Below are 72,089 nucleotides of genomic sequence, written 5' to 3' on the forward strand. Positions count from 1 at the left end.
TAATCACAGCCGTTGATGTAATTGATCTGTACCGTTGGATTTGGAGAGGCTCAACTATAAATAGAGGCCTCTCCCTTCATTGTAAAAGAAGAGAAAGAGGAGGAATAAAAAAAGAGAACGATTGGCAGTTTTTTAAAGGTGGCTTACTATTTTTTTCTTTCGATTATTTTTTTTACTTATTTACGATTTTAAAAAAGGGAGAGGTTGATACCACTGCGAATTTTATTTATTTATTTTATTTAGCCCCTTCGCCTTTTAATATCTTTAAAATTAAGTTTTTTTTTGAATTTACCCTTTTATTCATTTTAAAATTCAATTCGATCCTGATTGACGACCTGCTTAGGAAAATCTCCTTAGATCCCTCCATGTAATATGCGCGTTCAATTTGGTCCTTCAGTCTCCATTTATTTACAGATTTGCCTCAGAATTTTTATTTACAATTCAAATTAACTTTTTTTTTATTTTCTTTATTTTTAATTAATTAGTGTTTTTATTTTTTATTATTTCTTTTTCATATTTAATTATTATTTTTAAAAATATATATGTATATATTTTTTACGTCTGTGAAGCTTATTTTTGTAGTATAATATAATTATTTTTATAATCTATATGTATATATTTATTTTAGTATATATATGTATGTATACATATTAATATTTTTAACCAATTTTATTTATTTATATATATGAATATTTTTTTTAAAATACTGAGATATATGCTTTTTAATATACTTTATAGTTTATATTTTTTCCTTTATTTTCATAAATGAATCATGTATGTATAAGTTTCATAGCCCAATATTCCATATGTAAATTATGTGTATGACTTTTAATTTCAATGTATATATTATGTGCCTTTTATTCTTTATGTTTTGTTTATTTTCTTCACTCGATTATTAATTCATGTTTTCGTTTATATGTTAAAAGATTTTTTTATTTTGATCATTTATTTGATATTTTGTATGTAATTATTTTTATTATGTATATTGATTTTATTTATTCATTTATTTATATTATTTTTATGCCACTGTGATATTTACTATTGCATTATTTAATATAGCATCACATCATTTTTTTTACTCGATTTCAAACTTTTCAAAATTGAGATAATGCTCGTATTTAGGATTTTCAAGGAAATTGAGACCTAACGTATTGGGTTCCGATTTTCTTCGTTAAATCTAACAATCGAGCATTTCTCTTTAATAAAAAAATAAAGAACTCATTATTGGGAATTCAACACGTTGTGTCCTAACGTATTGGATGTGACGCATTGATTTCTCGAAATGAATATTTTAAAAAAATAATAAAGGAAATATTTCGAGTTTGGGATTCTAAAGGAATTGTGCCCTAACGTATTGGGCATTAATTTCTTAAATCTTGAATAAATGGATATTCTTTTAAATTTTTATTGCACTAGTATTTTGGCCTAATTCATTTTTGGGGAAAATTAGAATGTCGTGCCCTAACGTATTGGGTGTGACATTTTCTTTCTCTGAAATGATAAAGGTTTTAATACGTAACGTTTTTAAGTTTTTTCTAAGGATTATATTTTTTCAAATTTTCGACATTAAGACATTAATTAATTAACTAGGTACCAATTTTGGGCGCATTTGAGGTGCTAATCCTTCCTCAAACGTAATCGACTCTGGATCCGTTTTTCTAAAACTCGTAGACCAAAGCCGTTTTTTTAGGTGATCCAATCACACATCAATAAAAGATTGGTGGCGACTCCCAATTTTCATTTTTTAAAGTCGACAACCTAAAATTTTGTTTTTTCAAAAAATGGTTTCGACAATGGACTTGAAAGATCGTAGTGTTGGAGGCGGGGACATCAGCATTATTGGATGATTCATGGTTTTCTTCGATAGCTTTTGCTTTGCTTTTGCAAGGTAGTTTCATGATTTTTAGATGTGTAGTTGTCTTGTTGATTGTTAGCATGATTATTTTCAGAAAAATAGTTGAAACACTGTATCTTTTGTCAAGTTCGGCATTTAGTTAGAAATAGGATCACGACTTATTGTTTCATTTGTACCTAACTTTAAAGTAACCATTTTTCAAGAACATTAGCCTACACCAAAATTGATAAGTAGTTTGATGGTGGAATCACAGGATTTCTTTTCGTTAGCGCAAGATGCTTCAGTTGTTGATGGAGATCTTCTCTCATGGGTATGTCTTCTAAGCCTGACTTTTCTACATTTCAATTCTTACCAATTTTATACTTGCCAAAACATGTTACGAACTAGGAAGGTTTTTACACTTCACCTATTTCTTCCGTATAGTTATCCCTTTCCTTTTTTTTTCCTCCTCTTAAAAGGAGTCAATGGTGACAAATGGAGACTAGGCTTATTATTCATATACTACTTTTTATCTTCAATCTTTAACTAATTAAACTCGATTGTTAGATGTAAAGACTTACCTGAATGTGTGTATATGAAAACCCTTAAAATCCTTGGGTGATTTGGCTAGTATCGATGGGAGAATGTGGATGACTTTTAGTCCCCTGCAATTATTTATTTGCAAGCGGCGGTATAAGTAAATTATGTGAAGTGAAAATCCGAGTTTCAATATATGTCAATTTTGCGAGACAAGGAAATTAAAAGAGTCGCTTGAAAATAGTTTAGGATGGGAGTTCCAGAGAAAAGTGCGATTGATGGAATCTACTTTGAAGAGAATGATGAGGTCTCTCTCATTTTTTCATCTCCATGAACTTCAATCTTTCTCTCTATATATATGTATATAAACAATATCATCCTCACCATTCGCTTTTAACTTGTGCGGTATGCTCCGTGGTTGAGATGTTGGATGAGCCGAAGCGTGAACCCACATCTTAGATAGTTACATCATGTCTTATTATTTTTGTTAATACATTAACAATTTGTGAGGTAGTTTTCAACTTTGGAAATAGCAAGTCGTGGTATATCGACCTATAGGATCGAGGTAAACAACACTTGAAATTAATTCCATGTATAAATCAATTATCTAAACTACAATGAACTTCCAATCTTGTCTCAAAATTGTGTGATCATGGATGGGACATATGCTTAATTTAAGCCCGAAATGCGTTGTTCGATAGATACGACTATTTTTACTTGTTTGTTATTTTGTTCCATTCATTTATCCCGCTTTGGTTAGAGAACTAGCAAGACAAGGGTGATGCATTTATGATGAACTCCTTTCTCAAAATAGAAAATTGTCTAAAATTCAAGACAATATTCGTAAGATAATAGTAATGGTTATTGAATTTATGTTTATTAAAAATTAATCAATAATTGAGTTGAAGTAAACCGTGAAATGCTTACAAATAAATATTCTTTTAAGTTTGGATTCAATCTTTAAAATTGCATATAAAAATACCACAAGATGAGAACACGTTATATAAATATTTAATTATTTTATTAAAATAATTAACTTAGAAACAAATATTATATTTTTGTTCATGTAAATAATTCTTAAATTTGAATCTAGATAATTATTTTAAATTTTATTAAATCATATATTTTAATTAAAATATATTTAATATTAATTATTTCAAATTATATTTTATAGTATCATATATTATGATTTTAGTAAATTCATATAAGAATATTGATTATTAGAATTTTATTAAATTATATATTTTAATTAAAATACATTTAATAATAATTATGTTAAATTATCTTTTATAGTATCATATATTATGATTTGAGTAAATTCATATAAGAATATTAATTATTAAGAATTTTATTAAATTATATATTTTAATTAAAATATATTTAATAATAATTATGTTAAATTACCTTTTATAGTATCATATATTATGATTTGAGTAAATTCATATAAGAATATTAATTATTAAGAATTTTATTAAATTATAGATTTTAATTATAATATATTTAATAATAATTATGTTAATTTATATTTTATAGTATCATATATTATGATTTAAGTAAATTCATATAACAATATTGACTATTAAGAATTTTATTAAATTATATATTTTAATTATAATATATTTAATAATAATTATGTTTAAATATGATTAAATTATTTATTATTGATATTAATAATCTTATTAAAATTTAAATAACAATAACAATAATCATTTACCCAAACAAATTTATGCTAAAGGTATTCTAGTCATTTTAGTTTTTTCCATTATGCTATTACACCTCTATTCCATTCAACCAAACACAAGAATACTATTACACCTCTATTCCATTACGCCTCTATTCTAATACAGCGAACCAAACGTGCCCTTAGTGTTTAAAATACGAGCATCTATTACTAACCTTTCGATTCTCTTTGTTTGCAGCTTTTGAATCACCGTTAAGGCATCCACTTCTATCTCTACCCTCGTAAGACCGACATGCAGCCCCATCTCAACTGCCTATAAACATGTCAGTGCCTCAGACACAAATCATGAAGGTATGTTGCCATGCAGAATGCTTTTTGAGAATAACACCCTCCCAGTTGCATCTCTAATGACAATTCCTGAGCACAACTTGTTATTTTGCTTACAAAACGTTGCATCAAAATTTATTTTGACAAATCGGTCAATTGGTGCCTTTCACATTCTTGCATGACTTGCTTTATTGTTTTTTTTTCATTGATTCAATCAATTTTTCCCATGTAATTCCTGATAAAATTTATCGTCTCTGATGTTGTTCTATTTTACCTTTATGCATTATTTGATTTCTCTCAATCCATATAGCCCACAAAGCACAATAAAAGATTTGATAAAGGTACTTTGAATTGTCCTTAAAAAATTGATTCACCCAGTCTTTGATATGCATAATTGATAACATTGTTGGCCACATAATGCCTAACTGCTGCCAGATCTCCTTTGATTTCAGACACTCTAGAAACACATGTTCTCTTGTTTCAAATCCATTTGAACATCTGGGACATTCTAATGTTCTCATCAGTCTCCTGTAATTTAGATTAGCAAAAGTAGGTAAATAGTTCTTTGTAATTCTCTATAATGTAATATTTATCCTAGTGGGAAAATATAAAAGTCATAACTTTTTGTAAAGTGTCAAATGAAGGTAATTAATGTCACACCCCAAAAATCAGCAGATCTGAAATGATGAGTGATGTGGGTATGTAAACTGTTGGACGCGCTGTGGTAACATAATTTGCTACCCTGTTGGCCTAATGGCGAGTTAAGAGTATTGACGCATATTAGCATTAAGGCATTCGCCCGTTGGTGGTATCTAAGGAATTGGTCGCAGGATGTTTCCAAAAGAAGAAAGATTGCGCCAAAGAGAGTGTGTGCCTATAAAAAGGTACGCCCCAAAGTTTTGTTTGAGCACTAAGAGCCTGTCAAGTGTGTGAGGAAGTTGTGGGAGACTTAATTTCTTTAAGATCACATCTTACGTGAGTCACTGCCAAGATATGGTATGCCTGGTTTGCATGAGTACTGTCCAATTGGATTTTGTATCAGGTTTGGTTTAGAGTTATTGGGATTCTGTAGCAAAAAAAGTAGAGAACAGAGTAGTAAGATGTGTGAAAGATTGTTTATACACTAAAATAAGCGACTAAATAAATCATCACAAGTAGCATGGTTGCCCATTTATCAACAGGAGTCAATTAGATTGATTTGACCCTCCCCATGACTAGCCAATAGTAAGGTAAACCTTCACCAAATTTTCTTGTACCTACCCTTAATTTAGTAAGAAAATTAGAGGGACTCGAAGTATGTTTATGGGAATGGGACATTTCAAATGGTTTTTCTATCTACTTAATGTTCAGGTTCTTCTTTCTAACCTCAACATTCTCTTCTTCTTCTTTGTTAAGATCGGACTAAAATATTGTCTAATGAGTAGATGATTCTGCCTTCTAGTAAGTCTTACAGCTTTACACGTTATAATTATAGAAGGGAAAAGTGTTACAAGAAGGCTTTACATGGGGGTCACATGTAGTTCACATGTTAGTAAAATGTCTATAATAGGAATTCTAATGGAAATCTTATGATATTTTAAGCAGTTGCTGCTATTGGATTAGGAAAGACAATCAAAACAGAAACTCCTAGTCAAAGTAAAGGTAGGTCTCTAGTAAACCTCTGAACCTGAATCATGTATGTCATTTTATGTTGATTATGTTATGGTTGATGTTTCTGTGAATAAGTATGATTTCGTTATAAATATGACTGAGAATTAGATAAGTGTCTTTGTTGTGATGAGTTGACTCATGGAGTCTAGGTAAATGTTGTAAGTATGAGTATGGTCACTATCTAATACCTTCCTATTATACGATTCTAGTACTGACAAATTTGTTTCACATGAAAATGAGGAAAGAAACTTTATTTGTAATACCTTCGGTAAGGTAATTTTATTACAAATTGGACTGGCAGATCATGGCCTGACCTTGTGGGTGAATACGATATATGTAAGACCATGTGGGTGAGTCCTCATGGCATCATTTGATAATAAACTAATATTGAGAGACAATGTAAAACCATGTGAGTGAGGCTCATTGGCATCCATTGTGTTGGTCCTTTGAGACAGTAAACACAAATGCGAGCATGTCAAAGATGTAAATCTTCAAGACCATAAACACGAGGTTTATCGGAACTGTAAACTCGAGAATTCTCTGAAAAGCCTTTGTGGCTAATCTTATAAAAAGCCTTTGTGGCGTATTATCTGAAAATCTTTTGTGGTTAATCCCGTGAAAAGCCTTTGTGGCGTATTACTTGGAAAGCTTTTGTGGTTAATCTTGTGAAAAGCCTTTATGGCGTATTATTTAGAAAGACTGTATGACGAATTTTGTAACGCCTAAATGGTGAGTGGTTGGACCGCCCTTAGTAAGAAATCTAGGTATGTCTTGGAATTAGATTTTACAAGAGCTTTCAGCATTGTATCTGACTGAGGAAACATCCTGAAATCCACCATGATGGTGAGTTTGTTGTATCTAGAAGTACGGTAGTGTAAGAGTCCGCCAAACCTGCGAATCCTCACGCTATATATCAATGCTACTTGGAATGCTACTGGGTGATCAAAACCTTGCATTCATCCGAGTAAGTATGTTGTCTGGATCAATTGGAAGATTTGGTACAAACTATGTTTGGTGACCGTCAGAGTCAGTAGAAGGATTAGTCAAAAAGTAGTACCCATAGGAATATTGCCTTGGGGAATGTATTCAAATAATATCTTCAAAAGGATAGACAAATAGGATTCAGTCTATGGGGTGAAATTGTAACCCGTCAGTCAAATGGGTCGTCTATAAAGTATTCAAGATGAGAGGTAGGCATATGGTTTTTCGCTAACCAAGAATTGGAAGAGTATTCGCCAAGGTCTGAGAGGGAACCCAAACCCTTGAGTTAAGAAATTCTACATGTAATGACCCAAAATTCACGGGCATCGGAAAAATACATTATCGAGCCTCTGTCTTAGTAAATTGAGTTTGAAAATAAATATTAGAAATCTTTACGAGACTATTTGTGTGTTTAATTAGGTTTTAGATAGGTGGATTTAGCTAAATTAAGAGTAGTTAGTAGAAAGGACTAAATTGAATAAGGGGTAAAAGTTAAATTATAGATTAAAAGAAACTATAAAGGACCAAAATAGCAATTATGTCATTTTTCCTAATTGAGGCGTCTGAGATTTTTATAATGATTTAATTTAAATATATATATAAATTAATTATAAAGTATATTATTAAAATAATTATAATATAAATATTATATTAAGAAATAAATGAGAAAAGAAAAAAAGACAATTGTATGGTGATAAAATAATACATGTGTAATTAAAATATGTATACAATTGTAGTTTATAGATTTAAATTGCTTATTAATTAAGCATAAGATATTTATTATTTATTATTATTAAATTAAAAGATATTTAATAATTAAATAATTAGTATAAGATTTTTGGTCAATAATAAATTATGATTTTGCCAAGTGTATGGTAAAAATAATAATAATAATAAAATACAAGTGTATTATATTTATTTATTTATTTACTTGAAAATTTAGTAAAAGATAATTATTAATTAAATAATTATATTATGAGATTTTTATTTGATAGGCAAATTAAGTATGGTATTGATGGTGTACAAATGTGAATATATGATTAAATATTTAATAGATATTTAGAATAATAAAATAATAAAATAAATTAAGCTAACAAATAAAATAAAGTAAATGAATTATAAAAGAAATAAAGAACAAAAGATAGAAAGAAGAAACAGAGACCATTCGAAACAGGGGAAGGAAAAAGAAAGAGAAAAGAAAAAGGAAAAACTAAAGGTTTAAGGTTTAAAGCTTTGATTGGTAAGTCAATTAAGCACTTTTTATTTAGTTTTGATGATTTAGAAGCTTTAAAACAAAGTTTTGTAGAAAATAAGTTGAGGTTTTGGAAGTTTATAGGTTTTAAGCATGGTTCATGTTGAATAAATTGTTGAATTAGGGATTTAATTGAATAAATTTCAAGTTAGAATTGATAAAAGGATTAAATTGTAAAAAACTATAAGTTTTATGTTTTAGGGACTAAATTGAGAGAAATTCAAAATTAGGAAAATATGCTGAAATTTTAATAGTTAAATTTGAGGTTGGATGAAATTTGAATAGAAATAGAGTGTGAATTGAATTAGGAAAGTAAGTGAACTTAGTTAGGATCAAATTGAGAATAAAGAAGAAATTGAATAGAAATTCAATTATTTATCATAATTAGTGCTGTAATTAATAGTGTAAATTATTATTATTATTGTAGCTAACAAAGAACCCGAGGCATCAGCATCAAAAGGAAAGGAGAAAGCTATCGAGGACTAAAACGGGAGATTTACGATTTGTATTACTATAATTTGAATTTATTTATTTTCAATTGTTAAATTTCAATTAAAGTACTTGGTAAGTGAAATTGAGGTGAGTATTAAAATATTGCATTGAATAAAAGTGAATGAAATGAATTGAATCGAAGTGAAATTATCTGAATTGTGTATTGATTAAAAAGTGGAAAGTGAAATTGAATTGAATTGTGATTGAATCGAAAGTGAATTTGAAAAAGAAAAATGATTTGAATACCCTAATAACTAGTTGGGCTGAGTCGGATATAGTTGGCATGCCATAGGATTGGAAGTGTTCAGGGATACTTCGACCTCGAGTCGATGAGACACTGGGCGTCACTATATTTCTTCGGATAGATTCGATGAGGTACTGGGTGCCAACTTTGCTTCGAACTATCCGATGAGGTACTGAGTGTCATTCTGGTGTGTTTGGTTGGATCCGTGTATCCGCCAAATTCCGAGTCTTGTTAATAGGGGCAAATAAATGGAATAGCAAAAAGAAAAAAGAAAACCAAATGAAAATGATTAACTTTATTCATGAAATGAAAAGTGAATTGAAATTGAGAAGTGAGAATGAAAAGAATGAATCAAAGATTCATGAAGAGATTTATGTTCAAATGAAAAGTTATATGATATTAAATTAATAAATAGCCAAATTGAGTTGTTATTGTTGAGAAATGAAAGTTAAGAATAAATTAGTTTATTTTTGAATTAATTATTATATAATTTGACATGTTTATTTGTTATTTTACTTAAATAATTTAAATTATAGTAATACCACTGTGTATGAAATACTCAGCGTACGGTTGTTTCCGTGTGCAGGTCATTAGGGTTCAAGGTCCAGTTCAGCATCCAGAAAGATCCCGACTCCTTCAAGAAAATTTTGGTGATGTATTTCTTCCTTTTGTTTAAGTGGTATGTACTAGGTGATTGAATACGAGTTGTATATATATAAATATATATATGCTAAATGATCTTGGTTGTGAGTAAATGGTTATAATCTTTTGAAAAATAAATAAAATAGTGAATCAATTTATTAAGTATGATTAATAGCATTTTAAGTATAAAATTATTGATTGAAATATTGGTATTGGGTTGTTTTTTGTTTTAAGTTTGCAGGGGGTTTTAAGTAAAATAAGCAAAAATACTGTCGAAATTTTTTTAAAATAATAAAAAAAGAAGCCAATTAGCATAAATTTATACGAATTTATGATTCTTTTACATATGTTCGTTATTTATTTAAGAATTATTTGTAAATTATTTGATATGTCCAGTAATGCCTCGTAACCCTATTCCGACGACGGTTTGGGGTTAGGGGGTGTTACACTACAATACTGTTTAAAGGTAATATTGAGTAAAGCCTACTAAGTTCCTTTTAACTTATATACGTCTTTTGGTATGCAAGTTTGAAAATCAAACCAGTGCGCTAGGGGGGACCAAGGCAGGGAATATGCAAGGGTGAGGGCAATATCATGCATACAAGGGGACATTCTTAGAAATATGTTTTTCGAATGACAAATAGTAATACACACTACGAATATGTTTGTTAAATCAATCATTTATGTTGTAAGGTTTTATACTGTAACACCCCCTAACCCGTATCCGTCACCAGACTAGGGTTACGAGGCATTATTGAACAAAACACACATTAATACAAACGTTCAATAGAATTCAAGAATTTAACATTGATATGCAATTCGTTTGAATACAGGTTTAAATCAACTATTTCTAATTCAAAATATAAGCATTGTATATATATATAAATTGAAATATATTAAGCTTAGCCAAATTTTAAGTAAGTATAATTATAAATTCTACTTTAACCTTTTTAAAACAAAACATAACATTTTGATCCCGTTAAACCATAAGAAAATAAGCCATTTTCGTATGGCTATTAATTTCATATACAATATATCAAAGTACGACTTTCCAAAACATTTATCTAGCCTGTACATGCCAAAGTTAAAATTTAAACAGTTTAATACCGAGACAGTAGATAGAGTGATGAACTTGCTGACGATCCCTAAGCTTGAAGCTTGATCTTAAGTCTAAAAATCAGAAAGACATAAACAAACAAAGTAAGCTTTTATAGCTTAGTAAGTCTATAGCATAACAGAAATTATAAAAATAATTATGTAATTTCTTGATACACTTAATGAATTCGCAAATACTATATATGGTAACTATTACATATAGTCAAAAGCATATTTAATTATCAACTCTTAAAACCGAATGTAAATTCACCATAAACATGAATAGCCGAATGCTTATATACATATATGCTTAACAAATATTAGCTCCAAATGTATATACAGTTATTATAACTAAATGTATATATGTATTTATCACTGCATATATCTAAATGCATATATGTGCTTATCGCTTGCACTTCATCGAATGCATATATATATTGTTCAAATACATATGCCAAAAGCATATACTTATACTTATCAACCACATGTGCGGAATGCACATATATATTTACTATAATCCACATATGTCGAGTGCATACACATATATGTATCCAACAATTTCATGATAACCAACATATATATATACTCACTAAACACAAAGATTCGAACGTTTATATGCTCATCAAATACTTAGAAACAAATGTTCATATATTTATCCATTACATATAACCAAAATCATATATATACCCAATGCAAATAATCACTTAATTTACACAGATTCACTGGCACTTAGCCCTGCTAGGCTTAAAGCTTGATTCAGATCACCGACACTTAGCCTGCTAGGCTTATAACCTGATTCAGATCACCGGCACTTAGCCTGCTAGGCTTATAGCCTGATTCAGTTCACCGACACTTAGCCTGCTAGCCTTATAGCCTGATTCAGATCACCGGCACTTAGCCTGCTAGGCTTATAGCCTTATTCAGATCACTGCAAGACTTAGCCCTGCTAGGCTTATAGCTCGATTCAGTTCACCAAGCACTTAGCCTGCTAGGTTTTAAAACCTGAAAATTTCAATTTCTCATATACAGAATAATTCCTCAAATATTTATTAACAGCAAACACATATTCACCGTAGTCCATGCTCAAACATAAATGAGTTTGCAAATCATATTTTCAATCCAATTCAAGTACTAATAACTTATAATCATATAAATATATTCCAACCTCATTTATAAAAACATAAACTTTTATGCTTTAATTCAATCTAAAACTTGTACACAAATGTACATATAGATATATTCAAACTCCCGTATACATATTTAACATTTATACCTTTTAAATAAAAATTAAAAGCCCATACAAGTATGTTTATTTATATTCGAACCTATATGAATTTATATATATACACATTCTTGCCTTTACCTAAGTTCACAACTTATTCATGTATATATAAATATACTTAAATAAATTTAATACAAATAATTTACATGTACTTATGTATACACACCTATTCGAGCATAACATATATATATGTATCTAAGCTCAATATGAAAACATATTTATGTACATCCATACATATTCAAAACTATACATACATGCTTAACATTAATATCTTATAATATAATCAATACTTAATTATATATATAAATGTTCCATCTCACATATAATCACCTTATTTAACAAAATTACCTATACAATTACAATATACATATTACTAATCAAACCCAAAGCTTTTACATATATATATGTATATTCGAAAACCCATGTATATATGAGTATAATACATACCTTTAATCAAAGCAATAATTTATACATGTATTTATTTTCTCATATTGAATCTTATGTGTATATATATATATATATAACCTTCATACAATCAATTAAATTCAGAACATATTCATATAGATACATATATAAATATTAATACATTATATATTTATATATATATATGCTTTATAGCATTCCCACTTTAACTTAATTCAAAAATTTATATAAGCATATATATATATATATTCGAACACTTTATACACATATATATATCATTTATAATTCTAATTTATTCAATCAAATTACTTCAAATTAAAGCTCAACAACAACTACAATCGATATACATACATATATACTAATTTAATATCATTAAATAGCTAATAGACTTACCTCGGATATAGACGAAGACGTTCGACTATTCGACTACTTTTGTTTTTCCCCAATCCAGTTTCATTTTCTTCGTTTCTTGATCTAAACATATTCAAATTTAGCCTTTTTATCCATCAAATCATTCAATTAAATCCAAAAATACATAAATTGGAAAATTACCATTTTGCCCCTAACATTTTACACTTTTTTTTAAAGTCCTTTTTGCACAAAACACAAAATACACAAAATTAAATCACACCGTACTAGGGCCAAATGTTCCTAGTGTTCATACAAGTCCAAAAATTTCATTTATTTCACATTTTAGTCTCTCAAAAATTTATTTTCACAATTTAGCCCTAATTACTCAATTTCACCAAAATTTCAAAGACAAAACATGTTAATCTTTCACATATCTTTCATTTTTCATCCTCAACTATCACAAAACTCAAGCATTCATCAATGGCACATTTCAAAATCATCAACAATTCACAAAATTAAGACATGGGTTTTGAAGAATTCAAAGCAACGATCTCAAAAACATAAAAATTATCAAAAACCGAACAAAAACTAACCTTGAATTAAGCTTCAAAAGATGGCCGAACCTAGCTTAGGTTTCTTTCTTTCCCTTTTCTCTAGTTTCGGTCAAAATAAGATGAAAATGTGGCTTTTAATTTGTTTGTCTTTTAATATATATTAACTTTATAATATAATATATTATTATAACCTTTATACATAATAAAAACTATAAATTATAAGCATAATGCCGTCCACTATCATGATTAATGGCCAAATTTCCTATTAAGGACTTCACATTATAAAGACATTAGCAAGTTAGCACTTTACACATTAATTAGTCAATTTTACATTTTACGCGATTAAGTCCTTTTATTAAATTAAGCACACAAACAATAAAATTAATTCACGAAACTTTCACACATGTAAATTAACACATAATAAACACAAAAAAATAATATTAAAATATTTTTTTAGACTCGGATTCGTGGTCCCGAAACCACTATGTCCGATTAGGGTCGAAATCAGGCTGTGACAACTCTCCCCCCTTAGGGATTTTCATCCCCGAAAATCTTACAGGTGAATAGGTTTGGAATAACGCTATTTTATTGTATCCTCAGGTTCCCTAGTTGCTTCTTCGACTCCGTGTTTAAACCACAGTACTTTAACTAATGGAATTCTCTTGTTTCGTAACTCTTTAACTTCACGAGCCAAAGTACGAATCGATTCTTCTTCATATGACATATTAGATTTAATCTCAATTTCTGACGGACTAATCACATGTGAAGGAGCAGATTGGTATCTACGAAGCATTGAAACATGAAATACTTTGTGAATTTTTTTTTCTAGCTCAGGTGGCAACAACAATCTATAAGCAATCGGCTCAATACGCTCTATAATCTCATAAGGTCCAATGAATCTCAGACTCAATTTGCCTTTACGACTGAATCTTAGCATTTTCTTCCACGGCGAGACTTTTCAAAAACACTTTATCTCCAATTTGAATCTCTATATCCTTTCTTTTCAAGTCTACATATGATTTCTGATGATCCGATGCTGCTTTCAGACTATCTTGAATCACTTTCACTTTCTGTTCAGTTTTTTTAATTAAATCAACCCCGTGTATCTTATTCTCGCTAAGCTCGGTCCAATACAATGGTGTACGACATTTACGACCGTACAAATCCTTGTAAGGTGCCATTTTGATGCTATATTGAAAGCTATTATTATTTGCAAATTCAATCAAAGGTAAGTATCGTTCCCACGTACCTTCAAACTTAAGAATGCAACACTCAACATATCCTCAAGGATCTAAATAATTCGTTCAGACTGGCCATCTATTTACGGTTGGAAAGTTGTACTGAAGTGTAGTTTCGTACCTCAAGCATCTTGCAGTTTCTTCCAAAACCGCGATGTGAACCTCAGCCTCTGTCCGAAACAATAGAAATAGGTACACCATGCAACCTCACAATCTGAGAAACATATAACTCAGCTAGCTTATCAAATGAATAATTTGTACGAATCGGAAGAAAATGTGCCGATTTAGTCAATCTATCCACTACAACCCAAATAACATCTTTCTTGCTCGGTGTCAATAGTAAACCAGATACACTATATATCGTGACTCTGTCCCATTTCCATTCAGGTATCATGATCGGTTGAAGCAACCCTGAAGGTACCTGATGCTCGGGTTTTACTTGCTGACATATTAAACACTTCGAAACAAAGTAAAAAAAATGTCTTGTTTCATGCCGCGCCACCAATAGTGTTGTTTTAGATCATTATATATTTTCATGTTACCTGGATGAATGGATAATCGACTATTATGAGCTTCATTCAAGGTCATCTGAATTAACTCTGAATTTTTTTTTCGGAACCCATAATTGGTTTCTGAATCTCAAACAATTCTCAACATCAACCAGAAACTCTGAATCAACATTCGAATCACACTGAGCCTGTTTTGTAATTAAATCCTCATTGGCTTTCTCAGCTTCACAAATCTATTGCACAAATAACAGTTTTGCTTTCAACTCAGCTATTATCATATCATCATCAGACATAACTATATGTGCATTCATTACACACAAAGTAATCAGTGATTTTCGACTTAAAGCATCAGCGACAACATTAGCTTTTCTTGGATGATAATCAATCACGAGGCCGTAATCTTTAAGCAATTCTAACCATCGACACCGTCTCAGATTCAAATCTTTCTGTGTCAGTCACTTTACTATCAATCACATATGCAAAGTAAGTTTGGCAGCCCTTTCTCACATACTTCATAGCTAACATCGAAGATATCACAGTTGGTAAACCATTCAAATCATTAGATTCAACTCGAAAAATCTTATCATTCAGACATCTGAAGTCAATAGTCTTCCTTTTACAATTTACCACAGCATCGTGTAAAGTCAACCAGTCTATACCCAGAATAATATCAAACTCATTGAATGGCAACAACATCAAATCAGCAGGAAAACATGAATATCAAATCATCAACGGGCAATTCTTGCACACTTTGTTAACTAAAACACACCGGCCCAGAGGGTTCGATACTTTAATTATAAACTCAGTAGACTCTACAAGCAAAGTCTTACTGAATACTAAAGTTTCACACACATATGAATGAGTTGAACCAGGATCAATCAATGCAATAACATTAGTATCAAAAAGAATGAAAGTACCAGTAATGACATCTAGGGAAGAAGCCTCCTCTTGAGCGCATATAGCATATGCTCTGACAGGTACATGAGCTTCAGATCGAACTGTCGTATCTTTCGTCCCTCTCTGACTACCACTTACATTACCTGTATGCCTAGGTGGTCTACCTCGCACTGACATATTACTCGGTCTAGTATTCTATATAGTGTTCTGTTTAGATAACATCGGGCACTCCCAAATAAAATGATCCTTCGATCTGACTTAAAACAAGATCAATCATGCAATCTACAATCTCCAGGATGCCACTTTCCATAATGCTTGCACTCGGATCTATTTTGTTGAACATTTCCAACACTAGCAACTGAAGTGGCTCGTGAACTCACAGGAGATCGATCTCAATCTTGTCTAGAAAAGCCTGCAGTAGCTTTAGATCGACTATGACCATCTCTGGATTTCTTTGAGGTCAACTGAAATGATTTACTGAATGTTCTTTTTCGGAAATCTCTAGCTTCAAAGTTAGCTTTTCTCTTCTCTTTCCCATGCTCTTCAGCTTTGCAAGCTCGTTCAACAAGTATCAAAAACTCTTTTATCTCAAGTATGTCAACTAACAGTTTAATTTCTTCATTCAACCCATCTTCAAATCTCTTACACATAATAACTTCGGTAGTCATACACTCTCGGGCATATCTGCTAAGTCACACAAATTCCCCGCTCATATTCAGTAACAGTCAAACGACCCTATCTAAGTTCAAGAAATTCTTTACGTTTCTGATCAATGAATTTCTGACTAATATATTTCTTGCGGAACTCCTTCTGAAAGAATTCTCAGGTGACACACTTTTTCGGTATAACCGACACTAAAGTATTCCACCAATAATAGGCAGAATCACGTAACAAAGATATGGCACATTTCAAACATTCCTCGGATGTACATGACAGTTCTTCAAATACACAGATAGTGTTATCAAGCCAAAATTCAACCCATTCAGCATCATCATTAACTGTGGCCCTGAACTCTTTAGCCCGTATTTTTTAATTTTATCAACAGGGGGCTTACTTTATCTCATCGGATCAATCATCGAAGGTATCACAGGTATCGGAGACGGATTATTCTGAGGTGGGGGTTGTTGCACAGCCAGATTAGTTCGAATATATTGTGTAAACCAATCATTCATCATTTGGTAGAAGGCTTGCTTTGCCTCCCCCTCTTGGCTACTCGAGGTAGGCCGAGAATCAACTGGCACTGTCTCTTGCGCAGAAGCAGGTGCTATACTTTCAACGTCATCAGCTACAGCTCAATCGGGATCCATTACTATATGAAATCATATTCTCAGATGTCAGAAGTCATCACACTATCGAAACATAAATTATGGCATGTACAGCTAGACTCACACGCACTACGTTAGTCCTAGAACCAACTAAACCATGGCTCTGATACCAATCAAATGTAACACCCCCTAACCCGTATCCGTCACCGGACTAGGGTTACGAGGCATTATTGAACAAAACACACCTTAATACAAATGTTCAATAGAATTCAAGAATTTAACATTGATATGCAATTCGTTTGAATACAGGTTTAAATCAACTATTTCTAATTCAAAATATAAGCATTGTATATATATATAAATTGAAATATATTAAGCTTAGCCAAATTTTAAGTAAGTATAATTATAAATTCTACTTTAACCTTTTAAAACAAAACATAACATTTTGATCCGTTAAACCATAAGAAAATAAGTTATTTTCGTATGGCTATTAATTTCATATACAATATATCAAAGTACGACTTTCCAAAACATTTATCTAGCCTGTACATGCCAAAGTTAAAATTTAAACAGTTTAATACCGAGACAGTAGATAGAGTGATGAACTTGCTGACGATCCCTGAGCTTGAAGCTTGATCTTAAGTCTAAAAATCAGAAAGACATAAACAAACAAAGTAAGCTTTTATAGCTTAGTAAGTCTATAGCATAACAGAAATTATAAAAATAATTATGTAATTTCTTGATACACTTAATGAATTCGCAAATACTATATATGGTAATTATTACATATAGTCAAAAGCATATTTAATTATCAACTCTTAAAACCGAATGTAAATTCACCATAAACATGAATAGCCAATGCTTATATACATATATACTTAACAAATATTAGCTCCAAATGTATATACAGTTATTATAACTAAATGTATATATGTATTTATCACTTGCATATATCTAAATGCATATATGTGCTTATCGCTTGCACTTCATCGAATGCATATATATATTGTTCAAATACATATGCCAAAAGCATATACTTATACTTATCAACCACATGTGCCGAAGGCACATATATATATTTACTATAATCCACATATGTCGAGTGCATACACATATATGTATCCAACAATTTCATGATAACCAACATATATATATACTCACTAAACACAAAGATTCGAACGTTTATATGCTCATCAAATACTTAGAAACAAATGTTCATATATTTATCCATTACATATAACCAAAACATATATATACCCAATGCAAATAATCACTTAATTTACACAGATTCACTGGCACTTAGCCCTGCTAGGCTTAAAGCTTGATTCAGATCACCGACACTTAGCTTGCTAGGCTTATAACCTGATTCAGATCATCGGCACTTAGCCTGCTAGGCTTATAGCCTGATTCAGTTCACCGGCACTTAGCCTGCTAGGCTTATAGCCTGATTCAGATCACCAGCACTTAGCCTGCTAGGCTTATAGCCTTATTCGGATCACCAAGACTTAGCCCGCTAGGCTTATAGCTCGATTCAGTTCACCAAGCACTTAGCCTGCTAGGTTTTAAAACCCGAAAATTTCAATTTCTCATATATGAATAATTCCTCAAATATTTATTAACAAGAAACACATATTCACCGTAGTCCATGCTCAAACATAAATGAGTTTGCAAATCATATTTTCAATCCAATTCAAGTACTAATAACTTATAATCATATAAATATATTCCAACCTCATTTATAAAAACATAAACTTTTATGCTTTAATTCAATCTAAAACTTGTACACAAATGTACATATAGATATATTCAAACTCCCGTATACATATTTAACATTTATACCTTTTAAATAAAAATTAAAAGCCCATACAAGTATGTTTATTTATATTCGAACCTATATGAATTTATATATATACACATTCTTGCCTTTACCTAAGTTCACAACTTATTCATGTATATATAAATATACTTAAATAAATTTAATACAAATAATTTACATGTACTTATGTATACACACCTATTCGAGCATAACATATATATATATGTATCTAAGCTCAATATGAAAACATATTTATGTACATCCATACATATTCAAAACTATACATACATGCTTAACATTAATATCTTATAATATAATCAATACTTAATTATATATATAAATGTTCCATCTCACATATAATCACCTTATTTAACAAAATTACCTATACAATTACAATATACATATTACTAATCAAACCCAAAGCTTTTACATATATATATGTATATTCGAAAACCCATGTATATATGAGTATAATACATACCTTTAATCAAAGCAATAATTTATACATGTATTTATTTTCTCATATTCAATCTTATGTGTATATATTTATATATAACCTTCATACAATCAATTAAATTCAGAACATATTCATATAGATACATATATAAATATTAATACATTATATATTTATATATATATGCTTTTATAGCATTCCCACTTTAACTTAATTCAAAAATTTATATAAGCATATATATATATATATTCGAACACTTTATGCACATATATATACCATTTATAATTCTAATTTATTCAATCAAATTACTTCAAATTAAAGCTCAACAACAACTACAATCGATATACATACATATATACTAATTTAATATCATTAAATAGCTAATAGACTTACCTCGGATATAGACGAAGACGTTCGACTATTCGACTACTTTTGTTTTTCCCCAATCCAATTTCATTTTCTTCGTTTCTTGATCTAAACATATTCAAATTTAGCCTTTTTATCCATCAAATCATTCAATTAAATCCAAAAATACATAAATTGGAAAATTATCATTTTGCCCCTAACATTTTACACTTTTTTTTAAGTCCTTTTTGCACAAAACACAAAATACACAAAATTTAATCACACCGTACTAGGGCCAAATGTTCCTAGTGTTCATATAAGTCCAAAAATTTCATTTATTTCACATTTTAGTCTCTCAAAAATTTATTTTCACAATTTAGCCCTAATTACTCAATTTCACCAAAATTTCAAAGACAAAACATGTTAATCTTTCACATACCTTTCATTTTTCATCTTCAACTATCACAAAGCTCAAGCATTCATCAATGACACATTTCAAAATCATCAACAATTCACAAAATTAAGACATGGGTTTTGAAGAATTCAAAGCAACAATCTCAAAAACATAAAAATTATCAAAAACCGAACAAAAACTAACCTTGAATTAAGCTTCAAAAGATGGCCGAACCTAGCTTAGGTTTCTTTCTTTCTCTTTTCTCTAGTTTCGGTCAAAATAAGATGAAAATGTGGCTTTTAATTTGTTTGTCTTTTAATATATATTAACTTTATAATATAATATATTATTATAACCTTTATACATAATAAAAACTATAAATTATAAGCATAATGCCGTCCACTATCATGATTAATGGCCTAATTTCCTATTAAGGACTTCACATTATAAAGACATTAGCAAGTTAGCACTTCACACACTAATTAGTCAATTTTACATTTTACGCGATTAAGTCCTTTTATTAAATTAAGCACACAAACAATAAAATTAATTCACGAAACTTTCACACATGTAAATTAACACATAATAAACACAAAAAAATAATATTAAAATATTTTTTTAGACTCAGATTCGTGGTCCCGAAACCACTGTGTCTGATTAGGGTCGAAATCAGGCTGTGACATATACTACCCTTGAAAGTTTGTGACAAACGATAAATGTTTTATTCAAACTTATTGTCCTAGAAAATATTTTAAATAAATAAGAGGTACATTCAATATGACTTTCGTAGATTGTAAAATTTACTAAGTATGTAAGTATTCTGACATCTTATATTTGAATTTGATAAATCAGGACGGGTATAGGGTGTTACAATTAGTCCCATTTGTAGTTATTCGATTATTATCTTGTAACAACAATTTGTAAGCACTATGCATTGTATACTCCTTCGATGCCTCACCACCCCAAGGCAAGAAACCCTTATGTAGAAACTGTGTCAAAGGAATGCTTAAAATACGTTGGGCCTCCAATCGTTAGAGGTAGATCATATAATTCCTTCTCTCCATTTCCTCATACTTGGATCAATCAAATCAACCACTGTTTGTATACATTAATTGGTAATAGGTTGTTGAATTTTGTAATTTGAATTCCCAAGTATCCAAGCATCATCTCTCACCGAGACTGCTACCCCTGTACCAATTCCCTAACATATCCCAGACACAAGAATACCCTTTGTGGGCTATACACTTTTCCAGGTATACGAAGGTAGATTCTCTGGAAAGTTCGTATTTAAAAAATATTTTGCCTTAAAAGTTCTCACTAGTAAGTAATTCAGGTAATTAATCAATCGCCAACCTTGTTTAGCTAGCAAAGCCAAATTAAAATTTGCTAGGTAATGAAATCCCATACCTCCATGCTCTTTTAATTCACATAACTGTCTCCAATTGCACCAATGGATTCCACACTGATTACTACTTTTATGCCATCAAAAATTACCAATAATATTTCAAGTTCCACACATAAATAATTTTTAATAAAAAAACATAACATGGAATACGTAGGAATGACTTAAAGAATAGATTTAATGAAAATCTCCTTACCTCCTTGTGAAAGATGTTGGATACTTCACCCACTTATCTTCCTCCTTATTTTATCCTTCAATCCTGAAAAGCCTATTGTTTTCCCCCACTCACTATGTTCGAAAACCCCAAATATTTTTCCGATTTCATAGACATCCTAATGTTAAGCATTTGTGAAACCAATTACTTGACTTGATATGAAACATTAGTACTGAAGAAAGTTGTAGATTTGTCAAGGTCAATGCACTACCCCAAGCTTTCTTCATAATCCTTTAGGATGCCCTTTATAACATTAGCTCCCGTGGTGGTCGCTTCCCCAAATAAGATGCAATTGTCAACAAACATTAAGTATGTTATTTGTGCCCCCCTTCGACATATCCTTGCTCCCTTTACCAAACCTCATGTTTTGCAAGTCTCATCAGTGACAAAAGACCCTTAGTGCAAAATAAAATTAAATACGGGCTCAATGGATTCCCTTGTCTCAATCCCCATTCAGGTTTAAAGTTTTCACCCGATTCACCATTAATAATAATAGAGTACGATACTAAATTGACACACTGCATTATGAAGTCTATCCAAGGTCCTGCGAAACCCATTTTCAACATCATTTTTTCAATGAAAGGACATTCTTCCCATCATAAGCCTTGCTCAAGTATAATTTCAATGCCAAGCATCCCTTTCTCCCCGTTCATTTTTTAAAAAAGCATGCAACACTTCATAAAACTAGGAGCATAGCATCTGTAATAAGTCTACCTAACACATAAGCACTTTGTGCTTCATCAATGCAAGTTTCGAAAATATTTTGTAATCTATTTTCCATTGTCTTCGTAATAATCTTATGCAGCACCGTACTGAGACTAATTGGTCTAATTTTTTTAAAACTGGTAGGACCATCCACTTTTGGAATTAAAACAATATTCGCCTTATTTAGCATCTCCATTGATTTACCTCTATTCAGAATGTCTAGACAGAAAGCACTAACATTCTTGCCAACTATATGCCAATAGCTTTGATAAAATAGAGTAGGAAAGTCATCCTTACCCGAAGCTTTTGTCGAACCCATTATCTTCAAAGCTTCATATAACTTTTCATTTTTGTATTTGGCCATCAAATCCCTGTTCGTACTAATAATAACACACGTTGAATCCTGACAATAAATGATCTATGTGACCAATACCTTTAGTCGAGAAAAGATCTTGAAAATAATTTCGCACCACACTCTCCATCTTAGAATGTTCTGTAACCAGCCGACCCTCCTCATTTAGCAACCCAATTATCATGTTTTTGCGATACCTATAAAAAGAAAAATTATGGAAAAAAAAAGAAGTGTTCCAATCTCCCATTTTCAACCACTTTGCCCTCTCTTTCTATTCCCAATATATTTCCTCTTTCTTCGCCTCCAGATTAAAATACAGCTTCACATCGATCAATTTAGCTAACACCTCATCAGTTCTCTTTTGATTATCCAACTCCTTCATTCTTTGACCAAGTTTCCTCGTCATTTCAACTCTTTTCGATTTCACCTTTTTCGCCTAATTCTTCAAACTCGAACTTACCACCCTCAATCTGTTAGTTGAAATATTTGAGCTATTCACCCTCAATTCTTTATTTTGGCCTCGCAGGAATCCTTCATCCTCCACCATGCCTCAAATTTGAACTGTTTTTTCCTCTCCCTAAACTCCATTTGATCAGTTTGAATAAGTAGCGGGCAATGATCGGAGAAGGAATGAGACAAGTGTTTCAAAGAAAAATTGGGCAATAGTTGTGCCCATTTTGTCGTCACAAAACTTCAATCAAGTCAATCTCTAATATTTGTCTCTGGTAGATTTCCTCATTCCCATGTAAACTAAAGACTCGAAAATCCAATATCCTCCAAATAACATTCTTCTAACACTTTCCTAAATTCTTCCATTCGACTTTCCACCCTCAGAGTACTCCCACTCTTCTCATATGCAAATAAAATTTTATTAAAATCCCCACTTACAAGCCATGGCAAATTTTGGGAACTTTTAAGATTTTTTAATAAATTCCACGATCTTACTATGTTTTTGCTATCTGAGGCTCCATAAAATCCCATCCATCTCCAAATTGGCCCCCTTGATTCTCCTGAACCTCAACGTCAATATGATTTTTTTGAAAAACAGTGAAGAGTAATCGAACAACCTATTTTACATCCTAAACTTAAACCCCCCTGTGTTCTTTCTACCGCCACGTCAATTCCACACTGATATTCGCACCTCATCCTCTCCTTTTCTATCCTTTCAACACTAAGCTTTGTTTCCATAATGAAGATAGGTTGGGGATTATAGATTTTCAACATATGTTGAAGTCGATGAACTGTCCGTAAATTTCCCAAATTGCGAACATTCTAACTGATCATTCATGGTGTCCAATGACTTGTCTACGAACAGTCATTGATATTTGTAAAGTTTGTACATTTTCACCTTCACCATTATTTCCCACTCGATTCTAAGAACTCAAAACTTTAGAGTTCATGTGTTCAGACCTAGGTCTCTTTTTTCCTCCCCCTATCTCTAATGGGTTTTCTTCATAGTCATGTTCCATTGATGCTAAACCTAGCTCACTAAACTCTCCTAGACCCTCCAAATTAAATCCTAAAATAGGATTTATCTTTTGCCAATTATCTTTATTCTTATCCATACCAATATTTCTTCTCAAATTTTTCCTTCCCATATTTGCCCTACAAAATCTACCATCTCTACCCTTCCAAAGCCAAATACTACCACCGATAGATGCCCTTCTCACCGGTACACGCAAGGAAAGGTCTCACCCTTGCATATCTTTTCCCTCATGGTTGAGCCGGATAGGATAGAAACTATCGCCATGGCCTAACACACCACATATGAAACAAAATAAAGTTAATTTCTCGTAATTTATCGTATTTAAAAGTAGCATACGCATGCCTTGACGAAGAAATAATTAATTTCTTCTTCCTCTTCAATGGATTCTGGACATCCAATTGCATTCCTATCCTCAATAAATTTTTCATTCCACCACAACTCTGCTTCATATCATATTCAATAAATTTGCTAAATTTTCCAAATTGCCTTGCCACCATTTCCGAAAATAAACTTGGTTACAGATCATGCATTTGGGCTAAGAAGTTCGCAAACACTAAAGGGATCAGCATTGGATCCTCATCTTCCTTCAACCGATGAATGACTAACAAATGATTATTAAAAGCCCACGGGGCTTCATTTTCCACTGCGTAATATCCACTTCATGGAAAAACTTAAATAGGTAACGTTTTCCCCCCATATCTGAAATTTGTACCCCTCCAAAAGGATGCCAAAGGTTGGCCATAGTATTCCTCAATGCTGGAAACTAAACCACACTGGCAGTCAAGCAACAACCCACAAAACACAAATCATAGGCCGATTTATGAGTTTCTTCATCACCAGTAATACTCCAACCATCTTATTCCCATCGTCAATACTCATGTTCTCCATACCTCTCTCCATTCTATTTGATCACTATTCTACTAGTAGCCAGAACTTCAAAGAAAACCCTAAAAACACAACTTTTAAAAAACATAAGGAACATCGAAAAAAAACTTAAAAAACCCAAAGATGTGCCAAACAGTAGACGAGAGCGTGCCAAGAGACAAACTTTAACCAGTTAAAAAAATTAATTGGATGAAAATATTAGTTTTCGATTGATTGAAGTTTTTCAACATTCTATCAAACTTGAACAAAAATAGGGCTAAACCACTATTTGGGACCTGAACTTGGCAACCTTTTTCACATTGGAGCCTGAACCTTTTTTTTTCAAGTTAGGTCCTGAACTTGATAATTTTTCCTACATTGGAGCTTGAACCTTTTTTTACGAGTTACCCCCTGAACTTGATAATTGTTCCTACACCAAGGCCTAAATTTTAGGGTTTTTAAGGACTAACTAGTATTAAAAAAAACTAAATATCAATGTAAAAATAATTACCAAGAGCTTAATTTGAAGAAAAAAATAAACCCTAATATAAAAAATAATTGTTAAATTTAGAATAAAAATGTGATTTAATCTTAAAAATTGAAAGGGAGTATTTTGATGAAGGTGGTAATGCGGGAGCGATGAAAAATGGATCCCAACTTAGGGCTAGTTTGGAAGGGCGGTGCGTTTACCTCCGGTGAGGTTAAAAACAGCGGTGGCGGTGAGATTGGGTACTGTAGCGGTGAGATTGGGTACTGTAGCGGTGAGATTAGAAACAATGGTGGAGTGTGTGTTTGGATTCAAACGCAGCTGTAGCGGTGAGGTGAGAATGAAAAATGACTATTAAGGACATCAGATTAGAATTGATATATAATAGAAGTTATTTAAATTATTTGACATTTTTAAAATTATTAAAATATGCAAAATCATTTAATAAAATATTAAAATGTATATTCCAATATTTTAATGAATTATATAATTAATTTAAATTATTTATTAGATAAAATGATAATTATTTTTAATTTTTTTATAGTTATAATTAAATATTTTTTATAACAATGATAAATATTATTTTCACAAATAATAACATTATACTTGGATCTAATTTTGAAGTATCTAAACGGATGATTTTAATAAAAAATATAGTAACATAAGACATAACAAGTTTCATTATTACTAGAAATTAGGTTATGATACAAAATGTGTTTACAAATATTGATTCATTAAACTAGTTGCAATGGTTTCCCTTAACATTGTGATTTCAAGGTCACTTTCTCTATTAGAAGAACTCGATTCACCTCTGTCAAATTGGCTTGAAGAGACTGGCATGTCCGGTAGATTCTCAAATTCTCGAAAATCCTCATCATTTGACCAAGCATGTCTTCGAATGTAATTATGCAAAACCATTGTTGCAATAACTATTAAAACTTGCTTGTTGAATGAATAACTTGGAATATCTCTTAATATTGGCCATTTTTTTTTCCACACTCCAAATGTTCGTTCAATCACAGAGCGTAACGAAGAATGGGCATGATTAAAGATTTCTTTTTTTCCAGATACTTGATGATTACCTCGACGAAAATCAGGTAAATGATATCGTTCCCCCCTATATGGACCTAGAAAACCTGCCATTTGTGGATATCCGGAATCCACAAGATAATATTTTCCTGCAAAAAAAGTAAAACATAATATCAAGTTTAAAAATAAATTAAAATTTTAATATTTTTTATGTAAAAAGTAATTAAAAAATTAAAGTTCGACCTGGTGGAGGGTGTGGAAACTTCAACTCTTGCTTTCTAATTGCTTGTAAATAAATTCTACTATCATGTGCTGTTTCTTCCCAACCAGGAAATGCAAAAATAAAGCACATGTTGAAGTCACAAGCTGCCATAATATTTTGAGTTGGTTCACCTTTCCGTCCGATATAAGGTATTTGAGAAGAAGGCGAAATGCATGCTTTTATGTGTGTTCCATCTATGGCCCCAATACAATCCTTTAAAATAAATACATGTAATGAGATAAAAGTTAGAAATAATTTATGTTTTAAAAATATAAAGATTGTGTAAATTTTACCTTAAAGTGAGGCCAATATCTTGTATCATGTCGAATATGGTTCGGTACTTCCTCGAATTGACCTTCAATGGGTTTAATCGTGTCTATTCCTATTCGAGCAAATATATGCAACATATCAGTAAAAATTCGACTAACAGTTTCCCCAGATCGTTGAAATCGCTCTGTTGCATTTGAATTTGATTCTCTATTTCCAAGAATGTACAATGATAATGCTAACTTCTCCATCGCCGATACTTTCCCATTCTTTAAGCCATAATTTGTTTGCAAATCATGCAACAATCTGTGAAATATATTTTTTGGCATCCTAAAACTAATCATGCAACGATCATCGTGCCCATTTAATACTTCGTCCACCCACATTTGACCAGTATAATTTGAATCCATACGTGGTTGCATAGTGAAATAAGTTTCGTGGTGTACCAATACATCTTGAACACATATTCTTCCTCATTATGATAATTGTTGTGCTCAACTTGGGTAACAATTGTGGCTATTCTTCGTTGAGCTTCTTCACTTAATTCAGATGTAGCATAATTCATATCAAAACTATTATATATATTGTTAAATTCATCCATAACCTGAAAAGGTAATCAAATGTAAGTAACTTAATATTTCGTGACATTCTATACAACACAGAAACTTGATTAAAAGCATAACATAAAAATACCAAACATAAAAAGTAGCATACATTAGTTTTACATATAAAAAAGTAGTATAGTTATATTACAATAATATTTCTAAGGAGCTGATGGTGGAGGTGGTTGATGATATGGTTGGAAGGAAATGAGGATGTTGCTACCAAGGATGAAAATGATGCAATTGGATTTTGTTCAAGATACTCACGTCGAAGCCACCAAACCCTATCATCGGATCTAAGTTCAAAACATTTCTCGTTTCACGGTATTTGGAACATTTTGGTGGCAAAATAGTACAGTTCATCTCTTTTGAATTTCATCTCCCAAAGCACGCAAAGCATCCATTGCATTTGAAATAGTATATTGAGAGTGAGGAAAATAATTTCATTCATCGACTTCCTTGGACTAGCCATACTCTCACACAATTTCTCAATCTGAGTAGTTAATGTATTTCTTGATGATTTTCTACTTGAACTTGACTTTTTCCCTTACTGTACAGCCCCAAGTGTTTGCTTTCTTCGATTAGGGATTTCATGAGAAGGGTTTGATGGTACCTCATCAGGGGGAATACCTTCAGGTTCGTTACTATGTTCATCTGAATCACCAAATCCCTCATTAGGTGCATCATCTCCCATAGGAACCCCACGTGGAAGAACACCAGACGAAGGTGCCCATGCGTTCTCTCCAGTGGCTACAATGCCACCAAACATTTGCCACATTAACTCATTTAATCGTGGTTCAATTCCTTTCTTCTTAAATCCTTTAAAATCAGGATTTTCCTACATAATATGTTAAACGTTAAATGTTATACTAAGATTTTTATAATTGTAAATTAATAATTTTAATAAACTTTATGCATTAAAATAATGATAAAGTTAACACTAACTGTATTTTTCAGCCCACCACTCTTCGGTAGCATCGACCGCCTTTTAAATGGACACCATCCAATACCTGTAGATTCCTTAAGCAACTCCCTCCATAACCTCCATTCTTTTTTTAATGTATCCCACTTATTTTTCAATTGAGGTTTTCCATAATTTTTTCCCGTTTTTGCTTGAAAAAGAGCAATGACATTTTCCCATCCCTTTGAGTTTAGATGAGTTGTCGGTCTATTGCCAGCATTGACTTCATTCACGCAAAGTTCACAAAATATCAACGTCAACTCATCGTCCCAAACAGCTTTTGTTGCTAAGCTACTATCTCCCTCCACAAAATTTCGTGTCTTTACCATCTATTGTCATTGATATAATTCAGTCAATGTGCTAGCATTCACCAAGAAGCATAGAGAACATATATAGTCTATAAGTTATTTTAATTGTCTATAAATAGATACATGTGTTATTTTAATTGTCTAAATTAATTAAGTTAATAATTTTATTGAATTAAAACATGTTTAGTAATTAAAATATTTTCATTAACATTGCGGTTACAAAATTTTAACAAATCATTTTACTGTCATATCAAAAGACTTAACTTTTCATCACTCGAAATGTAACGTTTATAAAATTATTTTGATTTTAAAATTTAATTACTTAAAATTTGATTACAAATCTAGATATACTTAAATTATTTTTAATTAGTATGCTTTGCAACCCAAGTTTCTACGGTTAAAAATAAAGATTTGATAGAAATTTAAAAGATCTTTCAAATTATGTTAAAATATTTAATATTTTAAATGTTAATAAATTATAAAATACTATTTTTTAAAAATAAAAATATTTAATAATTATAACTATTCCAATTAGTTTTAAAATATTTTATTTATGAAATAATATGTATAAATTTTTACCATATTTTATAAAAAAATTAAACAAAAATTATAAAATAATTTAATATATTTTAGTTAATACATACAATTAACTTGTGCATTGCATGGGAAAAAACTTTGAGATCGAATTGTTTAAACTGAAAATTTCTGAAAAATTAAACCAAGAAGTTTCCGGGGCGAGAATGAGAATTGAGATGAAAATGATTAAAGAAGTTAGTAAGTATAGTATAAAGACTAAATTGAAGAAGTAGTAAACATTAGGAGGATTAGGTGAGTTATTAATCAAAGCTATGAGTCGGAGGCAGTAGTTAATGGATGATATTGATTTTAGCCATTAAAGTCCACTAACATATTTATGAATCAATAATGGCCATTAGATTTATGATTAGAAAAGGATTTATATTATTATTATTATTATGAGAACATAAAAGGAAAGATGAAAGAACAGATTTGGTCATTCTCATCTCTCCCAGACGGCAAAGAAAGGAAGAAAGAACAAATAAATTTTCTCTCCATGCAGTGAGTTCAATCCGAGAGGTTAGTGTTTCCTCCTTCAAATTTTGATTGAATTATAGCTTTACCTGTTACTTAAGAGTTAAGAACAGAACCTATTCAAGTGAATGTAGAAATTGAAAAGAAAATGCTTAGAAAACCTAGATTGCAAATGGTTATCCATGCAGGACAAGAAACATAGGTACTATGTTGTCTCTGCTCTTGCAGATACAAAAGTAGATTTGAAAGGTACATTATTTTCTTTTTAAGAAAATTAATTTTTGTAATATGTGTTCAAGTTTTTCTTTTTAAATATTTGAAATAGTTTGTAATAAGGCTTCGCATTATCTTAACTGTTTCATTAGTTATGTATAAAATTATATATTGTGAATATATCATATATTAACTCATATAGTGTGGAATTTGGATCTGGTTTCGATTTTAATGCAAAGATGGAAAAAATTAGTGTTGCCAAGGAATAGCGCCGTAAATGTGGGTCTATGACTCCATTGTAAAGGCAAAATAGGAAGCCAAAGCTAACTCCATTTGGTGAGTTTTGTTGGGGGCTCCAAATGAAAATGGATATCTATATCATTTAGTTTAAAATGAATTAGTTTGTTTTCAATAAACATTTTAGCTTTTTGGAGAAAGGAAAAAGAAGAAAGAGGAGCAAATTATGTTAAGTGAAATTCAGAATTAGTTTTGAGATATGTTTATTCTAAACGAATTCTGAATGTTTTGATGGTGAACTATTTCTTTATCCACATAATTTCTCATGTATGATTCGGTTTCATATTTCGATCATCTCTTTCGAGTGAGCTTCCACGGTGGGAAATCCTCGCCTCGATTTTGAGGTCGAGGCCGTCTTTGACCGTGGAGTTCATTAAGGTATCTTATGTGGATATTGTTCTCAAGTATAGGCACTTAAATAAAATTTTCCTCTTTTGTTATGATTACATATGTTTTTTCCAATTCTATTCGAACTATGCATTATTCTTTCGGTCAAGCTCTCTCGAATACATTGGGAAGAAATATGTGATTCTCTTCTTTACCCGTTGGACTTCACATTTGTTTGCCCCACGGTGTCTTTCACTCTGAACAACTAGCCTAATAGTTTTCTATGATATTAGAGTCTCATTCTTACTTTCACCTCCTAAAATGCTTCCTGCTTGCAAAGATTACTGCTTTCAGTGACCGCTATGAAGAATTTGAGAAGCTAAATAACTTCTAATTTAACATACATGACACCTAATTTTATAAGTTTAATTTTTAGTTTATTTGTTGCTTATCTCGTGTTCTCTTTATGCTACTTTTGTGGTTTTGTTGATACTAAATGGGACTTGTGTGGATTATTTGTCATGCTCTATATTTCTTGAAATTACTTTGGAAAGAGTGTGTATGCTTGGTGGACAATGTGATGACCAATCATATTGACAAGGGAAGTGTATGGTCGAGCATGGTTCTATTTCTTAGGGGGAGATATATTCTAGTTTTCGTTGATTTATTCAGATTGTGTGTTAATTGTTTGTTGTTGATCTTGTCAAAATGTCAAAGAGGGAGATTATTAGAACTTTGATTGCTTCTCTTGTTTTATTTCATGTTCGAACAACATATAGAATAACAATTTTGTATAGTCAAAGTTTTTAGTGTTGGCATATTTGACTTTTTAATTACATGGCTTTTGCTTTAATTTTATTTAGCAGCAAATGAGGAGGTATGGAAGTTGAAGATGGGATTAATGAGATTATCTTTAGTTTAGGCTAAGCCTTTCTCTAGAATCTTGGGAACCTTAGAACCTTTCTATACAAGCTTTTGTTGTTTCATTTGTTTAGCTGTACTTTGTTTTGTTTTTGATGCTTTTAGTTTTTGAGGGTTTGAGACATGAATACAGCATTGCAGGAGATGTTTTCTTATTTGTTTTCTTATTTTATCAGGTCTATTTCATTACATAATAATGTTTTAATTATGTTGATTTTTATAGGTTAGAAGGAAGAAAATCAGTGAAAGAATGAAGTATCTGTAAGATTTATACCAGGATGTAACAAAATCACAGGCAAAGCTGGTATGCTTGATGAAATCATCAATTATGTTCAATCTCTTCAACGGCAAGTAGAGGTAAAAAAAACATGTAATGAGAAAGAACATATGGATTTGTGTATGAACACAAAAATTCTTTTTCATTTCTAGTAATTACTTAACTGCTTTAAGAAACTACTTTGATATAATTCAAACACATATATAGAGTAGAAAAAGAAGGGTTTTGTCTTACCAGATCAAAGTTGAGAACAATATTGATAGGATGAGTCGAGAATATGAGCTTCTTTGAGTCTGCTGTGAGTGTCAATTGAAGGAGTTGAAGAGCAGGGTTTTATGCAGGAAAAGAAATTAATTTAATTTTCAAGGCTAAAATGGTAAAATGATAAGTAAAAATAAGGGCGTTTTTGTCTGTTACAGTGCCAACAGTTCAGTAAATTCATCCACTGCTAAAATCTTCTCCAGCTGAAAATCAGCTGACCAGTGTGTTTGAAAGGAAAACTCACTGCACTAACCGTGCAAACCAAACAACTGCTGCAGTGAGTTTGGCACTGTAAACGCACCTCACTGGTACTAACTGGGCATCCAAAGGAGCACTTAATCTCTAAAAATTTTAATACACATCCGGTCCTATCCCAAACTCAATTTTCAAAAAGGAAAACAGAAAACTATCTTATCAGATAATATCAAATCAAAATTCATCAAAGTTTGAATTATCATACCGTCACTAAACAAAAATCGACACAAAATTCGTCTTTTAAAAAGATCCAAAAACAAAAATAGGCTAACAAGTTAGTGCAGGAAGTTGTGAATGTTAAGTAAAGGCAGGTCCAAGGGAGCTGGATATGCCGTGGAGACCCTCCCAAGTCTAAGAAAAGATGCTCCCACTATTGTTGTTGTATATACACTTTTCGTTTACTTTTATGTGTAATTATTTTGAAACTTCCATTCCATTCAAGCGGCTGATCGGATACAGGTTAATGGAATGTGATTGCTGACTCCGCCCAATACCAACAGAGCTTTTTAATTGCCTCCCCATTCGTGCCTTTGCCAACATCACACAAACGCAAAACGAATATCATGGTACTTTCCATTTGCCTCCAAATTTGGCACATGTTGCCACTTCACTCACCTTCTATTTAATCAATTCTTCATTGTATTACACCCTCAATTTATACCTTCCTTTTTATGCATATTAGATACTTCGGATTAATTTTAGATTCAATTAATTTAAATTTAAATTGTCTATTTTTTATTTGGGTTCAAATTATTTTTAGGTTGGAATTGCTTCGGACTTAGATTATTTCTAGTTTGAGTCATTTTTTGTTTGATTATTCAATCGTAACAGTTGAGTTTCGAGTCATTTTGAATTTTGCCATATGATTCTTTTGGATTATTCAAGTTTAGATCATTTCACATTATAATCATTTTAGGTTCAAATTATTTTTGGATTTAAATATATATATATATATATATATTACTTGAGTCATCTTTTAGTTCAAATTGAACAAGTTCAAGTTATTAATTTTTTAATAATCAAATCAATTTAAATTGGTTATTTTTTTGTTAAATTTAAATTGAATTAATTGAATGATATTTTTTATTTCAAACAAAGGTTACCATTGTTTTTTGGTCATAAAAAGCTATATCAATCTTATGTTACCGGCCTTATACCGAAAGTGATACATAAAACTTGAACTTATCTTGATTTGTATGAGTAAGGGTTAAAATTCTTATCAAATTATTTTAGCACAAGTTCTTACCTCCATATACCTAAAAACCCGAATTAGGAGTGAACAAAATTCAATTCAATTGAAAATAAATAAAATAAAAATTAATTTTGAGTTAATCAAATCGATTTATTCAATTTTTTGAGTAAACTCAAATAAGTAATTCAAGTTTTACAATTCAAATAATAAATTGATATAAATATTCCTTTGGTCCCGTCAATTTTGAAAATGAACAAGTTAGTCTCCTCAACAAAAATTACAAAAAATCAAAATATTTATAAAAATTCCAAAATTTATATTTTTAAAAATATAAAAATTCAAAAAATATATAAATAATTTTTATTTTTTTCTAAAATAATAATTTTGGGACCTAATTTTTCAAATATATATAGAATTAGTCATACTATAACCGATTTTAATTTAATATGTTTAATTTTAAATTTTACTCGATTTAAATCAATTTTAAATTTTATTTCACTTAACTCAATTTAAAAAATTCAAATTAAATTAAAATAATAAAATAACACTATTGGAAAAAAAAATTCAGAATACTTACCGATATCTTAATAAATACTCAAAAGCAACCCATGATGATAAAAGTCGGAAATGTAACCAATTTACATAAGATGCACACATCCCACATCCCACGTACGGCAACTGAGATTAATTTATTTAATTGTTTTAATTATCATTTTTAAAAAAGTTTACAAAACCCAATGGGTATGAATAATCGGGGAAGTCTGAAAAAGATTCCTTCCACGTCCCTACCCTCCCAATCACCTCAACAACTTTTGCTTTCTTTCACCATCTGTCACGCTACTGAAAAAGACGCGCAAATTAAACCAACAAAACACATGTGTATATGTCTCTCAATTACTGCTATAAAATGGTAAAACTTTTCCCACATCCTTGTATTAACAATTAAATTATATTTTATTCTTTATACTTAAAATTAATTCTTGTATATTAGATCATAAAGTAAAATAGGCCTTTTACTACTAAAAATTAGTCTCTAAATGTCAGAATGAAACATACGTGGCATGTCATATGTAACTATTTGGTAATTCTGATAGTATTGCCAATTTTTAACAACTCTCTGATCTAATGTACAGGGACTAATTTGTCTATATTTTAAGTAAATAAGGCAAAATGTAATCTGATTCTTAATGTAAGGGACCATGATACTTTTACCTTGTAAAACTCTATTACAAATTAATTTTAGCAAAGGGTGAGTATTTGATACATTGATGGTGTACCTTTTTTATTCTACAACCAGTCTTAAAAAATTGACATACATTTCTTTTCTTTTCTTTCTGTAAATATTTTGCTATACTTTTATAGAATACTAGTCAACATTGGCAAAATCAGAGGGCTAAAATGGAAAATATTATAATTGTATATTTTTATGATAGCATATATCTTTATAATTTTAAAGGACTAAATTAAATATTTATCATTTGAGGGCAAAGTGTAATTTTATCATTATTAATTTAAAATTTTAAAGGACCTATAATAATTTCTCAAAATTTTCTGACTTTGCCACTACTTATCAACCCTTAATTTTACTTATGAAGTGTAAAACCTCTATTGAAAACCCACCAAATAATTTTCAATTAACAAAAAGGGTTTAAGGTAATGTTTTGAAGGGTAGTGAAATCTTATTAAAAAAGAAAACCCAAAACAAAAAAGAGACAAAACAGCACGATAGGTGAGTAAGTCAATGTAAGAATGATATGGGGTTGTGAGACGTAAAATTAAGTGGAAAACCAAGACATCAAAGTCCTAGCTGTAAAATATAAGTATTGTAATGAAGTGGATTGCCAGATGTCATGTCCTAGACCAATTCGTTTGTTTTATTTGGCAAATGGTCCCCCTTTGATGTACGATCCATTTATAATTTGATCCAGCTGTATGTAACGACCACTTCTGCTTTGGTTTAATGATCATTTTCAGGTATGAGATTCCATCTCTTATGTGCTTTTTATCCTAATCCTTTATTATATCTCTCCACGTTATCATTTACAAAGATCCCACTTCTTTCTTTCCTTCTTTTTTAATTCATACGAACATTTTTACCTTAAACATCCATTTTTCTGTTATGCCATGCACGTAAAGGGTTTAAAAAATTTATTATACAATATAATTAAGGCTTAATTTAATAAGTATACCTTTTTAAGTTATATATTTAATTTTTCTTTTTGTTGAACCGATAGTGTTATGTTCAATCAATCAGGAGTTGATACGTAACATTTTTAGTAATATAAAAAATTTAAATGTAATGTTAAGTAAAAGTTAAATTAAATATCTTTCTCTCTTCCTCTCCCTCCATTTTTATCTTCTTTCTTTCATATCTCTCTCATCTTCACAACATCAAAAATGAAAAAGAAAAAAGGGAGTTTAGTGTAAATATACACTACACCAGAACAGGTTTTTAGCGGCGTTTTTTTAGGCCTTTAGCGGCGTTGCCGCTAACGACAACGTCGCTAACGTTTACAGCGTTTACCGAAAAAAAGGCCGCTAAAGGTCATGTTCTTTAACGACGCTTAAAAAAAAGACGCCGCTAAAGATCATGTTCTTTAGCGGCGCTTAAAGAGAAACGCCGCTAAAGATCATGTTCTTTAGCGGCGCTTTTACAGAAAACACCACTAATTTTGGAATTTTTGTAAAATAAAATTTTCCATTTTTTCAGCCCTCCTGTAACAACAAATCAAAAGCAACCAGATCTAAACCAGCCAAAAGCAATAAATTTATATAATATTTCAAATTAAACGAATAAAATAATATTAATATCAATAAATAAAAGTGAATTCATACTTTTCTTTACAAAAATGTTAAAAGTTAAAATGATAAAAATATTTATGCAATACACTATGACGGCGGAAGTTGCGACTGCTGAAACATCTTCATCATACTCTAAGCTGCTATTGAAGTTCGTCGTACTTTTTGCTCTACTCTACTTCTCTCGATTCCGCATCTGCTTTAAGTTTTAGCTGGAGTTCTTTATATTTCTTTTGAACCTCTGCTTCTCTTGCTGCACCTCTCTCGCTTCTTCGCCGCTCTGCTTCTCTCATTGTAGCCTCTGCTTCCTCATTCTGACCTCGCTTTAAGTTGTAGCCGAGTTCTTCATATTTCCTTTTAACTTCAATCGTGGTCGCTTGCATCTCACCATCCGGTCTTTTAATCTCGAACTTGACTTGAGCTCGACTCAAGCCATGTATAGTCATGCAATGGATCCTAATATTGGGTTGGGCTAACAAAAGATCCTTGAAATCGAACTCGACCATACCTTTCAGACCCAAAACTTCAAGAATAATCCGGTTATCAATGTCTTCAAGATGAATGAACTATCACTAGAAGCAATCACTTCAGTACTCGCCTTTTTATCTTTTAGTTTTCCTAAAAATAAATCACATAGTTAGGAACACAATATATATTAAAAAACAAATGCAACATAACAATAGTCGCATTACAAGCAATGATTTAAACCATTAGAAAATAAACACTATAAATAACTAAAACAAGTCAAATCGTATTAAGTAAACGTACCATAATTTCACCAAACTTTGAGTCATAGCAGATCCATCTTTCTTCCTATGTGTAATTTCAAAAAGTTGAAGGCGTCCAACTTTTTAACCGGACGACAGTTCCTACAATATAGTAGTAAAAATATTATTTAATGGAAAGTTATACATATTTGACAATATTAAAAAATTAAAAATACCTCCGCCTCAGCTACACATGCAAAACTTCTCAACTCGGCTGTGTGAGTGAATTTTTGTTTTTGCCTGCTGCTTTTTCCAACTCGTTTGCGATCCTACGTTATGAAATTTTTAGTACGTAAATAGTAAATACTATAGTTTCAAAATAATTACAATAGTTTGGAAGTACGTCATACCTCGCCTTTCTTCGAATGCCAAAATCTAACCGCATCTTCCCATTGGTACCTCAGCATACCCGGCGGGACATTTTGCAATTTCTCATCGAGGGTTGTTTTTGTCTTATAATAATATTTCTTCAAAGTACTTTTATGGTCTCTCCATCTTTTTCCCAATGCCTTCTTTACATAAGCATCCGAGACCTCTAAAGCAAACATCGCCTACAAAAAACACAAGTTAATAAAGTAAATATAAATGAAACTATTTCCCAAGCATTACAGATGACATTGACATTTTGTTACCTTAATATTATCGAGGGCTTGGTTTTTGTTGCTATCGGGCATTTGACGCCATGACTCGTAATTGATAGGCAACATATTTTTATTTCAAGTAAATATTATCCTATAGCGGCATTTTTTGGAAGTGCCACTAATTCTAATATACCTCAAGACCAAACGCTGCGTTTTGGTTAACATATTTTGTAGCGTTTTGTACAAAACGCCGCTAATACTATCCTATAGCGGCTTTTTTCGTTAGCACCACTAATTCTAATATACCTCAAGACCAAACGATGCATTTTGGTTAACATTTTTTGCAGCGTTTCGTGCAAAACGCCGCTGATAATATGCTATAGCGGCGTTTTTCATAAGCGCCACCAATTCTAACATCCTCAAGACCAAACGATGCGTTTTGGTTAACATTTTTTACGGCGCTTACAAATAAACGCCGCTAATTGTGCTATATAGTGGCGTTTTTATAGTTCGCCGCTACTGCCGCCACTGCCGCTATTCGTGAAGATTAAACGATGCGTTTTGTCAGCTTTTTTTTACGACGTTTTTGTTTGAAAACGCCACTAATGATGTTCTTTTGCGGCGTATTACAAGTAGTGCCGCTAATGCTAGATCTTTAGCGGCGCTTTATGCTATGCGCCGCTAATGCTCGATTTTTTGCGGTGTTTGTCATTCAAACGCCACAAAATATGCCGCTAAAAGCCTGTTTTGGTGTAGTGATAAAAAATAAAATAAAAAATAAAAATTGTGGGGAAAAGAAAAACATGAAAAAAAACCATATTTAATGGAAAAGAAAAAGAAAGTGAAAATTTAAGGATAAGAAAGTACAAAAGAAAAGAACGTGAAAAAAAATGAGTGGTTTGAAGAAGAATAAGAAGAAAATAAAAGAGGGGTGGAGGAGAGAAAAAATAATTTAATTTTAATATATGTTTTTGTTTAGTGTAAATGATGATCTAGATAGAAATGACACGTGGTGGTTTTTTATTAGTTGAAGTTTTTTTTATCGAAGATAACGATATGAGCCATAATGATTATAAAATAATAATTTAGGTACTTGACACAATAAAATAAATAAATACTAAACTGGAAAAACGATATAATTTGAGGGTTGCTTATTGAATTAACCCTACATTTAATATACATAAAGTTCAAAGTGATCTATCAAGGACTGGTAATAGGCAAGCAAAGGCCCTGACGTCGCAAAAATCAGGTGGGTACAAAGCCTACATGTTTAGGAGTAAAGCATAAAAAGACCTCTAAGAACCCCTTTTAACGTAAGTCCATTATTCACCATCTTCAACCTTTCACTCATCTAAAATCAGATTACTAAATCATTGGAGTGCCAACTCCAATGCCCCATAGCTCATCTTTCATTCCTTCTTGCAAGTCAGCTTACCTTCACGCTTCACATCCTAGCCCAAATTCATTCCAAGCTTGGATGAACAGTTATAAAAATGAATTAAATACTAGGGGGCCTTCTACCGTTATAGAGGTACTGGATTCAAAATTTAGACAACGATTCTAAAAGAAGACAATATACTTAACTTATGCGATGATGATATCAACTGTTATACGTGGCGGGTCTAATAAAAAATATGCATGTGCGTATATGTATCTATACACATAAAAAGACTGAATGATGTAAGAACGTATACATTAGAGGAAGGTCTCCTTCGGTCCACATGCACTTATAGATGCAATTGTATTGATGGTATAAATTTGGTGGTGAGTGCATGCACAACATAACAGGTTGCTTATTTGTATATAGGAGCCAAAAGACACCATTATGGCGGGGTCGTTCACTATTTGGCTTCAAGCATAGTTACGGGGACAGGACAGCTACCAAATGAGGGTAGGAATTGTAAATTATGGTCGTTTTTTTGACTGATTGTTATGGCATTTATATATAATATCCAGAGTTTATAATAAACCCTAAACCCAACACAATTGTCCACTTTAAAGCATAGTATTCTAATCTCTCCTGCATTCCACCATACCTATGTGGCTATATCATATATATATATATATATATATATATATATATAGCGGCTTATCTCTTAAAATAAAAAAAGCATCCCTTTCTTTTGGTATTTTGTCCTCACCGATCATGTTAAGATTACAATTTCAACTTTGTTATCTTTACCCACAAATGTCAATCATCATCAATTTCGGTAAAGAAACACAACTCAATTGTAATTTAACCTTTGCTTGGGTATTGCCCCGTCACTTTCATGGTTTATTTACAAACTTTCAACTGGTTGGGTCTATATGTAAAGAGAAAATAACACTAACAATGTTTTACTTTTATTTAGATTTAGGTTAATTTTGTATTTAATTAAAATTAATTGAGATTTAATGTAATTATTAAATATTAAAAATCTAAATAAAATCAAAGTTGTACCTAAGTTTGGATTTTGACCTTAGTAGTAGCAAGTGGAACTCAGTGTTAACTGTTCACGAACCTGAAATATAAAAGGATATATATACATATAGGTGAATAATTTATGTGCATGCTATATATATATATATCACGTGATAACAGTAGCCTATTGATGATTGAATCGCCACAAATAATAAAATTTAATTATTTTTATTAATATAAAAAAATAAAGAATCTAACAACTACTCACACCTTCAGCTGTGTTGTTGCAAGGCAGCTGCTAGGCATATATCTGGTTTTGGATAAGGAAAGCGACCCTCCGTCCATACTTGCCCTTACATGAATCCTCTCCGTCCCGTCCCGTTCCACATCGGGCTCGACGCTGTCCCACTTCCTCTAGCAACCCATTCCCCGTCCCCTTTCTAATTTTATAAACTGTGATTGTTTTATTTTATTTTATTTCTTTTTGAATTATTATTGCAATTAATATATATAGCATTTTAATGAACAAAAATTATATATGTATCATTTTATTAACCTTTGTAGTTGTTGATACTAGTTGTGAATGAGTACAAAATAAGGAGATAATGATGTTAAGAAAGCCGATTCACTTATTATAGGTGGAAAGCAGAAGTTGAATGGAGTGGGAAGGGAAATAAAGAGAGGAGACTCTAGAGAGCTAAGACTTAAGGGAGAAAGATGGGCTAAAGATCCTTCATTTATTGTGGGTTGAGATGTATAGGATAAAGGTTCTCTTGCTTGATATTGTCATGTCTTTGGCCCAAGTGGTAGATCAGGTGGTAAGCCCGTAATATGTCGATTGTTGACAAGCATAGTATTGTATGTGCCTGCTCTGACATTCTATTTGTTGAAGTAATACGAGATTGTTAAGCCTTAGTGATACTTTAGTGACCGCCTCCTGGAGATGAGAGCATGTCGCTAATAGCAAGTGGCCCAATGAAGGGTTCGCTAAAAATTGTTAGCCTGATAGAGGGTCTAACAAGTGGTCGGAAACGGGCGGTTTCCCTATGAGTGGTGTCAAGCGTGAGGCCTGCAAGTGGTTGATCATTGGGTGACCAGCTTGATGGTACTAAACGAAGAGTTGTTGTGTTGCCACGTGTCTCAGCCGGAGTAGAGGTATATCAATAGTAAAATCTAACAATAAATAATTTTTAAGTTGTTAATTGAATGATACATTTTTCTGGATAAATAATTTTGAGATTTTGTGTTTGAGTCTAACTTTATTGAAAGCAAAATATTTTATGATTATTTAATTTTGATTGTAATTATACAAATGGATTGAGTGATCTTAGCTTTATCTTAATACATTGAACTTAATTTTATTTTTACACGATTAAACGCGGTAATTTTTATGGTTTTTTAAGGAAAAATATAATGATTGCAAATATGAGAAAAAAAGTTATAAATATAAAATGAATAGTTTTAAGAAATAAATCAATCAATCCTACCATTTAACAAAATTGACCTTTTTCACGATGAGTTGGATGCAAACACCACAATGGGACATTATTTCCTTAAAATATAACAAAAAGTATGTGCATATTAATTGTTAATCGATTTAAGATTTATTTATTTTACTTATAAACTATTCATTTCTCAATATAAAATAAAATGACCATTAAAAATGCGAAATTAATAAAAATAGATTAATCTGGTTTAAATTAATGTGTTTATTAGTCTTAATTCACAGAGATTTACTGAAGGATTGATGTCCTGGTTAATGTATTATTATTTTAGCCCTATAAATACTGGAACCTAGCTAAGCTTTGTCCCGAATAAAAGAGAGCTCTCTCTCTCTCTCCCCCAACCCACACTTGCCAAAAGCTATTCAGTTTCATCGCTTTGTTTTTGTTTTTGTGTTTTTTCTTTTTTATCCTTTGCTGGCAGCAGTAGATTGGGAGAGAGGAAAAAAGAGTGAGTTTTTCTTTTAGATGGACACGTCTACAGTTCATCTAGCGATGGCGGCTCTGGTCGGAGCTTCGTTGGTGGCAGTGTCGGCGTATTATATGCATAGGAAAACCTTAAATCAGTTGCTGGAGTTTGCCAAGACGGTGGAGAGGGAAAGGGAGGACATTTCCGAGGGAGAAGAGTCGCCACAGCCGCAGCACTCCAAGAAACGGCGCGGCCAACACTTCCGCTGGAAGGGGAACGGATACTACCGCCGCGGTTCGGCGTCTTTGCCGGATGTTACTGTGATATCCGGCGGATTTGATGGAGAAGAGAAACGCAATGGTCCTGTCAATGTCGATGGGATTCCTCCCGGTTTGCCCAGGCTCCATACTCTGCCTGAAGGTAAACTTAGGATTTTGAACTCAAGAGCTTTTGGTTTTATGAGTTATTTAAATAAATATAAAGTGTAAAAGTAAATAGCCTTTTGCGTTGACAAAATAAAGTTTTGCACATTGCAGAATTAAACAGCTCGAGAACTTGTTTTCTTTGTGTATTTCCATCTTTTTTTACTTTTTGATAAGACACCCTGAAAATTATCACTGATTTTTGTTACCTTCAACGAAGGAAAAAGGGGAAATAGATTTACAACTAAACATGAAAAGAAAAGACTCCAATTTGAAACTTACTTTAGTGCTTTTTTGTACGGAAGTACTTAAATGAAGAATCAATCTTGTTTTCTAGAGCATCTGAATCCAAATTTTGCTGACCTTCAAGCATGAAAACATGAAAAAAAGCAACTGAGCCCCCCTTTTTTTTCCCATTTATGATCATTGGCTGTGGGTTACTTTCACTTTAGGGCTTGGAAAGAAAATTTATTGTTTTGAGCTATATAACATGCATACTTCATATCTATAAAAATAATCTTTTTGCTGTATGGAACTCTAGCTAAGAGATCTGGAAGTCTTATCCGACCCACTTCTCCAAAGTCCCCTAGTGCAAGTGCCTTTGAGAGTATAGAAGGGTCGGACGATGAAGATAATATCACCGACAGTTCTAAGTTAGACATTACATATCTGCATACTAATGGAAATGCCGTGAGTAAACTTTCTTCCCTCTTCCTGCAGAAGTTTCTTCTGCTACGTACTCATAGCTTGTTGGGAGTTTTATCAAAACTATTTACTTAAATATCTCACATGTGTAGGGCCCAAATTTGCCTGATCACATCAATGCTAATGGAGAGGCAATGCAGATAGCTGCTTCTAGTATGATTCGGTCCCATAGTATAGCCGGTGACCTCCATGGTGTTCAACCTGATCCTATTGCAGCTGATATTCTAAGGAAAGAGCCAGAGCAAGAAACTTTTGCACGACTTAAAATTTCCCCTTCTGGTATTGACTCTTTGTGATATGTGTGACTATAGGCTTCTAAGTAATAGGTTTGCATCATAATGTTTATTATTGCTTCTTACAGCCCTTTCACCATTACTTGTATTCTAATGCTTAAATCATGTGTGCATTTAAAGTTCTCAACGTGTTAATTATTTAGCAGTTTATTTAACTAAAAATTCTAACATTCAAAGTAGACCTAAAATCTATTCCTGCATGATTTTTTAAGACATGCTTAGCATTGTTTTAGAAAATATAAGTTAAATGGATTTTTAGTGTTTGTCAAATAGCCTAAGATAGTGTATATGTTTATTCCCCTGTTTGAAAGATTGCAAAGTCCTATCTTTAAGTTTAAGGTTTATGATGTCAGGTTTTATAAGTACAATTTGCCAATCTGTTTTTTGTTATTTGTTGTATTCTTCTACCAGAGGTACCATTGCCGGATGAAGTTGAGGTCTATGTAGTTCTGCAAGAATGCCTGGAAATGCGGAAAAGATATGTATTCAAGGAGGCAGTTGCTCCTTGGGAAAAAGAAGTTATATCAGACCCAAGCACACCAAAACCTAATCCAGATCCCTTTTTTTATGCTCCTGAAGGAAACTCTGATGTAAATTTACCTCAAGTCCCTTGCATTTTTCATCATTCTTCCTTAGGGTTGTAAATATGCCTACCCTTTTTTGCAGCATTATTTTGAGATGCAAGATGGAGTAATACATGTCTATGACAATAAAGATAGTAAGTATTGAGAGGCCTTATGCTGAAGCTTTCTTTCTTGTGATATGATCTGAACTGCTATGCTTAATCATTTATTTTCATTCTTTTCCATTTCAGCTAGAAGGGAGCTCTTTCCTGTAGCTGATGCGACAACCTTTTTCACTGACTTGCACCACATACTTCGCGTTATAGCGGCAGGCAATATCAGAACTTTGTGTTTTCACCGGCTAAATCTTCTAGAACAAGTGAATGCTTCAACCTGCTTATGAAGTGCGTGCTAATTTTGTAACTTCTTATATTTGATCATTAAAATACTTTTTCATTTTGAGTTCATTCAGAAATTCAATCTTCATTTGATGCTAAATGCGGATAGAGAATTTCTGGCTCAGAAAAGTGCACCACATAGGGACTTCTATAACGTAAGGAAAGTTGATACACATGTGCATCATTCAGCGTGCATGAACCAGAAACACCTTTTGAGGTTTATCAAGTCGAAGTTGAGGAAAGAACCGGATGAGGTAACTTTTATTCTTGTTGATTCCCTCTGGTGTGTTTTTACAGGGGACCTTAAAATTGCTATTGACCTATTAAACCTGAGTGCTTTTCAAGTTAAAGCATGTACACATGATTTCGCCATTGTTCATTGCTAGGGGGTTTCGGTGCTATGTAAATGTATCTTTAAGTGTTCTCCTCTTTTTGCAAATTGTGATCCTTTTTCTTATTTTCATTCTCTAATGTGGAAGTTGCAGTCAAGCTCATTTGTTTGGTTTGATCAATCATAACAACACATATGTGATGTAGGAATAGCCTGATTGCTTTTCTGCAAAAGCTGTGGAAGTGGTGCATGTGAAAAGACTCTTTTTTCCCCAAAAGTTGTTCACTAGGTTCTTCTTTGTTCAGGTTGTAATATTTCGAGATGGGACATATTTGACCTTGAAAGAAGTTTTTGAGAGCTTAGATTTAACTGGGTAATAATCTTTTTCTACCTATATATATATATATATATATATATATATGCTAAAAAAAAGGAAGGGAGAGATTATGCCACTAATTATAATTCATTTTTGCTTTTGTTTGAGCAGGTATGATTTAAATGTGGACCTTCTTGATGTTCATGCTGACAAAAGTACCTTTCATCGGTTTGATAAATTTAACCTCAAGTATAATCCTTGCGGTCAAAGTAGGCTCAGGGAGATTTTCCTCAAGCAGGACAATCTTATCCAAGGTATATCCTTTATATTTTCTTAATTTTGGGGACAAGGGAGTATTGTGCCAAGACCAGATTGAAATAAGCAATTAATTTATATTAATTTTCTATGGCAAATGTTTGTTTGATCTTTAAAATATAATATGATTTGGATATGGTGCTGAATCTAATATGTTTCTGCCCTTCCAATCTTTATTTGAAAGAACAATCAATTTCTCTTATTCATATTTACGCATTGTTGTACGTTATAAGGTGGTGTTCTGATTCTTTTGCTATAAACATGATTCCATGTCTTTGTATTTTTTATTGATTTATTGCTCTGAAAGAATCTTTTCTTCCTGGTGATGTTTAATGTGAAATTACAGTTTGACTATTGTATCTCTGTAGGTCGATTCCTTGGTGAGTTGACAAAGGAAGTGTTTTCTGATCTTGCTGCAAGCAAATATCAAGTATTTCCTTATTCCCCACAAATACATTTTATCCCTGAGATTAGATTCTGCTCTGGCTCCTTGGACCTGGAGACAGAACTTTGAGCACTTGAGTAAAATGGTCATATGGTGGATGATTCTTCTATAAATTTGCTTTAAATGTTTAACTTAATTTTATGAGGAGCCATATGTAATCAATGAGCCAAATTATGGATTGCTAATGTTTTCTTTTAATAATATGCATGAGGATGCTCCCTCTCTTTTTATGCACCCAACCATGTTCTCTGGGTTTTACTTTGTTTTGATGTTCAATTTGATTGTTGCAGATGGCTGAATACAGAATATCAATATATGGTAGGAAGCAAAGTGAGTGGGACCAACTGGCTAGTTGGATTGTTAACAATGATTTGTACAGTGAGAATGTTGTTTGGTTAATTCAGGTGCGAATAATCTCATTGAAATCTCAGTACCTAGTCACTAACCACTTTTCTGTTATATCTTGTGAACCTTTCTAAAGTATGACAGTGACCACACAGAAAAAACTATTGAATTTTGGCTAGGCAATGTGACATTTCTTCTATTTTTTGTTTCAGATCCCTCGACTCTACAATGTTTACAAAGAGATGGGGATTGTTACTTCATTTCAGAACATTCTTGACAACATTTTTATACCTCTGTTTGAGGTTACTGTGGATCCAGATTCACATCCTCAGTTACATGTTTTCTTGAAGCAGGTCTTGTATCTTTTATTCTTTAACCATTTATTTTGGCAATAGTTTGGTGTGGATTGCATTGTGCCTTTGTTTCCATTGTTCGTCATGGCAACTGCTGCTTGTTGGCAATTCAGGTTGTAGGGCTGGATTTGGTAGATGATGAGAGTAAGCCTGAAAGACGCCCCACCAAACACATGCCAACACCAGATCAATGGACTAATGTATTTAATCCTGCATTCTCCTACTATGCGTATTATTGCTACGCAAACCTCTATACCTTAAACAAGGTATGTATTATATAAGTGGACCTGGTTTTAATCTTTACTAGATTTGAAGACCTTTATTGTCTTTTATATTTCCAAATTACCTGTGCCAAGTTAAAGAAATGACTTTCGAGAATAGTTGGTTAAAAATAACTTTTTTTCTAAATCATCTTCAATATTGGCTTTCTTCTTTAAATCCACAATAGATTCATCCACGTTGGCATACCATTTGGTATAAAATGCTGAACTATGTGGCACGATTTTTGCAGCTTCGTGAATCCAAGGGCATGACAACCATCAAATTCCGACCACATTCTGGGGAGGTACTCATGAAATTTATATGCTACCTTCATGAATATTTTATTTTGTTTTATTTTATTTTTTTGTGTCCCTCATATTTATTGTATTTTCAGGCTGGTGATATTGACCACCTTGCTGCAACATTTCTAACTGCTCATAATATTGCACATGGAATCAATTTAAGGAAATCTCCTGTACTACAGTATCTTTATTATTTGGCACAGGTAAGAAGAAAAGGAAACTTAAAAATATTTGAGTTAATCCATAGGAAGGGAATTTCTAACCGTTGTCATGGATTGGCATATTGGTACCAGATTGGCTTGGCTATGTCTCCTCTGAGCAACAATTCCTTGTTTCTGGACTATCATCGGAATCCTTTTCCAATGTTTTTCCTACGTGGTCTGAATGTTTCCTTGTCTACGGATGATCCACTTCAAATACACTTAACAAAGGAACCTTTGGTGGAAGAATATAGCATAGCTGCTTCTGTAATCTCTTCGCTCTCTCTCTAGGCAACTATGTCTGTACTTTATCTAATGTTAAAGTAAATTAAAGCCTTTGAACTGCAGGTGTGGAAGCTGAGTGCATGTGATTTATGTGAGATTGCCCGTAATTCAGTCTACCAGTCTGGTTTTTCACATGCTTTGAAGGTACATGCTCTTATTCGGAGACTACTGAGCTGATTCCTTCTTGAAATGATGGATTTATTAAAATTAGTTGTATTTTATTTATTTTTTTCAGTCACACTGGATTGGAAAGGAGTATTACAAGAGAGGGCCTAATGGAAATGAGATACAGAGGACAAATGTACCTCATATCCGGCTGGAATTTCGTGACAGGGTAAATAGTGTTTTTCCTGGTCATGCATTAAAGCCTAAAGGGACTTCAGTAACCTTAATACACCGCATTTACTGGTTTACTACTTTTAAATCAATCATGGTATCTGGGAGTAATTAAATTAAGCAAATTCGACATATATACTATAATTTATTGCAGATCTGGAGAGAGGAGATGCAGCTGGTGTACCTGGGTAAGGCCATTATCCCTGAAGAAGTGGAGAAGTAATGTGCAACCATACTGCACAAAATTCCATTGTTTAACACTACACATCACATATACTGAGGAGGTAGCCATCTGATTCTCTTCTGGTCCTGTTCTCTGTAGATTTCTAGTTTATTAATAGACAATTGGATTTATTTGAATAATAATATGAGGGATTATGTTGGGCAATGGCATTTATTTATTGCAACGGTAGGAGGCGGCAAAGAAGAGAAGCTGGCCTTTGGACCTGAATCCTGCATGAAAGAAGGGATATGACGATCAACATGGGAAGCTGATGGATGGTATTTACAAGGCCACTGGTTGGGCAAAGCAAAAGCAAAAGCAAAGCTTAGCTTGTAGGTGGTGGTGGTGGAGGGAAACATCTGCAAAGATGACAAACACAGGAGGAAGCATAATTCTCAAACAAGACCATTTCAGATGACAATCAAAGATGATATCTTCTATTGTTAGGTAGGTTAAAGCTATCATAGAATACTACTACTTACTGTTATATATAGTTACTACGATAATATATATTTATTTATCAAGGTAGGAAGTCTGCTCTCTTCTCTTGTCTTCTCATGCATTATCAATTTTGACCAGACTTCTAATTTCAATGTTATTCGAAAATAATAATTTATAAAATTAATATAACTTTGGAAGCCACTATTTTAAGTTCGGTTAACCAAACTGAACTAGGATTCAGTTGATTGATTATGTTTTATTTACTTCACGATTTACATCCAAATCATCATATTAATATTGTCTCAATAAAATGTAGCAGCCGACATTTTCTGAGTCAAAATTTTTAAACTTTAACCTCAGTATTTAAATATTTAATAAATTAAATTTTATTAGAAAACATTTTTTTTTTCGATAAAGGAATTAAGCTTTGTTAAAAGATAAAATACTGTTCGAAGCATAGTGCGTCCTTGCATATCGCATAGAAGTAGGAGAATCAGGCAACAGAAAAAACTGAGCCATGAAACATCATTCTTCGAGGGAGGAATGGGATGTAAATAGCTCTTTAGTCTGGCCGAAGCATCAGCACATTTGTTGCCTTTTCAGAACACGATTTAAAAGTCATCTTGAGAAGGAATATCCCATATTCATCAATCAAGGATTTCAAAGTCATCTTAAGAAGGAAGGAAAATCCTATCTACATCAATCAAAGGTGACAATATAATATTAGTATCTCTATTAAAAAGCAATCGGCAGACTTGTTGCCTTCTCGAAACACATGCTTCAAGGACTTAAAAGTCATATTATGAAGAAGTATCTTGCATTCGTCAATCAAAAGTGAATATATAATATTAAAAACTTTATCATAAGGCAAATTGAATGAAGACAGTGGCATCCACTTCTATCATAAGATTAGCTACACGTTAAGATCTCTATCTATTCCAAGGTAGTCTCTAAGGGGCTCGAATTTTGCTTCAGCAGTAGTGGCTCTAGGAATATGACGATAAGATCCTATCATCCAATTCCCCTTATGGTTTCTTATGAGGACGCTCGCTCCCGCTTTGCTGGAGTTATCGAGTTTGAACTAGTCCACAAGAGGCGGTTTTTAGGTAACTGGAACAAAAGAAGGAGATTTCTTTGTCTGACGGCTAAGGAAAGGTCAAAGAATTCTCTCATTGCTGAAAGCACTCTATCAATAAACAATTTTTTAGGACATGTACTTTGAAAGATCATCGCGTTATGAATTTGCCATATCTCCCATTAATCAACAGCAAACAAAACATTTCAGGGAAACTTTTATACAAGAGTTTTGCAGACATATGATCTTCCTAGCTATTAGCATGGGTCGAGGAGATCTAGGTAGTAGTGTAAACACTAATCCGAAGTTAATTTATGACTTGGCAACTCTTAACAGGTATTATATCTCTTCCTGATCATTGGAATAAAGAGATCACAATTCCTCAATAAAGAGATTTCTATGTTGGAGGATAGATTTTGTTATGATAATTTTGAGCCCACATTTTCAAATGAAGAAATATATTTTGACGGGATCCACAATAAAAAAAAACATATTTAAAAACTACTCCATTTAAAGTTTTTATAATATTTTTTTTCAAAATTTTATCCATAATAAATGTTAAAGAATAAGAGTTAAAAGTTAAAAAATTTAATCATTAATGCTATGTGTCGAAACCGTTTTTTTTGAAAACTAAAATTTAGTTATCGACTTTTAAAAATAAAACTGGAGTCGCCACCGATCCTTTATTAAGGTGTGACCGGCCCACCTTAAAAATTATTTTGGTCTCATGAATTTTGAAAACAGGTTCGGAGTCGATTCACACGACGAGGAAGGGTTAGCACCCTCGTAACGCCCAAAATCGGTACCAAATTGACTATTTAATGTCTTAGTGTCGAAAGTTAAAAAAGATTTTAAAATAAGTTTGGATGATGAAATTTGCAAAAGGATAACCAATTGTTCAAGTCATGTAAAGAAATTGAGTCCCAATACGTTAGGGTACAATTCCTCATAATCCCCGAACTTTGGATATCTCTCTTATTTTATGAAAATCTTCATTTCGAGAAAGTAACATGCTACACCCAATACGTTAGGGTACAACAAATTAAGTTTCCAAAAATGATTTTTATGCATTTTGAATAAAAACTATTCTCGGTCATTTAGGATTGACGAAGAAAATCGGAACCCAATACGTTAGGGCTCAATTTCCCTCGAAAATCCCAAACTTCCAAAAATGCTTTTATTCAAAAAAAACCTTTAAATCAAGAAAATAACTTTGATGAAGGGTAAAAACTGAAATATATTTTCAAAAAGGGGTATATTAAAAAGGCAATGTCCAATATGATTCGAATACTCTGATTTAAATTACATGTACATGTATTTACAAAGTGTTAATGCATATACATTTACATGTATACAAAAACATAACCATAAAATATATGTAAAATCTACATGAAAATAAAAGTGTAAGCATAATATATTAGAAATTATAAAATATGGATATGTATATATGTGTACAATGATAATATAGATAAAAGAGTATATAAAATGTTTTAAAAGAACTCAAAAGGTACCACATAAAAATGTATATATATATCTATTATAAAAATGTATATTTTGAATTGTAAAGTATGGGAAACATGTGGATTTTAAAGTGCATGCATATCTATACGTATATATATTATAAAATATGGAAAACATAACAATACTATAAAATATAAATGTATATACATATATATAAACTATAAAAATGAATTAAAGATATAATAATAACAGAATATGTGTATGTATATGAATTCAAAAAATGTTTAAGAATATATATATATGATAGTATGTGACATTATGCATGTATATATATAAGTATAACAAGAATAATAAGTAATATAATAATAATGATTAATAATGGTAGTAATAATAATAATAATAAAATGTCAAATAACATAAAAGAAAGTGAAAAACGATTAAGGATCAAATAGAAAAATCAATAAAATATAAGGGCCGAACTAAGAAATCGAGAAAGGATCAATCTGAAATGCGCGCCACAACAGGAGGACCCAAAAGGAAATATTCCCATTGATCCCACGGCGCCGTTTCAACGCAATCTGAAATCCTGGTTGATGGACCAAATTGAAACAGGCGCGAAATTTTGTGGCGAAATTGCAAAGGCGCGGAATACAGCATTTAAAATCAAAATAAAGGAGGAAGGACCAGACCCGCAAATATCCCTTCTGACGTCACAACGCGCGGATCCTCCCCTCCGGGTCGGGTCACCGCGCGGGTCAGGCATGGGAAAACGGCGCCGTTTTGAAGTTTTTATAAAACAAAATTTTCCTTCTTTAAAAAACATTCAGAACTGAAAAGGAAAAAAAACTAAAAAAAAACTATTTTGGTGCTCTGCTAGGGTTTTATCCCTAGCATCCTCGCACCGCCGCCGCACTGCGTCCTTTCCCTCCACAATTTCACCGAGAACGGTGATCGGAAAGGTGGTACGACGGGCTTTTAATCGCCCCTGAGCCAATTCGCCGACAAGGGTAAGCCAATCCCTTTTCCTTTTATTATTTAAAAAAACAAATGAAATAATAATAAAACAAAAGTACGAAAAAATGGAACTCAATTTCACCTTGAATCAACAAAATCGATCCGTATTCTCGTAATTTTATTCTATTTCCTGCGTATTCTCTCGTGTTTTTCTTTCAATTTTCCCCTTTTACAGATTTTCAAAGGCTTTTATAGCCGAAAAGAAAAACTAAATCGCATCTATCTATTATTTTGTTGTTTTCTCTCGTTGGACTCTTTGAGTTCGTTTTGTTTGCAGTGTCGTCTTGTGACGGCAAGACGTTGAGAGGCCTGACCGAGGCGTGCGGCGCTTGGGACGTCTCTTTGAGGCTGCTAGGGCTTTGCGCTAAACATGAAGCTAGGGTTTGGGTGTTTTGGGGTTTGGTTTTAGTTGTTTGGGCTCAGGGTAGTTTTGGGCCGTGTAAAATGTAGGACTGTTTTTTAATTTTGCTTGGGCTTGGGTCGATTGGGCCCTATTACAGCTGCCCCTCTTTGCTCATTGTCGTGTAACGGGAATAGAGCAAAGACTACAAGGCCCAATTGTGCCCAGTCTTTTTTTTGAGCCTCAGCTTCTTTAATGCTTCCCTTCTTTAAAGAACCTCGTTCCTTCCTACTGCATCTTCAGAGGCACAGGAACTGGTGCTCCAATCTACTCCATGGTTTCAATGTACTCCACTGCAATGTCTGGGAGATAGGCTTCGTACGTTGTAGCTTCTCAAAAGAACAAAATCTGCTATCTTTAATCTGCTCCTACTGCAACTTCAGGGAGATAAGATTTGTAGCTTCAATTTGCTCTGCTACGACTTAAAGATAAGTCTGATGCGATCTGCTCTACTGCAACTTCAGAGAGATGAGATCTGTGGTCTTAATCCACTCCATTGCAATTTCAAGGAGATTGGATTGGTTACTTCAGTCTACTCCACTACAACTTCAGGGAGATAAGACTTGTATCTTCGATCTACTTCACCACCGGTATGGGAAGACAAGATCTGCTTTCTTTGATCTACTCCACCACCAGTATGGGGAGATAGAATTACTGGCTTCAATATACTCCACTGCAACTTCAGGGAGGTAAAATCTGCCATCTTCGATCTGCTCCACTACTGCTTAGGGAGGCAAGATCTGTAATCTTCAATTTGTTCAACTGCCATGTTGGGGAAACCAGATCCGCCGTCGTAGCTTAAATCTATTCCACCGCATCGTTAGGGAAATAAGATCTGCCGTTGTGGCTTCAATCTTCTCAATTGTAATATCAGGGAAACCAGATCTGCCGTCGTAGCTTCAATCTGTTCCACTGCACTGCTAAGTAAGATCTACCGTTGTGGCTTCAATCTTTTCAATTGTAATATCAGGGAAACCAGATCCGCCGTCGTAGCTTCAATCTGTTCCACTGCACTACTAAGTAAGATCTGCCGTTGTGGCTTCAATCCTTTACTTTTCAACCCGCTCCATTGTTACTCAGGGAGACAAGGCTTTATCATTTCACCGATCTGCTCTCTGTGGAACATGACCTGTATGACTCACTTTGTGAACCTAATTATGCCTAATGATTATGATGTCATGATCTAATGTATCAAATGTTCGTAACTAGACATGTATGAATGACACTTGAATGTTATGTCATGTAAAATGAATATTAAATGTTTGAAGTCATTATTGCTCATTAAGGCTTCCTTTGCGGCAACAACGCTTCATCAAAACTTCGAAATCTTAATCTTAACTCTTAACCCCTAGATATCTTCGACCTTTTAACCCGGTGAAGTCTAAACAATAGTCCTGCTTCAGGCTCCTGCATTATTTAGAAATTTCTAGAGTAATATGAAAAAACTTCCCTTGTGAAAGTTTTATTATTCCATTAATCGTTATTCTAATGCAACATGTTTGCGAGAGGATTACAACGATGAATGAAACAAAAATAATTTGGGAGCATAGCTCGCAATGGGTTGTCAATGATAGAGGAATTGTCTGGGGACATTTACATTAACAACAAATTCAATATAGAAACTATGAACATGTGCCCCAGATATCTCTGCTTGAATTTCTCCATACAGCTTTCGAAGACCCCTTTTGAATTCAACACATGTTTAGGAAATTCACAGTATTTTGTTGATGCCCCAAGATGTCGTCTATTCCTTTCTGCCGATTTAGGTACCACAAGACTACTACGTGACAATCAAAATTTGAGCCACCCTTTTCGGGTTTTCAACTCAAATCCCTTTTGGTCTCAAGGTGCCCTTTGCGGGTTTTCACCCAAGCCTCTCCATTTTTTTTTTTTGGAATCAAAGCGCCCTTTGCGGGTTTTCACCTTGGTTCCCTCCTTTCTTCAAGTAAAGTACCTCTTCACCGAATCTGAATTTACCGGATTAGGCAAGTTTTTCCCGTCCATTTCAGCTAGGATCAGGGCTCCTCCAGAAAAGGCCTTTTTTACAACATAAGGACCCTCCCAATTCGGCATCCATTTCCCCCTAAAATCCTTTTGTAGAGGAAGAATTTTTCTCAATACCAGGTCCCCCTCGTGCAATTCTCTGGGTCGGACTTTCTTGTTGTAGGCTCGCATCATTCTTTTCTGATACATCTGACCGTGCTGAATAGCCTTTAGCCTCTTTCCCTCTATCAAGTTTAATTGATCGTATCGAGATTGAACCCATTCCGCTTCATCCAAATGTAGCTCGGTCAAAACCCGGAGAGAAGGGATTTCAACTTCGATGGGCAAAACTGCCTCCATGCCATAAACTAAGGAGAAAGGCGTTGCCCCGGTGGAGGTCCTGATTGACGTTCGATAAGCAAGGAGGGCAAACGGTAACTTCTCATGCCAGTCCCTGGAAGTCTCAGTCATCTTCCCCACAATCTTCTTTATATCTTTATTGGCCGCTTCCACTGCACCATTCATTTTTGAGCGATACGGCGACGAATTGTGATGTTTGATCTTGAATTGACCACAGACTTCTGCTATGGAGCTGTTATTCAAGTTCAACGCATTGTCGGATATGATTCTTTCAGGCATTCCATACCGACATATGATTTCCCTTTTCAAGAACTTACTGACTGATGACTTTGTAACATTAGCATACGAAGCAGCTTCTACCCATTTGGTGAAGTAGTCAATAACCACGAATATGAAACGATGGCCATTTGAAGCCTTCGGCAATATTGGCCCGATAACATCCATACCCCACATGGAGAAAGGCCATGGAGAAGCCATGACATGAAGAGGTGAATGAGGTGCATGCATTTTATCACCATAGATTTGACATTTATGGCACTTCTTGGAATAATTGATGCAATCCCCTTTCATGGTAGACCAGTAGTACCCGAATCTCATAATCTACCTAGCCATTGTGGACCCGCTGGCATGCGTTCCGCAGATGCCCTCATGGACTTCTTCTAGAATTTTCTTTGCTTCTACGGCGTCCACACATCTTAGCAGTACCTGATCTTTTCCCCTCTTGTACAAGATCTCCCCATCTAAGACGTAATCAATGGCTAGTCTTCTTAAAGTTCTCTTTTCATTCTCCGTTGCCTGGCCAGGATACTCACGATTTTTTACATACCGTAGTATATCTTGATACCAAGGACTATCATCGATTTCCCCTTCTTCAATATTGTAACAATGAGCCGGGTCTTCATAGATACTCATTTGGATTGGTTTCATATCCCCATGTCTGTTCAGTTTGATCATGGAAGCTAAGATAGCTAGTGTATCAGCCATCTGGTTCTCATCTCGTGGGAGATAGCAAAAAGTGATGTCCTCAAACTCCTTAATCAATTCGAGGACCAACTTTCGATAACTGATTAATTTGAGATCTCTCGTTTCCCATTCACCCCTGAGCTGATATATCACCAATGCTGAATCTCCATAGACCTCTAGCACTTTGATTCCTCGCTCTATAGCTGCACGAATACCCATGACGCATGCTTCATATTCTGCCATGTTATTTGTACAATCAAAATCCAATTTGCAAGTGAAAGGATAATGATCACCATTTGGGGACACCAGGACTGCCCCAATTCCATTGGCTACAGCGTTCGAGGCTCCATCAAAGTTTAGCTTCCAACTGTGACCTTCTTGGGGACTTTCTTCAGTAACTGCTACACACATCAGGTCCTCATTTGGGAAATCAAAACTCAACGGCTCGTAGTCCTCTAGAGCTCTACTAGCTAGAAAGTCAGCAATTGCACTCCCTTTCACAGCCTTTTGGCTCACATAGACAATATCAAATTCAGACGAAGAAGATCGCCATCCGCCATTCTCCCATTCAAAGCAGTTGACTTCATCATATACTTTAACGGGTTTAACTTTGAGATCAGCCAAGTCGTATGGTATAACATGTACTGCCTTAATCTTCGGGTTGTCCAAATCAAAGCACAAAGATAATTTCTCAATAGCGAATACCTCATTTCACGGTCGGTGAATTTCTTCTTTGAGATAATATATCGCCTTTCTTTCCTCCCGTTTCATCATGTTGACCTAACACACACCCCATGGAATTGTCGAATACCGTTAGATACAATATCAGAGGCCTATCCGGGTTAGGTGGTGACAGCACTGGAGTATTGGACAAATACTGCTTCACCTTGTTAAAAGCTTCTTCGTATTCCTCATCCCAAGTACCAGGATTATATTTCTTCAGAAGACGAAATATAGGGTCACATTTCTCAGTCAGTTGTGAAATGAACCTAGCGATGTAATTCAGTCTTCCGAGGAAACCTCGAACTTCTTTCTGAGTGCGAGGTGGAGGTAAATCTCGTATTACCTTGACTTTGTCTGGGTCAATCTCGATTCCCTTTTCACTGACTATGAAGCCTAGCAACTTTCCTGACCTGGCCCCAAAAGTGCACTTCGCTGGATTAAGCTTGAGCTAGAACTTTCTCAATCTTAAGAATAACTTTCTCAAGACCCGCACATGTTCGCCCTCCGTTCTAGATTTCGCGATCATATCATCAACGTAAACCTCGATTTCCCTGTGCATCATGTCATGGAACAAGGCTACCATGGCTCTTTAGTATGTCGCTCCTGCATTCTTTAATCCAAACGGCATCACTTTATAGCAGAACGTCCCCCATAACGTGATGAATGTAGTCTTTCTCATGTCCTCAGGATGCATCTTTATCTGATTGTACCCCGAAAAACCATCCATGAAGGAAAATAATGAATAGCCTGCCGTATTGTCTACCAATGTATCGATGTGGGGTAATGGGAAGTTGTCTTTCGGGCTAGCCTTATTCAAATCCCGATAATCCACACACATTCGTACCTTTCCATCTTTCTTTGGAACTGGTACGATGTTGGCCACCCACTCAGAATACCTGACTTCTTGCAGAAATCCGGCATCAAACTACTTTTGGACCTCCTCCTTTATCTTCAACACGATATCAGGCCTCATCCTTCTGAGTTTTTGCTGCACTGGCTTGCAATCTTCTCTTATAGGGAGACTATGGACTACCATGTCGGTACTCAACCCTGGCATATCCTGGTATGACCATGCAAACACGTCCTTGAACTCTCGGAGTAATTCAACGAGGTCCTGTCTTGTCTTTGTAGAGATATCTGATCCGATCTTCACCTCTTTACCCTCCTCTAAGCTCACGACTTCTATTGATTCCCTGTGAGGTAGGATTTGTTTCTCGGCCCTTTCTACCATCTTTGACAAGTCAGGAGACAAACCACAGTCTTCGTTGTCTTCAAAATCATGCGATCCTTCTAAACACATGTTTCGTTCAAAAGGAGACTCTAAATTTGTAAGAGTGACATTCGCATCACTGATATCATGGGACCTGTTATAAGTATGAAAAACAATATGGATTCAGGAATTTGTTTGGTGCAATATGGTCATGAATGAAATGCAAGTGTAGTTTAAGAGAAACTCAAAATAACTGCTCTTATGAAAGAAAGATTTGCTCCAAAAATGTTTGCAAACATGAACTTTATTAAAATAACGATTTTCTGGACATGAGCCTATTTCACAAAAGAATCCTTATCACTTCTAGGCTAAAAAGCAATAAGGGTGTTTTGGACATTACTCTGAGGAAATCCTAAAAACTACCGGTATTTCTTCTGTAGTCCAGTTGTTTAGCTCCATTTTCGACTCGTAAGGACGAATATCTGGCAAAGCTCTTCCTCGTGTCGCTCCTTCATACACGGCATGAATACTCCCTAGCTCCGTGTTAATACTTCTGACCCCTAGCATTTCTGGATAGACAAATCCTCCCGATACAAAGGTTTTAGAAAGGTGAGGAAAAGTCATGGGTTCCCATTCAACTTCATCCCCGGTCAAACGAGCCCTTCTTCTCATTCGTTTCTTTTCCTGCTCTATCCTCTTCTGCCTAGCATCTGGCTTGTATCCTAAGCCAAAACGGTCCTGCTTGTCTTTCAATACTGGAGCCTCAACTCGGCCCTGAAGGTATCTCCCCAATCCTTTCCCTGGCAAAGCTCCTTTTCCAACTGTCAATTGCAGCCCCATCCCTGTGGTCTTTGATATTCTCGGCATCGGGATCTTGTTTCCCTCAAGGATGAATGTTGCATTTACAAACTCCAAGGAACAGAAAGAGCACTCGATTGCATCATCACTCGTCTCCAAATAAGGGGCATCGTTAGTCACAGATGCAATGATATCTTCTTCAGCATCTATCGTCACTACCCGGCCTTCTAACACCAGCTTCAGTTTTTGATGTAACGATGACGGTACCGCACCTGCTGAATGAATCCAAGGCCTTCCTAATAGGCAACTGTAAGAAGGCTTGATGTCCATAACCAAGAAATCTACCTCATAGACAGTTGGGCCAATTAACAAGGGTACGTCAACTCTTCCCATGACTTTCCTCTCGGTGCCATCAAATGCTCTCACCACATTCTGACACGATTTCATATGCGAGCTATCCACAGGTAGCCTGTTGAGCGTGGACAGGGGCAATACATTTAATGCCGATCCATTGTCTATCAGAACTCCCGGTAATATGCATCCTTTACACCTTGCAGTGATATGTAAAGCCCTAGTAGATCCCATACCCCCAGGTGGTATTTCATCATCGCTAAAGGAGATGAAATTATCAACGCTTATATTGCCGACCAGTCGATCTAACTTGTTAACAAAGATATCGTCGGCCACATAAGTTTCATTTAGCACCTTCAGTAGTGCATTACGATGTCCCTCCGAGTTCAGGAGTAAAGCTAGCACAGATATGCGAGCAGGTTATTTGTGCAGCTGATCCACAACGCTGTACTCGCTATGCTTGATGAACTTCAAAAACTCTCTAGCTTCCTCCTCATTGATTAGTTCATTGACCAACAATTCGGGTTCAACCGTCTTCTTCTTCTTCCCAATCGAAGTTTCTTCTCTTATTGGCTCGACTCGAGCCTTCACCTGTTCGTGGTGCCTTCCTTCATCCTACTTCTCTCTATTGATTACATCCTCCTTCCCCGGGATTGTCACATTACAATCGTAATTACAAGGAACCCTCCTGTTATCTTTGTAAGTAAACACGGTCGGTTTTTGAATGATTACTTTTGGTGTTGTTCGTGCCCCAACCTCACTATTCTGAGGTCGCGAGATGATGACCACAGGACGGTTAACCTTCGGGACCCCCAACGCCAACTCTGATGCGCATACATCACTTTCCTTCTGAACCCCCTCACAAAATTCCATCTCCTTGTTATCCATCATACCCTGTACCACGGCTCTGAACTCCGTACACTCTTGGATTTCATGCCCCATTTCGCAGTGGAACTCACAGTAATTCCTCCTCTTCTCACAGCTTTCTCTCGAAACTATTAGCCCCCTTTTCACCATCTCTTTCCAGACCCATCTCAAGGGAGTCTTCACGTCCGCAATGTCTGCCCTAATTTTTCTGTCCTCGCCCATCATATTTATTCCGCTGTCAGTATGGTTGGGTAATGGATTTTCTGCTTTGGTGGCTTCATCAAATTTAACGACACCCATACTAATGAGCCTTTCAACCACCTTCTTGAAGGCAGTACAGTTTTCTATAGAATGTCCCGTGATTCCCGCATGATAGTCACACTGTGCATTTGCGTCGTACCATTTGGGGTACGGGGGCTGTAAGGGCTTCAAATAGAAAGGGGAAACTACATGTGCGTCGAATAAGTTTCGGTATAATTCCCTGTACGACATAGGAATTGGCGTGAATTGGGGCCTCTCCGTATTTCACCTTGTACCGACCTCTTGTCTCGACAAGCTTTGCTGATTGGCAGCCATCTTTCCTGGCTGACTCACTGTTACTGACCTCGAGTAACCCTTGTTGTACGTACTCGCGTTGTTCACCTCGTTTTCCTTCCTCTTCGATGCTGATCTTCTGTTACCCTCTCCAGCATCGATCTTCCCACTCCTGATGGCGTTCTCAATCATCTCGCCATTCATGACTATGTCAGGAAAGCTTTTTATGGCACTTCCTAACATATGTGTAATGAACGGTGCCTTCAGGGTGTTAATGAACAACATGGTCATTTCCTTTTCCAGGAGCGGTGGCTGAACTTGGACTGCGACCTCCCTCAATCTCTGTGCGTACTGCCTGAAGCTTTCACTCGGCTTTTTCTCCATGTTCTGAAGGGTGATTCTGTCAGGAGCCATGTCAGTCATATGACTATATTGTTTCATGAACGATTGTGCCAAGTCCCTCCATGATCCAATCATGGCACGACTCAACTGATTGTACCACTTGGATGCTGCCCCAGTAAGGCTATCTTGGAAACAGTGTATCAGGAGTTGGTCATTGTTAACATAACTTGTCATTCGCCTGCAGAACATGGTGATGTGAGCTGCTGGGCAGCTTGTCCCATTGTACTTCTCGAATTCAGGCATCTTAAACTTATGAGGGAGAACAAGATCTGGCACCAAACTCAGCTCTTTTGCGTCAATGCCTCGATAACTTTCAGTGACTTCCATCGCTTTGAACTTCTCCTCGAGCCACTTGCATCGATCCTCTAACTGTTTCGGTAATTCCACCTTTATTCTTTCTTTCTCAGCCACTTCGTCAAAGTCCAGAATAGCAGGGTTCACGGGGTTATTTTTGGGATTAGAACCCGGCTCAGTTTGGAGGTTCGAAACACCAGCTCGAAATTACTGAGGCATGATGTTGACAGTGGATTTACGCGGGTATTCAGCTTGAACTCGCTCATGTGGAGGGGTGAAACCTGGAGGATAGAAAAGTTCATCATCATTTCCCTCATCGACATCTGCCATGGGGCCCTTTCCTTTGTCACCTCCCTTAGTTATCAGTCGGGTTAACTTTGCCACTATGTCCTCTTGAGATTCCCGCATCTTCTCAGACATCTCCTGTTTCATCTTGTCTAACCGTTCCTGCATTTGTAGCTGAAGCCGGTCTTGCATCTCCTTCTGGTACTGTTCGAGCTTCTCTAATCTCTGATCCATATCCTTTGTCTTCGCTCGAGTGCTGTATCGGTGTCGGGTTGGTTGGTTGGTTTCCAGGTTAACTGAGCAATAATTTTGACTTATTAGGATTTAATAAAGGTCTTTAATGCATATGATGTGATGCTAATGCATATGATGCGATGCATGAGGTGAATGCAAAAAAGGCGTTAATTATAATTCAATTCCACTCAGAAAACTTTACTAGAGGAAAAATTTCTTTACATAAAATAGCTATAAATACGGCTTTGCCCTAACACTTAGAACTTTAATCTCCCTAAGTAATGATGCCAACTTCTGCCCCTGATCTGATTCCGATTCATACTTCACACTTAGTACATCAGCTTGTACTGCCAAAGTCTGCAAGTGCTCAGCTACCCCTTGAATCTGAACCACAGCTTCTCCCATGATGTGATCCCTGCTTGCAACTTGATCCTGAAGATAGTGAAGCTGTTCATTTTGATGATCTTCATTTGCTTCCAGATGTTCAATTCTAGCTTCATAGTCTTGTAACATTGCCTCCAGTTCGGCCACCCTAGCTTTTAATTCATCCTTTTCGCTCTGGCTTTCGGACAAACTCCTCTCAAAGGACTTATTTTGCTTTTGAGCCTCCTGAAATCTCTTTTCCCACCTATCAGCCTTAACCTTTCTTCTTGAACTTCTTGACGCCACTGCTCTGAGGTTTTTCCCAATCTAGCAGTTCTCATTGACATACGTAGCCTCTTATATTCCGTCTTCAAGCTATTCAAATCCTCCTCAGCTTTGCGCTTTTCTTTCCTCAGGCCTTCGGTTTCCAGCCTCTGAACATCCACATCCGACAGGACTCATCTTTTCCTCTTCTATTTGCCCTATCCTCTTCTCAAGCTCAGAATTTCTTCTTTCAAAATCTTGTTTTATGATTTCTAGCTCAGAATGGACCATATGTACGTGCTTTCCTACAAGTTGACTGTCTCCTCGACCTGGTACAGGTATGTTGTCATTGACCCTCCTACCTATCCAACTGATATATTCAGGAGTCACTAATAGACCTACTGCCAATCTCTTCAATCGACGAGTCTGCCTCCAAGCATTAGTCATTTCTCGTACCCTCTTCTTGTAGCCATCACACTTATACGAGAATTCACTTTGAGCTAATCCTTGGGTTGTAGGTACGAACTGCCTCGATCTATACTGCCTCAATACCAGTAATGGTGCATAACCAATAGCTCCCCAAATACCAAGTAGGGGAACCCAATCAAAATCTCCACACCTATATAAGATCTCATCCGACAGCATCCAAGGAGCTCTCCACTCAATATCCCCTTCTTGAAGATTCTGAAAAGTTGCCATCCATTTTTCCTCTAAGATATCATCCTGCCTCGATAATGCCACTATTTCCTTCAAGGGCGAATAATTTTCAGAAAAAACCCGATAGGAAACCTTGTCCACCTTCCAAAAGTGACTGTGAAACCATGCTAAAAGAAGCTGCGTGCATCCAATGAATCTACCCTCACCTATTCTTCGACATTCGTTCAGTGACCTGAAAGTTTCTGCTAAGATTGCTGGAACCGGTGTGACTCCTTTGTCAAGTCGATCAAAAAGATCAGTGACTGCTTCATCAATATGTCCCAAGGCTTTAGGAAAGACAACTAGGCCGTAGACGCTCAAAGCAAAGACATCAACCCTCTTCTTCGTGTCTGGATGTATTTGAATTAAATCTCTCAGATTCTTCCAAGGAATACATTTGCTATCTCCCTTCTGTTTGATTCGTGCTGTGACCCATTGCTCACTCATCCCAGTTATATTCACCAACTTCTTCAAAAAAGTTGGAACATTAGCAGCTCTTGAATAGGCTTTGTCCACTTGAATTTTTGAACAACGAAGCAATGCCGTGTATTTCTCCACTGTAGGCACTAAATCAACACTTCCAAAGGTAAAACAACAATAAGCTGAATTCCAAAATTGGGCTAAGGCACGGAACAAGCGCTTATCCACCTTTACGTCAAGCAAGTAAGCTAGGTCTCCATAGCTAGAGTAGAAGAGCTGTTTAATCTCATCATTCCACTGATCCCAAATTTCCTTTAGTTCCTGTAGGTTATTCTGAGTCACACTAACACGAGTGAAGTCCCACAACTCTGACACGTATCCTTCGGCCAAACTATCACCTTTCTCATGCTGTGTTGCCTCAGACCAAGTTTGGACAGCCGCATTATCTTCCACCTTATCAAGAAACCCTTTTTCCATGATAAGCTTTCTGTCTAGCAACCAAATTTGAACTAACGCCCTTTTAGGATGAAATGTTATGCTATCATGATGTCATGCAAATAACACAAAAGAAACCCAAGTCAGTATCACATATAAAGATATAAACAAACATAAAATAGCAAGAAACACCTAAACAGGAATCCCCTAGGGTTTTGGGATAGCTCTACCTAGGTTAAGTTCCTAAAGCTCACTATATGAGGTTTAGTTTCTAGAGTAAGGGTACCCGAACCAGCAGATTCCTCGATCCTCACCCATTATAGGCTCATATGGAACGAGTTCAGTTCAGGGGGACACATTTCCCTATGGCTACACGGAGATGAAAATCTCACGAAGACATAGGTACGGATGTATCCCGGAAGCGGTCCACTACCCTGCACGGAGGTGAAAACCTCACGAAGGACTAGTTTCTCGCTCCCACTTAAAAGGGTAAAATGCAAAATGCAAATGCAAAGTTGTCAACTTTCCAAGATGAAAAATCAATGAATGCGAAGGGAACTCATGATTTTTAAAAAACTTTTGATTTTCGACACAAAGACAAATATAATCAATTTATAGCTCGACTCTCTAAAAGTCCCCAGCGGAGTCGCCAAGTTGTCGAAACCGTTTTTTTTGAAAACAAAAAATTTAGTTATCGACTTTTAAAAATAAAACTGGAGTCGCCACCGATCCTTTATTAAGGTGTGACCGGCCCACCTTAAAAATTATTTTGGTCTGCGAATTTTGAAAACAGGTTCGGGAGTCAGTTACGCACAAGGAAGGGTTAGCACCCTCGTAACGCCCAAAATCGGTACCAAATTGACTATTTAATGTCTTAGTGTCGAAAGTTAAAAAAGATTTTAAAATAAGTTTGGATGATGAAATTTGCAAAAGGATAACCAATTGTTCAAGTCATGTAAAGAAATCGAGTCCCAATACGTTAGGGTACAATTCCTCATAATCCCCGAACTTTGGATATCTCTCTTATTTTATGAAAATCTTCATTTCGAGAAAGTAACATGCTACACCCAATACGTTAGGGCACAACAAATTAAGTTTCCAAAAATGATTTTTATGCATTTTGAATAAAAACTATTCTCGGTCATTTAGGATTGACGAAGAAAATCGGAACCCAATACGTTAGGGCTCAATTTCCCTCGAAAATCCCAAACTTCCAAAAATGCTTTTATTCAAAAAAAACCTTTAAATCAAGAAAATAACTTTGATGAAGGGTAAAAACTGAAATATATTTTCAAAAAGGGGTATATTAAAAAGGCAATGTCCAATATGATTGAATACTCGATTTAAATTACATGTACATGTATTTACAAAGTGTTAATGCATATACATTTACATGTATACAAAAACATAACCATAAAATATATGTAAAATCTACATGAAAATAAAAGTGTAAGCATAATATATTAGAAATTATAAAATATGGATATGTATATATGTGTACAATGATAATATAGATAAAAGAGTATATAAAATGTTTTAAAAGAACTCAAAAGGTACCACATAAAAATGTATATATATATCTATTATAAAATGTATATTTTGAATTGTAAAGTATGGGAAACATGTGGATTTTAAAGTGCATGCATATCTATACGTATATATATTATAAAATATGGAAAACATAACAATACTATAAAATATAAATGTATATACATATATATAAACTATAAAATGAATTAAAGATATAATAATAATGAATATGTGTATGTATATGAATTCAAAAATGTTTAAGAATATATATATATGATAGTATGTGACATTATGCATGTATATATATAAGTATAACAAGAATAATAAGTAATATAATAATAATGATTAATAATGGTAGTAATAATAATAATAATAAAATGTCAAATAACATAAAAGAAAGTGAAAAACGATTAAGGATCAAATAGAAAAATCAATAAAATATAAGGGCCGAACTAAGAAATCGAGAAAGGATCAATCTGAAATGCGCGCCACAACAGGAGGACCCAAAAGGAAATATTCCCATTGATCCCACGCCGTTTCAACATAATCTGAAATCTGGTCGATGGACCAAATTGAAACAAAGCGAAATTTTGTGGCGAAATTGCAATGGCGCGAATCTGAGATTTAAAATCAAAATAAAGGAGGAAGGACCAGACCATAAATATCCCTTCGACGTCTAACGCGGATCCTCCCCTCGGGTAGGGCCACCGCTGGTCGCATGGGAAAGCGCGCGCTTTTGAAGTTTTTATAAAACAAAATTTTCCTTCTTTAAAAACATTGAATCGAAAAGGAAAAAACTAAAAAAACTATTTTGGTGCTCGCTAGGGTTTTATCCCTAGCATCCTCACCCGCCCAAGATGCGTCCTTTCCCTCCACAATTTCACCGAGAACGGTGATCGGAAAGGTGGTACGACGGGCTTTTAATCGCCCCTGAGCCAATTCGCCGACAAGGGTAAGCCAATCCCTTTTCCTTTTATTATTTAAAAAAAACAAATGAAATAATAAAAACAAAAAGTACGAAAAAATGGAACTCAATTTCACCTTGAATCAACAAAATCGATCTGTATTCTCAGTAATTTTATTCTATTTCCTGCGTATTCTCTCTGTGTTTTTTCTTTCAATTTTCCCCCCTTTTTACAGATTTTCAAAGGCTTTTATAGCCCGAAAAAGAAAAACTAAATCGCATCTATCTATTATTTTGCTGTTTTCTCTCTGTTGGACTCTTTGAGTTCGTTTTGTTTGCAGGTGTCGTGCTTTGAACACAAGACGTTGAGAGGCCACCGAGAGGGCGTCTGGCGCTTGGGACGCCTCACTTGGAGACTGCTAGGGGCTTGCGGCGCTAAACATGAAGCTAGGGTTTGGGTGTTTTGGGGTTTGGTTTTAGTTGTTTGGGCTTAGGGTAGTTTTGGGCCGTGTAAAATGTAGGACTGTTTTTTAATTTTGCTTGGGCTTGGGTCGATTGGGCCCTATTACACTATGTTTGGTTGGTGTATTATTTTTTACTCATGTTTTCATATATAATTTAATTAGTTCAATTGGTAATATTTAGTAATTCCCATAATTTATTTTTAGCTAAGTGAAGACAAATTTTTCGCTTATTTTAGAGGTCTTGTTTTTATAAGAGTTTTACTCACCTTTTTATTTTCAAGTTTAAACTTGTACTAACTATTCTTTATTTTATGTTTAACTATTGCAATATATATGCGATAAATAAACATTTTTCTTATGTTATTACACTAGTAACCAAACGAGGTATAAAAGTTAAAATGTGACAAGTTTAATGGAGCAGAATATATATTTAACATTAAAATGCACTTTATTGAAGTTGTTTTAATATTTAATTTTAAATGCATTTGATAATGATATTAAAATTTTAATTAATACAAAATTTTCAGCAAAAACAATCTTTTGGTGTAATTGTTAAGTTAATTTTATTTTTTAAAATCATATTTAGAATAAATTATTTTAAAATAAAATATTTAATTTTATCTGAAGATATTCAAAATAATATAAAATATTATATTTATAAGATTAAAATTACAAAATCAAGTCTATACTTATATGAAGTGGTGGTTAAAACTATTATTAAATTTATTTAACATAAATTCAAACTATATTACGCACATCCCCACCCAATATTGGATTAAAAGAAAATTACAAAATAACTTTAAAATTTAAGGTTTACTTTTATAAACAATATAATTAGGAAGCAATCCACTTCGACCGATTTGATATCCCTATTCATATGGTCTAAAATGTATATATATTAATATTTATTTAATGGTTAAAAGTTTCACATAAAACAAATAATTAATTTTTTAATTTAGGTTAAATTTCACATACACAATTTATATAAATGAAATATGATAGTTAAATCGTTAAAATATTAATCATACAAAAATATACTTAATTTAATTTTACACCAACACAAGTAAATCCTCTCCATATAATTATATTCAATACTTAATTTTTACTAATATATCAAACAATTTTTAATATAATTTTTCATTTGATCAAACATCACCGACCACACTAATCAATAATAAATTAACCTTTGTATTTTAAATTAGAAAATAAAACTAAATGTATCAAAAAGAAAAGAAAAGAAAACTAAAATTATTAAATTATGAGAAAATATTGAAAATAAAAAGGAAATCAAGAAAATTACTACATACAAAATTGAAAGACGTGGAAAGAAAGCATAGTATTGAATGTTACAAATTACAATGAATATTGTTTAGTACAAATTCAGAAACTTACAAGAGACTTATAATTTGGATGAGAAATATATGTTTTCACTTAACACATAAAACAACTACATGAGTAGTATTTATAATTATCAAAATCTAACAAAACAAATCTAATATCATTGAAGGAGAAACTTTACAATTTGTAGAAGACTGGCAGGTTACTCCATGAACTTGTGGCAGGCAATGTTATGTGCACACATAAATATAATTTGTATCAAAATCAATCTCATACATGCTAATAAGCATTTATTTTCAAGTACAATTGCAATCTATTGAGCTCAAGCTTTCCAGCATAAAATTCTTTAAACATAAATATAAATCATGTATTATTTTCAGGTGAAACTAAAGAAAAATTGTTAGTCTCCATGCCGAGGAATGGATAATCCAAATCCAACAAACCAGAACCTTATAGCTCAAAAAAGAACTATCTCTATTTTTTTCGTTGACTTATCTCTTTGATTACACCGTCGGTTAGTGAATTGACATCATTATTCTTCCCAAAAAACTTCACAAATTCCATATTTGGATCCATCAAGTACCTGCATATGCATGTCAGAGCAAGAATCAAGTCACAAATCACAGTCTTCCTACAAGCAGTGCATGAATGAAATGCCAGTGGCAGCCAATAAACTAATGTTGCAAGGTGCTGATAGGTTTAGGAACTTTATAGTGGTGGCACACATGCCCACATTTACTAACATCGATACCTTCAAGAGTGCCGAGAGTACCAGTCTTCACTAGGAAAAAAGTGAAAACCTTTTGTCATCTTATCTCCTAATTGAACAACTCTTGCCAGTAAACTACCATCTTTATTCTATTTTGAGGTCTGCTATTTTGTGTTCATCAATGTCAACATACACCAATGCCTATTACTATACAGATCTCAATTACCAGTCAACATCATCGCAGGTCAAATCAAACAAAGCTAGTACTTACATGACTATGGAATGATCAACAAGGTAATCTGAATCTTCCTCTGCCGTCTTCATATAATAAACTCGATATGCACGAGCAACTTTCTTTATCTCGTCCGGTGTACCAGTTAACCCTACTAATTTTGGATGAAACTCTGCAAAAGTGGAAAATTAATTACAGGTAAAAGTTTCGATGAACCAAATTATAGTTGCATAAGCAAATTGGCCAAAATACTTCGAAAAAAAATACTATGAAGTACCTTTCACATATTCGCGTACTTGCTCAATGGTATCTCTTTCAGGATCAACAGAGATAAATACGGGCACAATGTCTATTCCAGCCTTTTCCTCTAAGAAGTGAAAACACAAGAAGACACCAAATAGAAATTGAAGTTACTACAAATGGATCACTTGAGTTGTTTCTAGCCTGACAAATTCTTGTCTCATATTCTAGTTTCATGATAAATAAAGAATCACATTAGTTTCTTTGATGATAAGCAAGTTTTTAAGTAACTTAACAAACATACGATTCAAAATTTTATTTTCTGGCCAAATGAAACTATCAGCAACTTACTTATTTTGTCAATAGCAGCAGCTAGCTTTAGCAGCTCATCTGGGCAGATATCTGGACAGTGAGTGAAGCCAAAATATACCAAAGTCCACTTCCCCTTAAAGTCCTTCTCAGTAACACGTTTACCGTCATGATTTACAAGATTAAATGGACCCCCGATGGCTGCTTTTCCAGCAGATGGCCCTTCTTTCACAGCCTTGGAAGCATTACTAATTTCTGCAGTAGTAAAACTTCAAGTCTTCAACCAATACGAGCAGAAAAGAAAAAGTGATACGATACTAGTAATTAGTAATTGAAAATTGGAGACATTTCATTCATCGCCTAGCTGAACCATAAGAACTCTTTTCGGCCAAAGTTCAATTCATTTTGACAACACTGCTACTCTTAAATAAAGCCTTAAAAACACATTATGATGCCCAAACTTGCAAGTTACAACTTTTAAAAGACTATTTTGCATATTGTAGAACCATGGAACTATGACACTAACGATGCCCGCAGTCGCAAGTTATAACTTTTAAAGACTCAACTGTTTATTGTTATGCTCTCTTTCCCAGCAGTGCAAAACCTTTTAACACAACTTACAACTCACTCTCTTTCCCAGCAGTGCAAAACCTTGTAACACAACTTACAACTCACCATAGAAGTGTACCTTCAATATGTCTTTTCTTTAGATTGTCGTAGTAAAAAATAATACCGATTCCAGTGGCAAGTAGCAAAAGAAAACTCAACCATGAAACAGGCTGCAAATTCCAATCCAATCAAAACAAGATTCGAAACTTTTTAATCCAAAAAAAAGGGGAAGTTTCAGAAAGAGAACAAATTAAGAAGCCAAAAAAGGGGAATAAAAATTGAAGTACCCCGCCGCGAACAGGCTTGCCTTCACTACCACTGCTCTGTTGCGAACCTCCAGTGTTTTGGGTCTCTTCAGAATTGGTTTTCAATGACGAAGACGGTTTCTCTTGATTTTCGGTAGGAGTTGCGGTGGAATTAGATAAAAACCTTCCATAAATTCCCAAGGATTTGAATTCAGCTCCAACAGGAATAGCCTGTGAACCACCAAAAAAGAAAGATGAGAGATTGAAAAGATATTCTGGGTAATTTTCAAAAGGAGAAGAAAGAAATGAGGAGGGAAACGAACAGGTGGGAAGGAAGGGAGAGATGGAGCGCAAAGAGAGTGGGGGGTTGTGGTTGAAGATGGAATGGAGGATCTGAATTGGCTCAGACTGCGGGCATAAAGACACCGATTAAAGCTTCGTAAACGAGATGCGTTTCTCCAAATAGCAGTAGCCATGGGATCTTTCCAGTCTTCAACTTTTGCGTTTCGATAAACCCTACTGTACTATGAAAGGAACAGGGGGTTTTGCAAATAGCAATGGTTGGTAAAGGGAATTAGACACCATTTTATTTAGATCTCAATTCCACATTTGCTGCTGCATTGGGCTACTTTGGGAAGATTTGGAGTAGAATCCAAGCCCACAGCCTATGTCCAGAGCTTTAAAAATAATAAGACCTTGATTTATATTTTTATAAATTGATAGTTCTTGTTAGAAGGGTAAATTATATTAGTAACTATTTAATTATTTTTGGTTAATTATAAAAAATTATTAAAATTTTTTTTAATCAGCTGACCAACGGTGGCCACTTTTAAAATTGACATAATAATAATAATTTTAACCATCAACATTTATAAATTATAAATTATATAAATTTAATCTTGATTCTATAAAAAATTAACCCTCTACATTTACAACTTGTGCAATTTGATCACATTTTTTTACAATTTTGTTATTCTTTATGACATTGAGGGTTATTCTTAAAAAATGAGAAAAATAAAATTATTATTATGAATTTTTAAGTGTTTTCATTTTTTAATATTTTCAACACTAATAAATTGACTTTTTAAACTTTTTAAGTAAAAAGGTCACAAAGAGCACTAAAATTACAAAAACCAAAAAACAAAAATACACAAGGTTTGAATGTTAAGTGTAAGACTTTTCAAAATCAAGATTAAATTTACACAATGTAAAAGTTTTAAAGGTTAAAGTTGTTTTATGGGAATTTTAAAACCTACCATCATTAGCACCAAAAAGACAAATTAAATAATTAAGTGATAATTTTATACATTTTCATAATTGATTGACAAAAAATACCAATAGAGTAATTTAATTGTGTGGATTGATGAACGTGAAATCTACTAACATGAA

At 33.7% G+C, this 72,089-nt stretch overlaps 5 protein-coding genes across 5 annotated transcripts; 1 reads left to right on the top strand and 4 right to left on the bottom strand.

Annotated features, from left to right (window-relative positions):
- Positions 1–28,480: 28,480 nt before the first annotated feature.
- LOC128040409 (L10-interacting MYB domain-containing protein-like) lies at positions 28,481–29,223 on the bottom strand. Its single transcript, XM_052629156.1, has 2 exons — positions 29,065–29,223; positions 28,481–28,771 (listed from the first exon to the last, which is right to left on the bottom strand). Exons 1-2 carry the CDS (start codon positions 29,221–29,223, stop codon positions 28,481–28,483), a joined length of 450 nt encoding a protein of 149 aa, XP_052485116.1.
- A 13,126-nt stretch (positions 29,224–42,349) lies between these two features.
- On the top strand, positions 42,350–49,189 carry LOC105779933 (AMP deaminase). The gene is made up of 20 exons (XM_052629342.1): positions 42,350–42,874; positions 43,418–43,566; positions 43,674–43,860; positions 44,286–44,464; positions 44,541–44,592; positions 44,689–44,816; positions 44,910–45,089; positions 45,472–45,539; positions 45,654–45,796; positions 46,166–46,227; positions 46,533–46,646; positions 46,800–46,940; positions 47,054–47,206; positions 47,452–47,505; positions 47,596–47,706; positions 47,797–47,970; positions 48,052–48,132; positions 48,224–48,322; positions 48,479–48,608; positions 48,738–49,189. The coding sequence occupies exons 1-19, from the start codon at positions 42,514–42,516 to the stop codon at positions 48,545–48,547; spliced, it is 2,505 nt and encodes an 834-aa protein (XP_052485302.1). The 5' UTR covers positions 42,350–42,513; the 3' UTR covers positions 48,548–48,608; positions 48,738–49,189.
- LOC105779065 (uncharacterized) lies at positions 48,700–55,734 on the bottom strand. The gene is made up of 5 exons (XM_012602815.1): positions 55,628–55,734; positions 55,060–55,513; positions 54,893–54,975; positions 54,536–54,620; positions 48,700–48,906 (listed from the first exon to the last, which is right to left on the bottom strand). Exons 1-5 carry the CDS (start codon positions 55,732–55,734, stop codon positions 48,700–48,702), a joined length of 936 nt encoding a protein of 311 aa, XP_012458269.1.
- Positions 55,735–55,927: 193 nt separating this feature from the next.
- LOC128040410 (uncharacterized) lies at positions 55,928–57,550 on the bottom strand. Its single transcript, XM_052629157.1, has 5 exons — positions 57,455–57,550; positions 57,056–57,181; positions 56,538–56,898; positions 56,108–56,480; positions 55,928–56,021 (listed from the first exon to the last, which is right to left on the bottom strand). Exons 1-5 carry the CDS (start codon positions 57,548–57,550, stop codon positions 55,928–55,930), a joined length of 1,050 nt encoding a protein of 349 aa, XP_052485117.1.
- Positions 57,551–68,329: 10,779 nt separating this feature from the next.
- Positions 68,330–71,268, bottom strand: LOC105780714 (protein SCO1 homolog 1, mitochondrial). The gene is made up of 7 exons (XM_012605195.2): positions 71,024–71,268; positions 70,743–70,931; positions 70,535–70,625; positions 69,889–70,101; positions 69,575–69,664; positions 69,337–69,469; positions 68,330–68,939 (listed from the first exon to the last, which is right to left on the bottom strand). Exons 1-7 carry the CDS (start codon positions 71,174–71,176, stop codon positions 68,831–68,833), a joined length of 978 nt encoding a protein of 325 aa, XP_012460649.1. The 5' UTR covers positions 71,177–71,268; the 3' UTR covers positions 68,330–68,830.
- Between the last annotated feature and the right edge of the window lie 821 nt (positions 71,269–72,089).

This window comes from Gossypium raimondii, chromosome 4, assembly GCF_025698545.1.
Source record: "Gossypium raimondii isolate GPD5lz chromosome 4, ASM2569854v1, whole genome shotgun sequence".
NCBI lineage: Eukaryota > Viridiplantae > Streptophyta > Magnoliopsida > Malvales > Malvaceae > Gossypium > Gossypium raimondii.

Excerpts from the sequence above, each read along its gene's own strand:
- LOC128040409 (XM_052629156.1), bottom strand. The coding sequence starts at position 29,223 with ATGGTAAAGACACGAAATTTTGTGGAGGGAGATAGTAGCTTAGCAACA. Across the intron at positions 28,772-29,064 it reads ACTCAAAGGGATGGGAAAAT|GAAAATCCTGATTTTAAAGG; the intron begins GTCATTGCTCTT and ends CATATTATGTAG.
- LOC128040410 (XM_052629157.1), bottom strand. The coding sequence starts at position 57,550 with ATGGTAGCCTTGTTCCATGACATGATGCACAGGGAAATCGAGGTTTAC. Across the intron at positions 56,481-56,537 it reads AGTCCTGGTGTCCCCAAATG|AATATGAAGCATGCGTCATG; the intron begins GTGATCATTATC and ends ATAACATGGCAG. Across the intron at positions 56,022-56,107 it reads TGGTATCAAGATATACTACG|ATGGGGAGATCTTGTACAAG; the intron begins GTATGTAAAAAA and ends ATTACGTCTTAG.
- LOC105779065 (XM_012602815.1), bottom strand. The coding sequence starts at position 55,734 with ATGTGGGGTATGGATGTTATCGGGCCAATATTGCCGAAGGCTTCAAAT. Across the intron at positions 55,514-55,627 it reads AAATGGGTAGAAGCTGCTTC|CTCCATAGCAGAAGTCTGTG; the intron begins GTATGCTAATGT and ends CTTGAATAACAG. Across the intron at positions 48,907-54,535 it reads ATATTGAATTTGTTGTTAAT|ATGTTTCCCTCCACCACCAC; the intron begins GTAAATGTCCCC and ends TCATCTTTGCAG.
- LOC105779933 (XM_052629342.1), top strand. The coding sequence starts at position 42,514 with ATGGACACGTCTACAGTTCATCTAGCGATGGCGGCTCTGGTCGGAGCT. Across the intron at positions 43,567-43,673 it reads TGCATACTAATGGAAATGCC|GGCCCAAATTTGCCTGATCA; the intron begins GTGAGTAAACTT and ends TCACATGTGTAG. Across the intron at positions 47,971-48,051 it reads AATATAGCATAGCTGCTTCT|GTGTGGAAGCTGAGTGCATG; the intron begins GTAATCTCTTCG and ends TTTGAACTGCAG.
- LOC105780714 (XM_012605195.2), bottom strand. The coding sequence starts at position 71,176 with ATGGCTACTGCTATTTGGAGAAACGCATCTCGTTTACGAAGCTTTAAT. Across the intron at positions 70,932-71,023 it reads CTCTCCCTTCCTTCCCACCT|GCTATTCCTGTTGGAGCTGA; the intron begins GTTCGTTTCCCT and ends GGTGGTTCACAG. Across the intron at positions 69,470-69,574 it reads AGTACGCGAATATGTGAAAG|AGTTTCATCCAAAATTAGTA; the intron begins GTACTTCATAGT and ends CCACTTTTGCAG.